The sequence below is a fragment of the Chenopodium album genome, chromosome 4, assembly GCF_948465745.1.
Source record: "Chenopodium album chromosome 4, dcCheAlbu1.1, whole genome shotgun sequence".
Taxonomy (NCBI): Eukaryota; Viridiplantae; Streptophyta; class Magnoliopsida; order Caryophyllales; family Amaranthaceae; genus Chenopodium; species Chenopodium album.
This window is the reverse complement of record NC_137837.1, coordinates 64792085-64846562: the sequence shown is the minus strand read 5'-3', so window position 1 is coordinate 64846562 and position 54478 is coordinate 64792085. Positions and strand designations below refer to the sequence as shown.

General features: G+C 35.0%; 2 protein-coding genes across 3 annotated transcripts; one reads left to right on the top strand and one right to left on the bottom strand.

The window, feature by feature from the left end:
- Positions 1-28276: 28276 nt before the first annotated feature.
- On the top strand, positions 28277-34686 carry LOC145629201 (uncharacterized). Its single transcript, XM_081681743.1, has 7 exons — positions 28277-29316; positions 29828-30067; positions 30757-30846; positions 32395-32544; positions 32651-32775; positions 33118-33247; positions 34323-34686. Exons 1-7 carry the CDS (start codon positions 28753-28755, stop codon positions 34446-34448), a joined length of 1425 nt encoding a protein of 474 aa, XP_081537869.1. The 5' UTR covers positions 28277-28752; the 3' UTR covers positions 34449-34686.
- Positions 34687-44149: 9463 nt separating this feature from the next.
- On the bottom strand, positions 44150-52872 carry LOC145629200 (uncharacterized). 2 transcript variants are annotated; one of them, XM_081681741.1, is made up of 6 exons: positions 52745-52872; positions 50812-51845; positions 47467-49751; positions 46128-46227; positions 44716-44837; positions 44150-44361 (listed from the first exon to the last, which is right to left on the bottom strand). In XM_081681741.1, the coding sequence occupies exons 2-3, from the start codon at positions 51822-51824 to the stop codon at positions 48947-48949; spliced, it is 1818 nt and encodes a 605-aa protein (XP_081537867.1). In that variant the 5' UTR covers positions 51825-51845; positions 52745-52872; the 3' UTR covers positions 44150-44361; positions 44716-44837; positions 46128-46227; positions 47467-48946. The 2 variants fall into 2 exon arrangements, with proteins under 2 accessions (XP_081537867.1, XP_081537868.1); XM_081681742.1 differs by lacking the exons at positions 44150-44361; positions 44716-44837; positions 46128-46227 and adding an exon at positions 46450-46510.
- Between the last annotated feature and the right edge of the window lie 1606 nt (positions 52873-54478).

The window sequence follows — 54478 nt, the reverse complement described above, 5'->3', positions numbered from 1 at the left end:
GATTATTATAAAAAAAATTTCAACAACTACCAATTAAAGCATCTGTTTTGAAAACAACTACCTATCATTTTTTTTTTTAAAGAACTACCACAAAGCACTGGCGGACATAGGAAGTAACAAGGGGTAGCACATGCTACCCCTGGAAAAGAGAAAAAAAAATATAGTGTTGATAAAGAGACCTGTTATTATGCAAAGGCGGTCTCTTTGATCAGCCAATAGGCCCATAGCATATTCACTGTACCCCGTAGGGCCCATACCATTAATTTCTTTTGCTTTCAATTTTATAGTAAAAGAGACCGGTTGTGTCTAACAACAGGTCTCTTAGGTTGTCTTCTTTTTTTTTTTTTTTTTTTTTTTTTTTCTCTTTTTACAAACTTTTGCTTATGAACTTCTACTTCTACTTTATGTAAGCATAGTAAGCATAATTAGTTATGCATACAACCTTTTTTTTTTTTTTTGAAATCTTTCATTTAATTTATGAAATTATCAAGTAATAAAATTTATGATTTTAAATTTATAAATAAATATACTCATACTTTAATAATTTTTTAATCACCATACATATATATGTAGATGATACCAATCATACATTTTTTTTTTACTTCATTTGATGAAATTCTTCACATTTTGTTGCTCTTTTATTTCAACTAGGGTATCCTACACGCGCGATGCATTTTTCAGCAATGTGTGCGAGGGATGTACCACAGTGCAAGATCTTATCAACGATTGTAGCTTTGATGAAAGAAACCTTTATTTGATTATATTTTATGTATTTGTTAATTTAGATTTCATTTGTATATGCCAGATTGCTTTTTATTAATGAATTGATTTTGTTCAAAAAAAAAAACACATTTGTTATTGCAGCTTTGTTCGCCTCTCGATAGATGCGGTAAATGCTCCAAGCGTGAAATTGGGAAAGAAGTGCTCTAATACTAAAGATCATGTGCTCAATTTGTCATAGAATGGATAAGATACCTTGGATAGAGTTGATAACTAAAAGGTTGTTGCCCTCAATTTGAATATTGTAAATATACCTTATTGGAGTGCTTTGTGAATTTTTTTGTGGAGAACTGTAGCTTCTATAATGAGGACTTTGGTAATACCATATTAAATGAGGTAGCCTAGATGAGGGATCTGATTGTTCATGACTCATTCCGCCGCTGAGTTGTTGTACATTGACTCGTCGAAGTTAATCTATCTATCTATTAACCTATACTAAAAGCAAATCATTCCATGACACTTGTCATTATCTTGTGAAAAAATTTCCCGCCTTTTTTGCTTCTTTATTTTTTTTTTTTTTTTTTTTTTTTTTTTTTTTTTTTTGCAAAATCTTTAAGTAAACTATTTATACCTTATGTATTTTCTTTCCAACTTGACAATCATATTCCCTATATACCCAAATGGCCAAATGAAATATTTTTAAATATATTTTATATACTTTGTATTTTGTAATATTATTGTCAAAAACATTTAACAACCGTGCAGATTTTAACCTAGTTTTAAATAAATTTGGAATGGGGTGGCTTATAAGAACAAAAAAATGACAATATTACATATGATTTTGCTCCAAGTGGCAACACATGGAACTAAATCTTCTTCTAACCAAAACTTTATACTCGTATATATATACCCATAACATTGTATCTTAGCTAATCTACACCACAAAAAAAAAAAAAAAAAAAAAAAAAAAAAAAAAAAATCTATAATAAAAAAAATATTTTGAAGATAAGATTCAACCTCTTTTCAACTCCTTTTATCACTTTTTCTTCTTCATCAACCAAATGTAATGAAATAACTCAAACTTACATCTAGAAAAATTACCTTGAACAGGCTAGGCCTTTGTTTTGATGGTTTTAAGAGCAAGCAATAATTGAAAACGAATAATGATTTTAAGAGCATAAATAATATGTATCACTATTAAGCTTATATTATTAACAAAATAAGACTGATAGGGCTAGAATAGGTCGTTAAACTATTAACCCTAATCAAATTAACTATTTATAAAACCTAGACCTCACACTAAACTAGTTAGTGGTAAGCAAGGGTCGATCCACTGAGGAAGCTTTCTCATTTAATATCAAAATCACCATGCAAGAGTAAGAGAGGGGTATATTTTATTGAAAGTTGGAAAGTAGACACTAGAACTATAAATAAACAAGTAAAAAGGTGATTAAACCAAGATGTAACAACGCTAGGGATTAGAGGGTTTCAAACATGATTAGAATGAAGGCAAACAATGATAAGTATCATGATTAACATGCCAAAGAATATAAAATTCTACCTAAACAATTCATTTTCATGCAATAGTTTAGGCAAACCAACGAAAGTGGTCTAAGCTAATTAGGATCATTTTCATGCATCCCATTAGGCACAAGCTAACCCAAGAATAAAGAGGCACAATACATGGAACCCTATTTTTAACAACTCATTATCATGCAATCATTAAAATAGAGGTGATCTAAATCTAGTTCAAATCATTTATTTTCATGCATTTAAACTAGATGGCAATCAAATAAAGTGCAACAATAATCTCAAGTCAATAAAAATCATATCTTTCATCAATTTAAGGCATGTAATCAATCCACTATCATTATTCATCCATCATTCAATACATCACATCACCATCACAACATCACCATTACAACATCATCACCACCATCACAACGCCATCAACACCACAAGGCCACTATCCTCACTATCCTCCTTATGTGCAAGCAACTACCCTACCACTCTACCTTCCTATGTACACTTCAACCAACCAAAAGGACATCCTCCCCCACACTATTCTTTTGCTCGTCCCGAGCAAAAGTTACAAGTTAGAAGACCGGGGGGGAGGCAAAGGAACCCTCATCACTGGTTATCATCTCCTTGCCCCCTAGGTTGAGGGGGGTTATCAGGATCAAACCCGGGAGTGTCCATGAAAGGGTGGAAGGGTTGGTTGAAGTGCTCATAGGCCACCCTTGGTCACCCCAACCGCCATCAAAAGGAGCGGGGGTGGATGTGGATGCCGGGTCATAAGCCGGATCACATCCACCCGGACGATAGGGGTTGTATGGTGGGGTGCCGACGCGTTGGGAAGGCTCGATGGGACCTTCCCAATAGGCATAGCAAGGGGGGTGGGTGTAATACCCCGTATTTTTAATGTATTTTATAAATTATTTATTTAATTATAAAATATATTTTGGGTCAAACTATTTTAATAATTGGATTATAGATAAAGCAAGTATTTATATTTGGGTCAACAAGTATTTAATCCAAATGTAGCCCATCTTTCTTATGAACCCAATCATTCTATTTTTACTTATGGGCCACCTATTTCATCATTTAAAGTCCATTATTTTTATGAAGCCCAAACCTAACCTAACCTACTCTACACTATAAATACTCCATTTACCCCCAAAAATTTCCCACACAAAAAGGTTAGTCTTATTTTCTATCTCCTCTTGTTTTAATTATTGTTCTAACAATTCATAATTTGGGTTTTTGATTTTAATTGTTTAAATAAGATTAGTATGTTTGGTAATTGTATTTTAATGATTAAAGATTGTAAATTTTAAATAATAAAGTGTTTTATTTTCAGATTTCATAAAATTATAAGTTAGGGTTTTAAAATTATTAAAGACTTGATTTTTAGGGTTTTTATGAACAATTGATTTAGGGCTTTTATAGTAATGATATTTTGGAAATTTTGGTGATGATAACTATTAATTAGTTAAACTTAATTCCAGATTATTTTGAACACGTAGATTCGTGTTTTAATTTTTAGATTTCCGTTCGTTAATATTAATCCCGATCAGGTTCTAAACTCATCCGATTTTGACAAAAAAAAGTAGTGTTTTCCATGTGTAAACAACGTTTTAAGAAAGACTCACTACCTTTGGTAGTGAGCACCACACTCTCGTGGCCAAATTCAGCCTCTAAATATGATTTTCGGGCAGTTTTTGGTTTTTAACGAAGTTTTTTTTTAAATTTTATCCTTGAGTTTAAAGGGTAAGAGATAATTTAATTTTTCTATGGATAACTTAAGTATAAAGATGTATTTTGATGAAGTTTTAAAGGGGTTTTTGATTAGTTTAAAATGCTGGAATTTTATTTAAAGTAGTATAAGTGTGATTTTAATCAAAGGGTGTGATTACCTATTAAAAAGGAGTTTAATTAGGGGTTTTTAAATAATTTTCAGATTATCTTAAATGGTTTAAAGTGAGTTTAAGTTGCTGAAAATTGTGTATACAAGGGTAATTAATTTAGTATTATTGTCCCTTTATGTAGGAGACTTGATTCGGGAATTGTTGTAGTGTTTTCGGCCACTTTAAGGGCTTTATTGAGGTACGTTAGCGTACTTAGCATATTTTGATGATGTAGAATCATGCTAGGGTTGGTTTCAATCAATTACAAGTAGTATCATGCTAAGGTTTATGTATGGAATTGTGAATTATTGGTGTTGGAAATTGAATTGTGAAGCATGAATTATTTGTGATGGTTTATGGATTGGAAAATTATATTTTGGCATGATTATATGGACTACACTTTTATTTATGGCAAGTTAGAATGCATGATTAATTAAACTACATGTTTAATTATGTTTGGAATATTGAAAAGGAATTTAATTATGGTTCATATAATTTTTATTGATGCTTTAAGCATGAGGAAGGAGCTATATAAGTGTCTATGTAGACGAGGAATAAATTGTATGTTGGTGCCTTTGTGCACTTAAGGTGTTTTTAACACCGAGGGATAGGATTTTTGGCGCTTTATGCGTTTAAGGTGTCTTTGACACTGAAGTAGAATTTAAAAGGGTTCAACATTAAATATTATGTGGTCACTAAATACTCAAGAATTAAATTGGTATGTTTGTTGATTGAATAATTATTGATGATTGAATTGTTATGCCTTGAGAGTCATCACCAAGTCTAATAATATGTAAATAACGTAAAGTGAAAGAGATTACGCACCAAAACTCTTGGAACGTATATACCTTGAGTATGAACATATGGGGGGAGTTATGTGACTTTATATTTGATGATAACTTCTAACGGAGTACAGGACGCTGTACATTCCTTTTTATTATTATTATGCGCTGGAATTCCGCCACCTATGTGTGGCACAGGTTTGTCGCTGGCACGGTTAGCTCCCGTGTCAGTTAACCTCAATTTATTTGGGGGAGGTATAGTTGGAAACCCGTTCGATGCGTAATCAACGCTAAATGAATTATTTAGTGTCTAGTATAAGTGTCTTGTTGATTGTTGTGAATGCTTGTAAACAGGTGCATTGAGGTAAGCGTGTGTTGATAGGTGAAAGCATGTTAGTGTGTTTAATTACGCTTATGTACTCAGCTTTGCTGATTGTGTGTGTGTTTGGCCATGTCTTTATCTTGGCCCTATGATGACCCATTTTTAATGGAGAGTAGTAGGGACAAGTGGAGATAATCTTTTCATGTGTTGAAGCATATTCATGACGGGGCATGAGTGAAGAGCGAATCATGCTAGTTTTTATTTGTTGAGATGTGGTTTATTGCTTTCAAATATTATATTATGTTATGCTTATGAGACTAACGCAAAGGTTTTCGTATTTTAATTGGTTTTGATAAGGGCCTACAATGGTTCCAAGTTGTAGGTTGATCTTATTTGACTTCGTTTGACTTTGGTTTTAACTTTACTTTCGTTTGGTTGACTTTTAAGTTGACTCGTTTTGAATGGTTTTGAGTTAAGTCTTCCGCTGTGTGTCTTTGATAATTGCCTGAGCCGTTCTCACGGTGGCGGTAATGTCTTAGATATTCCTAAATCGTATTTTAAAGGGTAAAATAGGTATTTTTAAAGGAAAGGAATTTCTAGGGTGTTACAGTGGGGTTTTGAGGATCATAGGGTCCCCAATAATTTACCGGACCCTCTTGAGGAAGGTGGTAAGGGTAGTTCACATAGGGGGCTTGAATGCCCGATTGCACGAGATTGTCATAATTTGCCCTTTCATAGTACCCCCATTGTTCAATGGAGGCTTGATTGTCTCGACGGATATCATCGAGGGTACTACGAAGGGCATTTAAATCAAAAGGAGGAATGGAAGACGAGGAAGATGCCTCACCTCCCCCTTGAAAGGGGGGGACGAATTGCTCCGCTTGAAAGGCCGGTGGAGGTTGAGGAACTCCACCCCGGGCTCTAGATCGTCTCAGCTCATTGGGGATGTTTTTCTGAGGGATCTTCCATTTGAGAGGAGCGGAGTGGTCCACCGTAGTGAGGGTGGGGTCCGGGAGGACACACCACTCTATCTCCCTATCAACCAAAAGGATGAATCGGCGCTTGCTTGTGGTGTAGTTGATGAACCGGTTGTGACGGAGGGCGCTTATGGAAAGATAGTAGGGAGGGGACTCGTCATTGATTTCCTCTCGGGATTGGTGCACGGGTGGGAGCAATTCAATTTCCTCTTTGTACTTCCCATTCTTTAAAGAAAGGGCAATGATAGTAATCATGCCACCCATGAAGATTTCATCACCGAGGCGGTTGTCCCTAGTATCTAAGAGCCTTTGGATGAATGTTGAAGAGCATTGAAACTTGAGTCGTTGAGGATTGTCGGCCAAGAATAGGCAAGCCACCTCATCCTTCACCATTGAGCCGAGGTTAGCTTTGAAAAACACGACATATTGGAGGAGCCGTACGAAATACCTCAAGGCTAAGTGAATGATGTTGTTAACCTTTGAGGCGTTGGTTTGGAACCTATCCTTGTTGGTGATGCTCCTCCACCACTCTTGCTCGTTGTATGGTATGCGATGGGTGGAGGTCATTTCGGACGGGTGGTCAAGTGTGGTGGCGTGCCAAAAGAATATCTCATTTAGCTCGGATTCCGTCAAAGAGTGATCCTCGTTGAACATTCTGAAGTGGATCATAAGTTGAGGATCCTCATCATCGTCTTCCGGCTCAATGACTTCCTTGCGAAGTGAGGCAAGGAATTCCAAAGTGACACGCTCGTAGGTGTAAGCGTGGAGGTGAATGAATTCACCCCATCCAAAATTCGTAGCCAACCTGACCACCTCATCATAAATGCCAAGCTTCCTCAAAGTTTGAGGGCTAAAGAATCTTGTAGAGCGGATTGGCCGCTTGATGAGAGACTCGTAGATTGGCCAAAACTGCTCATCCGAGGCAACAATGCCGTGATCATTGATGCCGGGAGGAGGTGGGAACTGTGGTCTTGATGATTCTCCAATTCTCAACCTCTTTGATTGTCCCTTGCCTTTGCCTTTGCCCCACATTTTGGTTCTACAAATTAACCAAGGGCATATTATTATAACAAATTAAAAGGAATGACAAAAGAGACTAGCCAAGGTAAAAGTGCATGCATGTAATAAGAAAACAAAGCATGAATACATTCGAACCAAGGCTTGAATAACAAATCCTAAGTCATTCCTATATGAGTTCTAACAATGTCTAGGTAAAATTCGGCATGATGTCCCCTAATTTCCATGACATCCTTCATCAAACCATCAAAAACAGCCCAATACAATGAATAACAATCTCCAACAACATCCAACTCATAAATTTCTCAATCATGCAATAGTAACATGAACACCCTAGTGTGAAATCAACATTCTTCAACAAAGACATTGAAATCGAAATAAAAACCAAGGCAAACATGCATAATCATCATAAGAACATGTTCCACTATTAACAACCAATCAATTGCAACTAGTAAATCCAAATAACAACACAATTCAAACAAGTCATTACTAACAATTTCAATAATACCACAATTCATACTTAGACATGTAATACATGGTAAAACTATGAGAAATTGAATAAATAAACTTGCAAAAACCATACCACAATTGATTGGATGTAAGTAGAAAGCCAAAAACACCAAAGCACTTAAACCCTTGAAATTGGGGAAAATGAAAGGATGGGGTTTTTGTGAGGAATTTTTGGTGGAGATTGTAGAAATTGAGTAGAGGATGGCAATTAAGTGAGAAAAAAATGAAGATTGGAGTGATTTTGATGGAGATTTGAGGTTGTAAGGGGGGTTGTAATGGAGGTTTAGAGTGAGAAGGAGGAGAAAGGGGTTGGTGAATGCTAAAGTGGGAGGTATAAGCCACGAAATTAAGCAGCAATAAAATCTGGCAGCAGCTATTTTTTTTCAAATCCGCAGAGAGGTTCGACCGAACCAAGGGTATGTTCGGTCGAACCAAAGTGAAAGTTCGATCGAACATACCTTGGGTTCGGTCGAACCATAGCTGGAATCAGATTTTCTCAAAAACAGGCAGGAAGTTACAGCAAAATTGCAAAAATAGGGGAGTGACCGAACTTGGAGGGAGTTCGGCCGAACTACAGAATAAGTTCGGTCGAACCACCCCAGGGTTCGGTCGAACCTGAGCTGAAACTTGAAAAGTGCAAATTTTGGCAGAATGTTGTTGAAATTTGTCAAAAATAGGGGAGTGACCGAACCTGGAGGGCAGTTCGGCCGAACTACAGTAGAAGTTCGGTCGAACCATCCTTAGGTTCGGTCGAACCTCCTGCCAAAATGCAAAATTTAGGTCTTGGCAGAATGTTGCCATAAATCCTTGAAAATGCTGCAGTGGCCGAACATAAAGTGTCTGTCACGCGGGTGACCCGGGTTCGTTCCCCGGCAACGGCGCCAAAATTTGATAGGGCTAGGATAGGTCGTTAAACTATTAACCCTAATCAAATTAACTATTTATAAAACCTAGACCTCACACTAAACTAGTTAGTGGTAAGCAAGGGTCGATCCACTGAGGAAGCTTTCTCATTTAATATCAAAATCACCATGCAAGAGTAAGAGAGGGGTATATTTTGTTGGAAGTTGGAAAGTAGACACTAGAACTATAAATAAACAAGTAAAAGGGTGATTAAACCAAGATGTAACAACGCTAGGGATTAGGGGGTTTCAAACATGATTAGAATGAAGGCAAACAATGATAAGTATCATGATTAACATGCCAAAGAATATAAAATTCTACCTAAACAATTCATTTTCATGCAATAGTTTAGGCAAACCAACGAAAGTGGTCTAAGGTAATTAGGATCATTTTCATGCATCCCATTAGGCATAAGCTAACCCAAGAATAAAGAGGCACAATACATGGAACCCTATTTTTAACAACTCATTCTCATGCAATCATTAAAATAGAGGTGATCTAAATCTAGTTCAAATCATTTTCATGCATTTAAACTAGATGGCAATCAAATAAAGTGCAACAATAATCTCAAGTCAATAAAAATCATATCTTTCATCAATTTAAGGCATGTAATCAATCCACTATCATTATTCATCCATCATTCAATACATATTTTACACCCCCTTCCCCTAGCTAAGAGACTAGCCTAGAAAAGGGGGACTAGACATGATAACAAAACTAAATGAAAACACAAGAAACATGAAAGCAAACATGATCAAAAACAATGGAAATACCAAAAATGTATTAATCACAAAATAGAAAGAAATAAACAACTAGAATGCAAATAAACAAAGCTAAGAGAAAGGATTAGAGATTACTAAAGAGGCAATAAATGAAAGATGAAAACTTGCAAAGTTGCTTGATTGATTGATTGAAGGGAAAGCTTGAACCAAAGTTGCATACAATGAGATAACTTGTGCAATACTACTCTACCTCTCTCTAAAATTAGGTTTAATTGTCTAGGATAATGAGATAATCCCCCCAACATTACATAAAAACGTTATAAATAACCGCCTAAAGTAAACCGTACAAAGCAGCTAGCATAAAAGTGATGGTCCGACCGAACAGTGGGAAGGTTCGGCCGGACCACAGGGTAGGTTCGGCCGAACCCTGGGTAGGTTCGGTCGAACCTCCCCTGATCTTGGTCTGGTCGAACTGCTGATGTTCGGTCACTCCTGCAAAACGGTCGTTTTTCATCTTGAAACTGCCAAAGTGGTTCGGCCGCACCACAAAGAGGGTTCGGCCACACCTAGTTTCAACCGAACCTCCTGAAGGTGTGGCCGAACCTAGCTGATTCTTCCACCCTTCTGCTTCTCTTGACCTTCATGCTCCTCCTTCACGACATGCCATGCATTCCAAAGCTCATCCAAGGAGGCCAAGAACCTACAAAACAACAACGAAACGCAAGAAAAACCAACAAAAAGAGAAAAAAGGGAAAGGAAACACGAGAAAAGAAAGGGAAAGGCAAAACTAAAGGAAAAACACTTAAAAAGGCTCAAACGAGTGCAAATGAGGGGACGATCATTAGAGAAAAAGGATATAAAAGTGGCATAAATGCCACTCATCAAAGACAAACATTACTATTGATGTATTTCCTGGAAAATTGAAGCATCATATTAGCTAATTATCTCTCTTTAAATCACTTGACCATACATCAAATACCCACATCAACTCATCGTAATGGTCACTCGGTTAAAATTATTAGTTAATTTTACCTCAATATGTTTAGTCTCTAGAAACTTAAAATTCAGCTGTTGATTTTGATTGTGAGGATTAACCTTAATACATCCTTCCCTATAATATGACACATATTACTATTTTAGTCTCTAAAAACCCATAATCCAACCGTTGGATTTTGAGTTCTTCTTTTTACTATACCACATATTAATGTAGTGTTATCCAAAAAGTCATTATCCAACCATTGATTTTGAGCCCTTTTTGTTACTATTCACTCAGCTAAAATTATTAGTTAGTTTTACCTCAATATGCTCATTATCATCACCTTATAGACAATAATCATTTATCTTGTTACATATTCCATTATGCCTTATATTTGCCACAGTGATAAGAAGCACAACGTTAGGGGTTTTTGATCCTAGGATAAAGCACTCTTAGCAACAAATTTTATTATATGGCACGTGGGTATACATATGCATAATGTAACCACTCAATTAATAATATATATATATATTTTTTGTTAAACCTTTAATGTTATTTGCTCAATTCTTTTTTATTTTATGATATTTTTTTTTCCTTATTCACATAAGCTACTTTGATTGCCAATTAAATTGAATATGATCTTATTAGATTCATCTCAATTTATTAATAATTAGATTACAATTATTCATTTCTATTTAAATATTTGAAGGTTAAATTGAAATTAAAAACTCATCAATTAATCTATTTAAACTAGTGTGTACCCCAGGCGATGCCCCGGGTTGCTAGTTTGTGTACTTCTTGCTTTAATTTAACAATTATGTTCGACTATTTATATATAGTTAGTGTTTGTAGTAGTTCGAGCGTTGCCTTGGATGTCACCTTTTTTTTTTTTTACATCATATGTATTTTTATTTTAATCTTGTGAAAAATATATGAATTATATTACCTCTAATTTACTTAATAAATGAAAGGAATATTATAATATTATCTGAAACTTGAAACATTAATAATAGTTGGTTGAGATGGTAAAAGTATTACCTATATGTATTGGAGGTTATGGGTTAGAATCTTGTTGAAAGCATATTTTATTTTTTAAATGAAGTGGCTAGCTTTCATGGCGCATATACTTTAGATGATGACGTGGCATTGTGACATAGGCACACATACTTTGAACAGTGCCACGTGGCACCGTTCCTTTAAAAGGAACGCCTTTTAATATACTAGACTAGACTAGATGAAGCCCGTGCGACACACGGTTTGTTTGATTTATTTTTATTTTTTAATTTTTTTTTGTATTTATGAGCTAAAATTTGTTATATATTTAGATAAAATTCCTAATATTAAAAGATAATATTTAATATTTAATTAATTTAAATTAAAAATCTCATTCGCCAATTTTGCTTACGTGGCATTTGAATTATTTAATTCTAAAAGAAATTAATAATCTCTTATTTAATTGGCTACTACTAAAATTTATAATCCTACATGGCGCGTTAAGAAAATTAGATCCTACGTGGCTCTCTAAAAACTCGGTAAAAAACTCTCCTTTAAATATATATATTAGATCTTCCTAATATTTGTTTTATTTTTATTTTTTTTAAAAAACATTTGTTTGTTTGTTTTAGTGTGTGCAGGGATACAAATTTGAAAGATCCATCTTGCAAATTTGTTGTGTTGAATGTCTGTTGGTATAGGGGTGCTAATTTATAACTAAACATATTTATAACTAAATATATAACCAAAATCATGAAGCCCGTGTGATGCACGGTTTGTTTGATTTTTTTTTATTGTTTATTTTTTTGTATTTATGAGTTAAAATTTGTTATATATTTAGATAAAATTCCTAATATTAAGAAATAATATTCAATATTTAATTAATTTAAACTTAAAAATCTCATTCGCCAATTTTTCTTACGTGGCATTTGAATTATTTAATTCTAAAAGTAATTAATAATCTCTTATTTAATTGGCTACTACTAAGATTTATAATCCTACATGGCGCGCTGAGAAAATTAGATCCTACGTGGATCTCTAAAAACTCGGGAAAAAACTCTCCTTTAAATATATATATTAGATAACTAAATATATAACCAAAATCATGAAGCCCGTGTGATGCACGGTTTGTTTGTTTTTTTTTTTTTAATTTTTTTTTTTTTGTATTTATGAGTTAAAATTTGTTATATATTTAGATAAAATTCCTAATATTAAAAAATAATATTTAATTAATTTAAACTTAAAAATCTCATTCGCTAATTTTGCTTACGTGGCATTTGAATTATTTAATTCTAAAAGTAATTAATATTTCTTATTTAATTGGCTACTACTAAGATTTATAATCCTACATGGCGCGCTGAGAAAATTTGATCCTATGTGGATCTCTAAAAACTCGGGAAAAAACTCCCGTGCGATGCACGGTTTGTTTGAATTTTTTTTGTATTTATGAGCTAAAATTTGTTATATATTCAGATAAAATTCCTAATATTAAAAGATAATTTTTAATATTTAATTAATTTAAACTTAAAAATCTCATTCGCCAATTTTGCTTACGTGGCATTTGAATTATTTAATTCTAAAAGAAATTAATAATCTCTTATTTAATTGGCTAATACTAAGATTTATAATCCTACATGGCGCACTGAGAAAATTAGATCCTACGTGGCTCTCTAAAAACTCGGGGAAAAACTCCCCTTTATATATATATATATATATATATATTAATATTAGATAGTATAGATATGTTTTTTTTAATGGAATAAGGAGGGGTGATTTCATTCAATAATAATAGTCATTCGCATCCTTTAAGAGATCTAAATTCTCAATACAAGAATTAAACACTCCTAACTAATGACGTTGCTTCTGACCTGCTCTTGGATAATTGTAGATGTCTTTGCATCATTCTTGACGGAGCTCCATTAATGTATAGTCGCAAAAGTGATAAAGCTTGATTGGTCATCAAGACCTATAAATTTATTTGCAAGGCACCCCTATACCAGTAAGCCCAGGTTCAGACAGCAAGCTAGGGTTCGGTTCCCGCAATTCCACAAATTTGCAAGATGAATCTTCTAAATTTGTATCCTTGCACACACTAAAAACAGACATACAAACAATATTAAACCCTACATGAAGGGACCGACTAAACCCTATATGAAGGGAGTCAGGGACTAACTATAATTACGATACTGTTGGTGATCTTTAGTTGCTAAAAACATTAAATTAAAGAAGAATTTGGGCTTACTATGGTGGCTAGGTTTGAAGAGAGAGAACATAAATTTTTTGTAAGGTTTCAATTAATTAAATATAAGGCCTGACATCTATTTATTCTGGGAAACATTTTTTTTTTATTTAAACACTGGGACAAGTATTTAAATCATAAAGGAATTTTAAGTCAATGGAATTTAAATAAAGTCTACAAACTATTTTGAGTGGGAAATGAATTCATTAAGGGCAAATAGGGAAAGTCAACAGGTTAGTCCCATTTTTGCCCCTAAGTGAAAATACACAAAAGGTAAACTCTCTGATCTCTTTCCTCTTATTTTCTCAATCTTATTTTCCTCTCCCCCTCACTCACCTTCATACACACACCACCACACTTTGGTGGCCGGTTGCCACCACAACAACCTTCTACCGCCAGCACACGCCGACGACGGTAGCAGCCGTCCCCCCTTCCCCTTCCCCTTCGTTGGTGGCGTGTGGTTTGTATTTTTAAAAACTACCAAAATACCATTTTAAGAAATTAATTGATAATTAATTAATTAATTAGAAAATACTTTCAAAACATATAGGGTATTATAGTTACCATAAAATTGCTAAAATTACCTTTAAATTGAGTGTCTTACAATAAAATTAACGTAAGCCTGCCTTATACAAGACTTATTAATAATCTAAAGAATTATAACAATATTCTTTACCACTAAACACTATTTAATACCATTGAAAGGTTACTGCCTTATTAATACCATTAACATAATAATTTATATCATTAGAATAATGTATATATTTACTATTAAGGGGGTGTTTGATTCACCATTTTGCTTGTCAAAAAAAAAAAAAAAAAAGATTCACCATTTAGATCATCTAATGATACTATGTACTGTAATAATGAGTGTAAATGCAAAAAAAAAAAAAAAAAAAAAAAAAAAAAAAAAACGTTCACTTCACCTTATTATTACTAAACTTAAATAATTTTTACTCAACTGAAGTTAATTTTGAAGGAATTATGTCTTTATCATGTGCAATACTAGATATATAAATAGATCAAATTATGAAGATAATTAAGTTCGTACAATTTGGGTTGTCATTATATCATAGCTAGAGGTACTAACAATCTTAGGGCTAGTAAAATGGGTCAAAGCCCAAATGGACAGATCCTATAAGGTCACACAAAGGGCCTAGATCGAGCACGAGAGGACGAGGCCCATGATGGGCCTCATCCCCTAGTATGGTCGACCATATAGAGAAGGTTGGAGTGTTTTGGGCTTCCTAACCCTAGTCAAGTTATAATGTGATTATAAGTAGACTAGTTGCCTAGGTTTTGAATAACAATTCAAGTGATCAGTTTTGATCAAGCTCGAGTTAGAAAACAAGAAACCAAGCCCCTCAAATTTCTCTCACTCTCTCTCTCTCTCTCTCTCTCTCTCTCTCTCTCTCTCTCTCAGGGCTCACTCTCTACCTCGGCGCCGGTGGTGTCTCGTGGTGGCGGTGGTTCGTGCGGTGGTCGGTTGTCCGTTCAGGTGGTGATCGTGGTTTTCCTCCTTCACTCGACCAATCTAGTATTGGTGGACGGCTCGTTCGAATCCTGTGGACTAAGTAGAGGTGTTTCGGGCATTTTTTGGATAACCCGAAAGGGGGGTATGGATTCCCGCGGGAGACAGATCCGGGATGCAACACTCATACGGTCGAACACCTGCAAAACAACGGAACTCCGGTTTACCGGAGTTCCGCCTCCGACGATCAAGTTAGTGACCGGAAAACGGAATTTTAGAGAGAGAAAGTAGAGAGAAGTGAGAGCATATTTTGGGCATTGTGCCTTTGGGAATTGTGTGTTCTCCCTTTCCATCATGAAATGATGGGGTATTTATAGAGAAGTGGGAGATCATGCTCCTAGGGTTTCATAACCTAGGAAGATTGGCTGCCCTATACGTGGTTGACACGTGTATTAGGGTTTCCTTCATGCTAGGCATGTTTCCTTAATGGGCTTTGAGCCCTTCATTTTCTTATATCTCTCTTTAGGCCACGTGTCATGCTCTTATTGGCCTTTATTTAGCTGAGCAGGATGCCACGTGTCGGCTTATAATCGGGCCACTTGTTGGCCTCTCATTTGTCTATAAAAAGGGGGTAAAAATACCCCGAAACATAAGCCCCTCGAGAGGGGTGATTTCTCTTCTCAAGAGGGATTATACCTCTCGAAAATGAATTTATAACTTCTTTGAATTCGACATCTTGTCTAGTTCAAATAAAAAAGGTTTGATTAACTTGGAAATTTTTTATACCTTGGCCGGTATGATATTTTCTAAGTTAATCAATCATAATAATGATTGCCCTTGAACTAGACAAATGTCGATCATTATGCTTTTAAGCCCCACTTTGATAGTCTTGCGTCTAATGAGTTACTTAAAGTACCTTTCTTACAGGGTTTGATTAGCTATTAAGCTTTTTCAATTCCTCTCATTCATGAGGTTTACCTTATTTGGTCTATCCTTTTTAAGGATTATTTTGGACCTAGGCTTAGACATTTTTTCTTTAATGGCCAATTAGGCTTAGATTTCTCTTTTGCATATATTCGGCATATAGTCTAGAAGCTTTCAATTAACTTAGACTAGGAAATGCCGAGAAACATTTAACACTTGCCGAGGGGCTTTGCCTCGTGTCTGTGCCGAATTAGATATAGCATTTGCCAAAATTCTTAGTCTCGTCTCTATGCCAGGGGGGATGGTTTTTCCTTTATCTTTTCCAGGCATCCAATGATTTCTTAGTTGTTAGGACTGACCTTTGAGAGAGCCAATTCTCAATAACTTCAAGGTCATATTAACGAGAAGTTTCGTCCTATGCCCTTATCACTTATGACTCAATTGGACTCGGACATAGTTGGGGCGAAAGACTTCGGAATTCAATTTTGGCGCATAGGCTTAGAATTCCTGCATTTTGGAGTACCTTTGAGATTTCTATTCGACAATTCTGCCGCCTAGAAACCTTGTACTCTGGGAGTTTAAGCTATACAATGTGTTTTGCCGAGTAAATCTTCGGGATTATACTCGGTGTTTTACCATCGTATTGGAAATTATAGTTGGCAAAGTTGCCGTATGTATCTTCCATCTTGGCTTTCTCCTTGCATTGCATTGCATTGGAGCTCGGCATTTGTGCCATTTTGCTCTTTTATATGGTAAGTCTTACTCAGACTTGGAAGGGTGCCGTATGAACAGCTTAGCCTCTTCTAGAGTTTTGTGTACTTGTTCAGATGAAGGAGCCATTCAATGTACACTCGGACCATATAAAGATCTGTACATTGCCCTATTAAGGGAGGCTTATCTGAAGTTATTAATACATTTATTGGGCCAAAGCCTTATACTAAGGGGGGACATTTGTCCCTAATTTCATGAAGTGGTTACTCAATAAGGAATGTTTGGACCTTAGTCTCTCTTTATTTCCCCAAGGGGGTGGCTTGTGTTTCAAAGACTTGAATAAAATGTGACGGCTAACACTTAGTATAGTAATTAGGCCGTTCAAAAACTAGAAGAAACTTGTCCTATCTTATCTTTGATGGCTTTCTTCTATATTGTAACGATACCCGACCTTGAAGCTATCTTATGAGCAATGAATGCTTGTATAGAGGGTCGGACACTAAGTAGGCATCTTGACTTCATGGAGGGCCTTATTGCATTAGGATTTATAAGCTTGCTGCCGTTTGAGGTCTTTAGTAATAAGTCAAGGCCTGGTGGTCTTCGTCCACTTGGCTTCTCACAAGTGCCGCTCATTTTTCTAAAGGAAGGTTGCTCGCTTATTAGCTGGTCGGCACTTTGACTCTTCCAACTTGTCTTCTCAAAGGAGGATTATCGTTTGCTCAAGCTAGGCCTTTTGGCTCAGCTCGATCAGTTGCTTTGCTATCCTTTGCATACTAGCCCCCATCCATTAGGACTTTATGCTTGGTTAGTCTCATGTCCGCTTGATTATTCTCGGACAGGCCTGATATTGGTGCTCAGTTTCACTTTGTTGCTGGACGACTCTCTAGTGGCCCATCTTTAGATATTGGCTAGGACCTTAATGCCTTGCCCTTGATTGATGTTGCTAGATACTTGACGCCATTCGGTTGGAGCATACTAAGTCTGGGTGACTCTTTTGATGCCCCTTGTACCAGCCTTGGGACTCTACATTTGGAATCTCGGCACGAGTGTCACCTACCCCCTGCTCATTGGGTGCTAGCCGCTTAGCTACTGCCCTTGCCCTTGCTAAAGTCTCTTTTGCTTATCATTGGCTGTTATTCGACCATCTTTAGCAATTCCACTTGGACAATGGTTAGCTTGAATGCTTTGATTCTATATTCAACTCTTGAATGTCGAGCCAATTATCATAGTCGATACTTCACCAAGTTCAGATGTGAATGTTGCTTCTGCCTTGGTACCGAACTGTTTGTGCTGATTAAATTCCTTTGCAAAGGCCGCCTAGAAATGAGAAGGAGGCTCCTTTGTTTAATAGCAGCTCAGACACCTAGCTCGGACTTTGTACTAGTCCGCCTGAAATCGGAAAGGAGGTCCCTTGCTCAACAGCAACTCGGACACCTATCCATAGCTGACTATGGATAGCTGTCCGCCTGAATAAGGAAATGAGGTCCTTTGCTCGATAGCAACTCGGACAGCTATCCATGGCCGACTTATAACATGTCCACCTGAAATTGGTTAGGAGGTCCCTCGCTAAGTAGCAACTCGGACACTTATCCATGCCAGAACATCCGTTCACTCGGCCAGGAAGCTCGGACAATAAATAATTTTTTTTTTTTTTGAATCAATATCTAATGATTAATCAATCAATCAATCATAATAATGATCAATCACTATTAGTACAACTCTACTAGTTGGCATACAAATGTTTACCAATTTTCTTCCTGCCGTATCTAATTCAGCACATGCCTGTGTAAATGTGAGCAACAATTGCTTCCAATATTTCTCCAGGAGTACATATTGATGAAGCTTTTATTAATAAGCTCCTTTATGGATGCACTTAATAACTTTGCTAATTACAAGGCACATACCACGACACTTGGCTTAGTGCTCTTTATTGCTCTATGGACAATTTCCACTCATCATATGTGTACTCGGCCATCTGCTATTTTTGACTTGGTAAAAAATTATGGCCGCACCAAATTGGGAATTCAATGCTTCTCTAATGTGCAACTCGGCCTGCTGTGGTGCAATTGCTGCCGCATAAAAGCAAGAACTTGGTGTTTATCTGATGGGCTACTCGTACACCCTGCCCCATGCTGGCCGACTATCTATACTAGGAGGGGTGTCGTTTTCCATTTAGCTCGGCATATACTCAACTCGGCCACGCTTCTGTCCGCATGAAAGTAAAGAGATGGTGGCCCTTTGATATGCAACTCGGCCTGGCTAGGCGGCTGATCCAGGCAGCTAATACGGGCAGCTGGCCGCATGAAAATAGGAACATAGAGGGGTAGTTTGAGGGCAACACGGCCAAGCTGCAGCTCGGCCAACTTCCTTGCCTTTTTACACGGGCACCACTCAATTTTTTTATCTTTTTTGCCTTGAAAAAATGTTTGAAGGCCATTTTCGGGCCCTAAATGAACTCGGATGGCTAAAAAAGCCTGTCAATCACGGTGTGTGAGTTTGACTTATTGGCCCCTTTCCATTTTCGAAAAGGTATTTTATGAAGCGTTCTGACACCGTGAGCCCGACAAGTAGAAATCATTTCCCTTATTTTGGACGATTTTCTTCGTCATCAAGTGGATGAAGGACGAGCTTCTATCTTACCTGTCCGACTGAATTTCATTACATTACCCCTTACTCAAAGGCAAGTCGGACACCCAACTTCATTACACTCCCGTCCGACCACCTATTCTTGCGAGGACCATCTTCAAGCTTTTACTCGGCCTCTTGGGTAGCTCGGACAGGTTGCTTGGCCGCACTAAGGTGCAAGGGAGGTTCCTTGCTAACAGGTAGGACGGACACTTACCAAAGGGCCGACCTGCTATGCATGGGAAGGCATGCTTTCCTTTTTTCACTCGGACAAGGCATTCGGACAGGGCATTCGGACAAGCAGTTGGCCGCGCAGAATAGGGGACATGGTGCTTCTCTATAAGGCAGGTCGGACACTCTTTGAAGGCCGACCAGGCACGCTTGCGAAGGAGGGCTTTCTCATTTTGCTCGGTCAAGCAACTCGGACAGATTAAGGATCGAAGCTTGGCCATGTTGCTGCTGAGTTTGGTCGGCCAGATTGCTGCTCGGTCAGGTAGCTGCTCGGTCAGGATGCCTTGGCCGAGTTGTTATGGGCCGAGTTGCTATGCTTGGAAGGGTATACTTCGCCTCCTCACTCGGCCACGGTGCTAGGCTACTCGGCCAAGCAGCTCGGTTAAGCTCGCTCTTATCTCAGTCAGGGCCGACCTGCTATGCTTGTGATGCCTATCATCATCTTCTTACTCAGCTAGAGGTTGTTCGACCACCATTGTTATTCAGCCAACTTCATGGTCGTCTTGCTAAGCTCTAAACCACCAATGTTTGCATTTTACTCGGCCATAATGTTGCTTCTATTTGCCGAATATAGAATTATTGTTCATATAAGCACTTTTTCTCGACTTCGGCTTGGCATATAACCAATTTGCTAAGCTTTGCAGCTCATCGACAATTTTACTTGTACGAGCACAGTAATGAATACTCGTCTTTTAGACCAACAATTTTTCATAATTGGTTGGGCTGCTTGTGAAGTTGCCGCTTAGGAACTTGTATCCACCATCTTAACCAACACTCTAAATTAATCATTTTCTCTTATATATATATATATATATATATATAAGAGGGGGACGATTGTCCTTTACATGCCTATGCAAATGATATGCATGTCAGCTACTTTTATACACATTTTTTTTTATTATATATATATATATATATATATATATTTTTTTTTTTTTCATATATATATATACTTTTGTATACATATTTTATATATTTATTTATTTACTTATTACTATTTTTTTTTATAGTATTGAGTCGTCCTTTGACGCTATCTCTCGGACGTACTCATGAAATTTCAAGTATTTTCTCAACTTGCAAATTTCTAAGGGCTTGTACGCCTAGAAGTGTCCTTGCCTTATTTAGGTAAAAATTACCTTAGGCGATTTTTTAGGACTTCCTAATGTTCATCCGTCCATTATAAGGTCGGATGGACTTATCGACCGTGTGGTCTTCATGGCCGATTAATTTTATCTAGGGAATGCCCCTGCTTGACATTCTACTCGGCCTGTACGAGTAGCTATGCTTGTGTAAACAAGATTTTCAATTTGACTCGTACAGGCTACTTGGCTGCCCTGTATGGGTAGCTATGCTTGTGTAAGCAAACTTTTCAATTTTGCTCGTACAGGCTGTCTGGCTGCCCTGTACGAGTAGGTATGCTTGTGTCCACGAGCTTCTTGCTTTTCCTCGGACGCTTTTCCTCATCCATTTAACAAGTCGTTTGACTAGCTCGCGGGCACACATCAAATAATGTAGCTCGAAGAAAATTTGAATTTTTTTTTTTTTTTTTTTTTTGATAATCAATCATAATAATGATCACGACTTTGGGTTTTAGTATTGCCCAAGTCTTATCTTCATACAAGAGTTTGTCTCATTCTCTTAAGAATGATCTAGAAGAATTACAACTTTGCCCTCACATTGGGTTACATTTGTAATGAAGAGTTCTATTTCTAGAAAAGGTGTTCGATTATGGCTAAGTGCCATTCCAGATGTGCCTCCCCACAGGCGGCGCCAAATGTTTCGGGCATTTTTTGGATAACCCGAAAGGGGGGTATGGATTCCCGCGGGAGACAGATCCGGGATGCAACACTCGTACGGCCGAACACCTGCAAAACAACGGAACTCCGGTTTACCGGAGTTCCGCCTCCGACGATCAAGTTAGTGACCGGAAAACGGAATTTTAGAGAGAGAAAGTAGAGAGAAGTGAGAGCATGTTTTGGGCATTGTGCCTTTGGGAATTGTGTGTTCTCCTTTTCCATCATGAAATGATGGGGTATTTATAGAGAAGTGGGAGATCATGCTCCTAGGGTTTCATAACCTAGGAAGATTGGCTGCCCTATACGTGGTTGACACGTGTATTAGGGTTTCCTTCATGCTAGACATGTTTCCTTAATGGGCTTTGAGCCCTTCATTTTCTTATATCTCTCTTTAGGCCACGTGTCATGCTCTTATTGGCCTTTATTTAGTTGAGCAGGATGCCACGTGTCGGCTTATAATCGGGCCACTTGTTGGCCTCTCATTTGTCTATAAAAAGGGGGTAAAAATACCCCGAAACAAGAGGGGCAACACTTGAGGCTCTATTCTCTCCCTGATTTGCCTATCAAATAGCTTCGTGGAATTCACGCTTCAAAGGTATAATTATGTGTCTTGTGTGTTACGCATGTGATCTTGGGTTTAGTACCTAATAAAGCCCTACAAATTTTACTGAATGAAATTATTTTTGCCGAACTGAAATAATTTTATTGTTTTTCTATTATATTTTTTCTTTAACTATACTGATTTAATTGAACTGAAATTATTTTTATTGAACTGAAAATATTTTTGCTGAACTAAACTTATTTTTACTGAACTAAGATTATTTTCACTAAATATTATTTTTATAAGGTGAAGTAAACAGGGCCTAAGTGATTACAAAATTGTATTTCATTTTCTAAGGTAAAGAGAACGATCTTAACCAAACCCGCACATATATTTTGGTCTAGTTTTTTTTTTTTTCTTTTTCTATTCCACCCCATTCATCCTTTGGGCTAAACACTTGAGAGTGACGGAAAAAGGTCAGAGATTAATGACATCAAGGTTACAAATTACAAGAAAAATATTTAACCAATTACATCAAATAAGCTTGATAGTGGTTGCAAAAATGCAATTACTAGTTATGGATGTTATCACTTGCGATCATGCCTAAAGTACTTTTAGAAGTATGTTTGACAACATTACTTTTTTCAATTCAATTTTCCCACCAAATTTGAATTTATAGGTTTAAAAAACTCCTTTTAAACTTACCTAAAATAACGCATTTTAAAAACAAATAGCCCAAGTACAACTCATCTGTTTCGTGCTTATCCATTATCCAAACAAGCTACGAGACACATGTACAATATAGGAAATTTATTATTTTACTCATAATATTGTTATTGTAGGTTTATTTTTCAAAAATCATTACTTACATAAACTTTAAATTGAAGAACGAAAAAAAAAAATAGTCAATAACACATCTACTCCACTTCTTATACCTTAATTAACCTTAAAAAATTTTATTGATTATTGATCGTTGAGTTTTATATATAAAAAGATTCAACCTTAAAACCTTAAAATTTATTAAAAAATAAAAATTCATCTATAAGGTAAATGTGGTTTGTGGGTAGTTATTTTTTTTAACTAAATAAGCCTCTTGTGATGCACGGAGTAAAAAAATTCATTGAAATAAGTAGTATATATTTTATATATGTCCCTCATATGAGATAAATTATAGAAACATAACCATTAATTGTCATTTGCAATGATATTTAGATCTTATTTATTTTGAAGAAAAGTAAAAACTTAAGCAAATTATGCATAAAAGAATACTCTTTAACCGAGAGTAATTATATTTTGAAGCCAGATAGTCAATCATGAATTCATAATATAAAATATGGAGTATAATACTATACTATACTATAATATAATAATAATAATTGTATTCAAAAAATAATATTGTAATAAGGAAATTTTGCGAACAACAACTACCATTTAAAAAACCACTTTTGAGAACAACTACCATTTAAAATTTTCTTTTACAAAAACTACCACAAAAACACAAAAAATTTGAGTAGCACTACCACATTTATTGTTTTCGGCAAGAATCTCCGTTTTTGGGGCATATTTTATAAAATTTCTCTCAAAACACCCAAATTATATGACAATATTGCACTACATTAACCCTTAATTGGATTATACACTTCAATTGCCCCAAATCCCCCAATTTCGTAAAGCCTAAATTCAATTTTTTGACCATAAACCCTAAATTTAAGATTTAATTGAGAAATTAAATAAACTATAATGCAAAATTAAAGATAGTTGACCTATGATTGTGTTTACCATCGAAATCTCTTGTTTTCCATACCACAATTGATTGAAATTTTATAAACTAGGCTTTTTCAACCGGAAATTCTTGCCGGAAAATAAAACGTGGTAGTGCTACTCAAAGTTTTTGTGACTTTGTGGTAGTTTTTTTAAAAGAAAATTTTAAATGGTAGTTGTTCTCAAAACTGGTCAGTTAAGTGGTAGTTGTTGGCAAAATTTCCTTGTAATAATTTAAGGTAAAAAAAAAAAAGAATATGATGTCGGCAATTCATTTAGGCGGGAAAAATTCTAACAACATCATGACATGTGTACAATTTTTAAAAGTGATGATGATTTATAGATAGATAGATTGATTGATTGATGAAAAGTTGATAATTTTGGTGTGTTTATTTTAGTGATAATAATTTTGATTTGTGGGTAGTTATTAGTTTTTGTTTCGTTTTATTATTTGAAAGAATAGATAATTTAGGGCTTGTTTGGCATCGTTTTTTGTTTTCAGTTTCATATTTTTTAAAAAACTAAGAACCAAAAAGAGGAAACAAGAAAAAGGTGTTTCCACTTTTCTGTTGTTAGTTTTCAAAATTATTCTGATTTTAATAAATTTATTAAATAATTTTTTATTTATTATATGATATATATCATTTTAAAAAACAAAAAAACAGAAAACCACAGTGATGCCAAACGAACCCTTATTTTTTTTTTATTGGGAGCAGTTATGATTTTTTTTCTCTAGAAAAAAATTAATTAGTTAATACGTAATTTTTTAAATTGAGAAGAACATTTTGGGAAAAGATAAATTTATCACCCAAAATGCCCTTTCTCTTTATATATTACTTCCTCCGTTAAATGTTAATTGCAACAAAGAAATATTTTATATCTTACAAATATACCCTTTTGTTGCAATCATTACATACTACTACAAGCGAATTTTAAGGGACACTTGGCAATGTATTATCAAAAAAATTCCCGCCAAAATTATTTTCTTAAAAAATAAAATCATTGCTATATAAAAATAAGGTTACATTTAGATTTTGACTTTTATTTTATATAAAATCTAATAGCATCTCCAATGGTTTATAAAAGGGACTTGCTTGCAAATTTTAAAAATATCAAAACTGTAGCTTGACCATTGGAACAAAGTTGACATACCTGTTTGGAAGAGCAACACTGCTTGGAAATTTTCAAGATTTATATATTATTTTAAAAAATTGGAGAGTGGTATGCACGGTTAATGGAGATGCTCTACGTGATCTACAATTGCTCAAAAGATAATGCAACAACCTTTTCTTTTCTTTTTTTTTTTCTTATCTTTTTCTAAAAAAAAAAATTACATTTTAAAATCAAATTTTCATCTTTATCAGAAGTTTTAACTGACATACTCTAGCTGATGTTGACTAATGTGCTTCCTAGCTTATAGGTTATATGTATACTTTTTTTATTCTTTTTCTTAAAAAATTTACAAACATTCATTCGTAAGATTCACTTGTATCAAAAACAGATCACTCTCCTCCTTCTCTTTAAAAACTAAAACAGAGCCTCCTCAAACTACCCCTGCCGCCGGCGGCCAGAGCACCTGTGCTCAACCAAGGTCGTCGGCGAGCATTTCTTGACGACCTCGGCGACTATTTAAGTGCGGCTCCTCCTAGTTAACCCAAACATTCTAATTTTCTTGAAGATAAGTTAGGGTTAGGGTTTCGGATTTCGATTTTGGGGGAACTTTTTCGATCTTCTACTTTTCCAGATCGAAGCACTAGTGTTTGGCTGTAATACCGCTGCTGTTCGGGGTGGTGTAAGTGCAGCTAGCGGCGCATCTGACGGGGTTCTGCGGCTCTGCCAAGGTGGTCTTTATAATGGTCTCTCTGGTATGTCTTGTTTGGTTATGGAGAAGCTTGTTTTTCCCTTTGTTTATCAGTTTGAACTTTAGTTTCTAGTTATTTGGTATTTAAAGCTTGTCTTAGTTTTAAGTTTTTATGGATAAGTTTGAAGAACTTAGGGGGATCTTGTGTATTGCTCATGTTGAAGAAGATGATATATCTTCACATAAACTAGAGCTTTTAGTTGGAAAGTTGGAGAATCCTTATGGTATTCTGGAATTTGTTAGGGGTTTGAAAGATGATGGTAATGCCTTCTACAAACAGTGTAATATGGGATTAGCGCTTACTAAATACTCTCTTGCACTCAAGCTATTATCTTTTGTTACGGTGGGTAATGATGAAGATAAATCAGTTTTTTCGAGCCTAGTTGTGTCTCTTAATCTGAACTTGGGTGCTTGTTATGTCAAAGAGGAAAACTTTGACAAGGTGGGTCAGTTGTGTTATGCAGTTTTGTGTTATGATACTTCTAATGTGAAAGCTTATTTTAGAAGGGCGGTGACAGCTTTAGGGCTCAATAAACCCGAATTAGCTTTCATGGATCTTGCACAAGCAATTAGGATTGATCCCAACAACAGAGAGTTTCAACAAAAACTCAATGAGGTGATATCTTTATTGGGTTGGTCTTCGGATTTTGTTAATGAGGCACTTGCAGTTACAAGAGAGGATAAAATTTTTAGAGATTATGCTAAAATTGGGAAAGAAGAAGAAAAGAGGAAGTTAGGGAAAAAAGGGAAAAGAAAGGAAAGAGATGGTAGTGGAGATGGTTGTGTTCGTAGGTGTATTGGTGTAAAAGATGTCACCAAAAAGGAAAAGGATGTTGCTGGCAAATCTTTGAATTCGGAGGAGGGTAAAGTTAACCCTATCGATCAAGGTCGAAGGCCCAACATTATTGATAACAATTCTGATCTGAAGTCAACTTCAGAAACAAAAAACCCAAATCTTACAGGGTCAAGTTATCGGTTTTGTAACCGAAAACGTATTGATTCCTATTTGCATCTCACTCCAACAATGTATGGAGCGATTTCTAAAGGACGGACACTACACTACTATTGCTCTTCCAAGAAGGTTTTTATTAGCATCCGAGTACTCGATCCTCCAAAGAAGATGGATTGTGTTGAAACTCAAGAAGTTTTTACACCAATGGAGATTAGTCACCCCCCTGTGAAAGGGCATGATAGGTGTGAAGCAACTCCAAATTTGGCACAAGATGATTTGACCATAGGTATGGTTGATCAAGTGTCATCGTGTGAAAGTACGTCGGTGCCCCTTCCAATTGCTCCAGTCTACTCCTCGTTGAAGTCTGCTGCAAGCCCCAACAACCCCTCTTCTCAGAATTTGAAGTTATTGGTTTCTATTTGTCGTTCCAGAGCTAGAAGGAAAAGTCAATCTCTAAGAAGTTTAACTTCTTCTATCTTTACTAACCCTTTGTTTTGCAGGATGAGTGGCTCAAAAAGGAAAGCGTCTTATCCCACCGAACTCCTATGGCTTCCGAATAGAAAGTTGTTATATGGTTCTACCCCTAATGTTCTAGTGTGTACTTTAGTTTATGATTAATTTAGGGTTTTGCTGTAAAAAAAAAAAAAAAAAAAAAAAAAAGATTCACTTGTACCTAGATTGTACAAGATTATAGGTATTTTAAAATTTAAAATTTTTTATTACGTTATATATGATAACAAATTAGACTTTGTCAATAAAAGATTTTGCCAAAATTTTACATATTTAACTTTGAATTATTAGCTAATACATCTATAAATAAGTTTTTTAAACTTAAGAATACAACCAGTATATTGTTTCATAAAAACATAATCTACAAATACTTTCATATCTACAAAATAGCAATGAAATTTTCAGCTCATGTAGTGTAGTAAATAAAATATTACATGCAAGCTACAAATTTATATAGCCAACCATTGGAGTACTTTGTAGCTTGCAATAATGATGTGGCAAATCAAGCAACAACTTCTTGTAGCTTGCCATTGGAGTACTTTGTAGCTTAAATAGGTTGTAGCTTCAAAATTAACATGACAAAGCAAGCTACAAGCCTTTATAGCTTACCATTGGAGATGCTAGTAAATCTCTTAAAATATCACATTATTACCATTGCATATTTAAAGATTTTTTCTTCTCCGTAACAGGTATATTTTTTATTGATTTAATATGTATTTAATGCGTTTTAATATTGGGTTAATCAATTCAATTATTTTTTTATAATTATATTTTTATTATAATTATTCAACATCCGTGCATTGCACGGGATTTTACGTAGTTAACATTTAACGGAGAAAGTACTATAGATTAGCTTGATCCTTAAAATACAAAAACCATACAAAACCACATCAATTCGCCTAAAAACACCTCACAACATATCTAAATTTAAATACAACACATCAATCCCTTACTTATCCAATATATCCAATTAAACTTAATCTTAAAAGTACACTATCAATACAAAAACACATCAATTCACCTACAAACACCTCACAAGTTCACAACCTATCTTTTTTTTTTGAAGCCAACAACCTATCTAAATTTGAATCAATTCCACATGTTTTTTTTTATTATTTATTATTTATTTTTATTTATTTATTTTTTTTTATTTTTTTTTACATCCCATCATTATCCTTTAATTTCCATCTCAAATTTGTCAAAAAAAAAAAAAAAAAAAAATTTCCATCTCAAAAAAAGCAAAATTCCAATCATGTTCCCTAACCTTAAACACAAACACAAATAAAGATTTTTTATTTATATTTTCCAAAATTAGTTTCTCAAATCCACAAAAAATAATTTCTTCCTAAAAACGTGTCAACACCGCTTTAACCGCTCTCTCCTCCCCTTCTCTCTCGCCGACTTTTTTCGCCCTCCGCCCATCACTCCTTTCTCACTCTTATCTTCTTCTTCTTCTTCTTCCCCCTTTTCCCCAATTTCCCCCAAATTCCTCCCAATATAAACCCTAACTTCCCCATTTCACCTCAGATCATCCAATTTCACTTCGATTCTTCATCCTTTTGAATGTTCAACTCATAATATTCTGTTGGGTGTAATCAATTTTCCTGGGGTGGAGAGAGGAAGGAGATATTTTCCCCCAAATTCCTCCTAATATAAACCCTAACTTCCCCATTTCACCTCAGATTATCAAATTTCACTTCGAGTCTTCATCGTTTTGAATGTTCAATCCATAATATTTTGTTGGGTGTGATTAATTTTTCTGGGGTGGAGAGAGGAAGAAGAGGATTGAATTCGGCGGCGAATGTCGGTTGAGAGATCGTTTGAAGCTTGGGAAGAGGTGCAGCGACACGGCCAAGACTTGGCTGATAAGCTAGCACAAGGTTTTACTGGGTTGATTCAATCTCATATTGCGCCGCCTTCATTTGCGTGGCCTAATCCTCCGAGTACTAAGCTTTTCGATGTCGAATTCGAGTTTCCTACCCAGAATTTTGTGCCCAGGGATTTTGGGCTTGCAATTGATAATTCTGGGATTACTGGGATTTTTGATATAGGGAATAGGATAGGGCAAGCTGGGGCTGATTTTGGGGCTTGTGTTAATGGGTTGGTTCAGCAGTTTTTTCGGTTGATTCCGGTGCCGTTTATGCATAATGATAATGATAAGGGTATGGTGAAGCTTCATCATGCTGATAATGGCGGGGAGAGGAGTGATATGAGTATATTGGTTAGGGAGGAATTGGGTTCATTGGCAGAACAATGGGGGGATTTAAGGTTTTCTGAGAAATCCGAAGCCGGCGTCGATGGAGTTGCTGATGAAGAGCTTTCGGGGTTTAACCTTAAAATTGCTGGTCTTTTCGGTAAATCTCAGGTATAAACCACTGTCTATGATATATTGTCTATGTTTACTTATAGTTTTGATTTGATAATTTGGAAGGAAATTCATTTTGGGTTTCTTTTTACGTTGATATAATACTTGAAGTTACACTGTTTGCAATGTCATGTTATAAACCACTGTCTATGATATATTGTCTATGTGTGAGTGTGTCAAATTATTTTATTTATTTTAGAAAGAATAATTTTTATTCAATTAAGATAAGTTCGATAATATCAGACCAAATAAGTTCAAAGAAAATAAATTCTGACAAAAAAATTTTTGCTGCAATAAATATAAGTTTTGCACTATAAATAAAAGTTTTGACACACTCACACATAAGTTATGCTACAGTGATGATAAGTTCATACAAGTTTTCATATAAAACATAATCTCATTTTATTCTCGATTCTTCTATAAGCACACATGATACGTAAAAATGTATGTATGCTGCTCTGTCTTGGTTCTTCACCTTGTCTCTGAAACATCTTATTATTTGTGTATTTAGGGGACTGTAAATGTTACATCTGCTTATGACAGTAGAACTCGCGACATTCAAAGCTCTGTTGTTGCGCGTGGTGATCTATGGAGACTTGAGGCATCAAGTGGTAGCTCTACATCAGGAACTCATAATTCGTCTTTGTTTCTGGTCCAGCTTGGACCTCTTCTCTTTATTCGTGATACAACACTTCTTTTGCCAGTTCATCTATCCAAGCAGCACTTGCTTTGGTATGGTTATGATAGGAAGGTGCGTTCTGATCTTTGTCTGTATCTTGCTTATAAAACATAGTTGATAAGGTGAATCTAAATACATTATTGCTATGAAACTACCCTGTCATAATAATCTATAAATCAAAATTGGGTTTTCTTTCCTCGCTTTAAAAAGCAATCTTGTATGTTGCATAATGATATTGATCTTTCTGCTTCATGAGGTTTGTCAATATGCCTCAATGCTCCAAAACAAGCCATTTAACCTGATTTTGATCCATTTCTTCATCATCTCTATTTCTAACTTTGATTCAGAATGTTTAATTAATTAAAAGTGGATGAAATATATTCTTAAATGATTTATAAGCATTCTTGCAAAACTTTTGATGCATCTCTATCTAACCTACTCATAAAGCCTTGACTTGAGATCTTTTTTGAGCTTTTGAAATTATGGTTCAACTTAATTAATTCTAATCAACTATGGATTTGTTACACTATTAATAGACTACAGGTGCAAGTTGCCTTTGGCTTGAAAAAAGAAGGGGGGTGGGGGTGCGGGGTTGCTCATTCATTTGCAGCCTTAACCTTGTATTAGAAAGAAAAGGTGTTAGATTGACCCTTCTACCATCAATATGCCTAGATATGTATGATTATAGGTTTTCTCCGTAACAAGTTTCTTTTACTTTTCCAGATGGATTTTAATTGCCTATATGTTGCATTTGTTTTTAGAATGGTTTGCACTCCCTATGTCCAGCAGTATGGACTAAGCACAGAAGGTGGCTTTTGATGTCAATGATCTGTCTCAATCCTTTGGCTTGTGTAAGTTCAACTCTTCTGGCATAAATTTGAAGGCATTTCATATGAGATGTTACATTTGTTGTATTTTGAAGGGTTTTAATTCCTCCAAGACGTAGTTAACCCTACCTTGTTAAGTTGCTATTTTACTTTAAAGCATCTGTCATCTCTTATATTTCTCCTGTAAGACAGCACATGGTTAAAGAAGAGGTTTCTTTTTATGTCAGGAGTAAGGAAAAGAGGATTGTGTATTGTATGAAAAATAATGGAATGCAGTAGTTTTTGTATTGTGATTTTTTTTGGTGATTGCCCTTGCTAGCTTAACAGGATTCACGGGCTCTGTGTTACTTAGTTATTCATTTTTGTACACAAGTGTTTTTGAAAATTGCAGCTCAATTAGCATAAAAGGTAAAACCAATGTTACTTTTTTTTTTTTTTTTGGTAAGTAATATATTAAACAAAGGAGAATGTACATAAAAAACGGGAATTCTCCTAGGGAATCTCCCTAACAACAACCAACAAAATTAGGACAAAACAAATCCAAAACAGATCCTCTCCCAAGAAGACAAGCTCAACAAAAACAACCAAACCCCAAAACTACAAACTATACAAATTATACAGACTTTTTTAGGCTATAAAAACCATTTGCAATCAGCTGCAGTCCATCTCTTATCAATTAAATGTTGAATTCTCCAGCAAACTTCAGCTTTAACCCTCTCCACAGTCCAGTCAGGAGAGTAAACAGCCTTCAACCAGAATGCAGTATTCCTTGCAAACCAGATGTCGTGCACCAAAGCAGTCAGGACAGCAAAACCAACTTTTCTCTGCTTCCCTGCTTTAAATTTAAGATATTATTATAAGCAGTAATGTATTCTTGTTAGTTTAGTGATATGGTGCAACAGAATGTGTACATAACACCACTAGTTGTCATTTTAGTTAGAGTTGCTTTTTTAAATTGAGCAATGACCACATTCAAAGAACTTAGGTGAAGAAAATTGAAGTTGTGGTAGATTTTTTGTACTGAACAAATCACTTGTCCCTGAATGTAACGACAAGTTTGCATCATCTCTTTATGACCTTTTGCTGATTAACAGTAGTTTGCTGGTAATTTATTTTGTAAAATTAATATATTTCCCCTCATTTTATTTATGTCATGAGATGGGACCTGGAAACTATGAACCAATGCCTAAAATTGAGCGAAATGGTTTTCTCTATAACTTTTTTGTAGTTTGCACAAAACATTGTGTATGAACCAACAGTATACTGTATACTCTATATGGTTAAAGGTATTTGGTGATAAGAATCCGTGCTTAATTTTGTACTTGTAAGATGACTTAGATCCATGGTTTATTACTGGAGTGCCATCAAGATCTTTTACTCTATGGTTTATTACTTAATTCATTTGTTGTAATGAAGCTTATCTTGTCTTCTCGGAAAATTTTGTTATTAGGATGTCTTTTGTTACAGTCCCTGCTATTGGATGAATTGTGTACATGAAGGATGGTTAGTGTGTTTAATGCTGTTTATTTTAAATATTCTCTAAAATTTTCCTTTATGTGCTTTGCCTTGCAGTCATTCATGGATCTACAGTTTCCAAATGGGCAGCTTACTTATGTAGCAGGGGAGGGACTAACCACTAGTGCATTTCTTCCTATTTGTGGGGGTTTGCTTCAAGCTCAGGGTCAATACCCTGGTGAAATGAGGTTCAGTTTCTCTTGCAAGGTTGGTTAGAGGCCTGTTCAACACTATTTTGCTTTTTCTCCCATTTATTCTTTAAATATCCTGTTTTCTTCAGCTGGTTTCTTATTTATTTTATTGGTGTTTGCAGAATAAATGGGGAACACAAATTACTCCAATGATACAGTTGCCTGATAGGTCATTTACACTTGGTTTTGCACAAGACTTGGCTTGGAAGCGTTCCGGTCTCTTGGTGAGGCCAACCATTCAATTTAAGTAAGTATGAACTTCCTTGTATCCTTACACTTTCCCTCGTGTTTTCATTCTTTTCAGGTTCTGTCTAATTTCAAGTGAAATCTGATTATGGTTTTCATGCTGTACTACCTCTATCTTAGGATTATAGCTTCATGTACCGAGGCTTGGTTTGTCAATGTAGTGCTGATTAGGGTGGGGATTAAACCGATAAAATGTTTCACTTTTCCGATAATCTGATGGCGTCATGTTGGATTTTAGACATGAAGATTGGCACTGTTGTATTTTTTCACTTCTACAGCTTTGGGCCCAAATCATGGGATTTGTCATTATATCTACTAAAATACCTCTACTTTTATTTGTTAGTCTATGTCCTACCTTTGGTGGAAGTGATCCTGGTGTACGGGCAGAACTTGTTCATTCAGTCAAGGATAAGTTGAATCTCATTTATGGGTGTTCGTACTCAACATATTCGTCAGCATTTGCATCTGTATCTGTAAGTTGCACAATGACCTTTGTTGCTTTATCTATTTAATTCTTGCCTTTTGCTGCATAGCTTTCATTTTAATGCCCTTTTTCCTTGGTCACATTTTGAAATTCAGCTTGAGGTCCTTTTAATATCTGTATCCTTGCACTTTTGGTGATGGTACTGAGTGCAAATGCATTTTCCAGTATATTTTTGTGAATGCATAAAACGGGTTAAGTGACTGAGAGATTGAGAGGTATAAGTGTAATTTTGTAGTAGGTTCTGCAACTATCCTATGATCTTTTCATGTTTCATGAAGTATGTATGTGGCTATGATTGCTTCATTTAGTTTTCCCCTAACTTTCTCTTCAGCTATCATTGCTTTTTTGAATGCTAGTGCTAGAACATTTTTATAAGAAGTATCTCAACTAATAATTTGCCTCTGTATTAAAATATTATGAAAGAATTTGCATTGTTTCCATTCTCCCATAAAGGATAAAATACTAGCTTGTGTACATATTTTTGATGTAACCCTAGTGCCCTTGAGCTTTTGGTCAGACAGTTTTGACCCTCTTTTTTCATGAAGAGTTTTGCTTTCACTTTTAGTGTGTGTGCTCTTTGCATAAAACTTATTTTAACAGTTGGAGCTGAATTTATTGTATCCATGAATTTAACTTGTTTTTACTGTTTTCTGAATTGATCTTAAATTTTTGGAACTTATGTGAACTAATTTATTTATTTATTTGAAACTTTCATAAAAGGTGAAAAGAATACACTGTTAGTATGTGCATATTTGAACATTAAACCTTATGTGATTACAATTGTATGAAATTATTTTTATCACTATTATACTACCAATTATACATTCATAATTTCATATTGTCAGTTATGGGTTTTCTTAAGATCTAGCAATATGTGAAGTTTTGCATGGCATGTGAAAGTTTTCATCTTATCTTAAAATTCAATTGATTATTGAGTTACAAATGTAAATTCAGATTAAGATGACTTGTGGCTGGACACGATACTCTTTCTCTTATGCAAAGTCTTGTGAAATCGTCTATTTTGGCTCATATATTTACATTTTTTTTCTGCTGCGAAATTTCAGCTTGGTAGGTCTAAGTGGAATGGGAATGTTGGAAGCACTGGGATTGTCCTGAAAGCTGAGACTCCTCTCTCAAATGTTGGCAGACCTGCGTTCTCTGTACAACTGAACAGTGGCATCGAGTTTTAGCCCCTCCATGCCACATCATGTATTAACTTGAACTGTATATAGTACCACACTTGTAACATACCTTACAGCCACCTGTAAATATCGACATTTCCGTAAATACTGGTACATTGGTACCTTGTATTATCTAAGGATCCATATTATGTCTGGATTCTGAAATTTTGTGGAACTGTCTTCTCATACTTGGAAATGTTTGGAATAATGAATGTTCGAGCAGCTTTCAAAGTATGAAATTGGTTCACTCTTGCAATCGTTATGCTAGTATGTGTAGTTATAGAGTAGTGTTTAATCATACTAGTGTATATTCATAGGTTTTACTGCATTTTACTTAAATACAAGAGCTAAGTAAGCAAGCAAGGAGAGGCTAGCAAAGGCAAGGGTCTCTCCATCTCTAAGAGGATTGTGTCCATAATCTGGTAATATAAGTTTTGCTTCTTCTGGTCGGCTCGTATCAGCTTGTGCTTTATTACAGCAATCACTATCTCGTTCTTTTGGTCTTTTTAACGGTACTTGAATTTTAAGTCGCAGTCATGTCTTGCCCTCCTCTAGTATATCACTTCCAGGCTCAAGTACCTCTTCATCCATCTTAATTTCAAAGGCGAGCATATCCTGACAGTAACTACTGTGGGTTAAAGTCGATAGTTCTTAACCAATTCTTTCTCGCCGAGCTTTGAAAAGTTTTAAGAGAGAATAGGGAGTAAGGCAATGCAATTGTAGAAATTGGACTCGGACTTTCTTTCTTCTCCTGTAGAGCTCTGATAAAGTCACCGGTGGCAGGTTAGAACAGTTCTCTAGTCTAGGTTATGAAAAAAAAAAAGAAAGGTAGTTGACTTAGTGCTTGCATTAAGGTAGTTTACTTGCTTATTCAAGAGAGTAAGGTAGAACTACTCTTGCTTAGTGCTTGCAAAGCATTGAAGGGTGGACGAGAACAAGAAGCGTTCGCCAACTTTAATAGACATAGCATTACAAGCAAATAGAGCAGAGAGCTTACTGTTTGTTTTATTAGAGTCACGAGCTTGTTGTAGACAATCCTAAAGGGAGAATCTTGCTACTTGTTATATCACCGCGTCCTTGCACGACTCGAATTTCTTTTCAAAATACCTTTCCCCTCCTCCTCCCCCCGTTATATCGTCCGAACCAGGCTGTATATGGAGTATAGCCAAGTGGTAAGGCATCGGTTTTTGGTATCGGCATGCAAAGGTTCAAATCCTTTTACTCCAAATTATGAACAGCCGAAGCTGACGACTAAAGGGGAAGCTTTTTCCAAGCTAGAAACCCGAGCCCAGCTTGTAGCAAGCCAATTTTAGTTTTTTTCTACTTTCTTTGCTAAGAGAAGAGAGAGAAAGGAAAGACAGATGGAAGAAAGCAATCCTTCCAACCAGCCAACTCGTGGAATTGAACACTACTAACTTCACCGAGGTTCTTCCAGAAATATCCCGGCCCTTGCTTAACTCCTTGTTCCGTTAATCGGTCGCTAGTTGATCTGATCGGACTCCGGACACGCGAAAGCCCAGCCCGGGAGGAATGCATGTTTCCCTGGCGCTTCATGGGACGAAGCCCGAGGCTCCCTCTCCCTCTAATCTAACCCTTTGCTTTGCTCCGTGCTGTCTCCCTCTAGTTGCCAGCCATAAAGACTTTTTTCTTGCTTGCCTTTCTTACAAGTGTAAACATACACCATAAAAAAAGGATATGCAATTGACATTTTTTAGTGCTTGGAAAGCATTAAGGAAAGAAATCTACCCTTACTTTTAGCCTTCTCAGATAATGGAAAAGAAGCTTAAAATGGCTTAGGCTTTATCACATGCTTTCAAACAGGCTTGAGATATTAAAAAACTGCTTTATTGCTAGATGGATTAGAACTACTATTACATATTACAGGGGAATAAATAACAAAATCTTATCTACAGCCCAGCCCTTCCGACAAGAACAATTATGCCTTTTACTAGCTAACTAAAACACCCTACCACGGAAATTATAGTAAGAAGGGCTGAAAGGCCATGTCATATTCCTCGGGAATTTGCCTTAACTTTATAAAGGAAGAACTAAAAGCAGCTTAAAAATAATAAAGAGAAAAGGGTTTGGCTTACCACATGCGAATTGAAGAAGCTGATTTCATTCATTTCCTTTACCGACTTTAGTAGCATAGATAGCGCCTTATAGGCATGAAACCACTTGGAATGCAAAGCATTCTTTTCGACCTTGTACCAAGCTAAGGGATCATAGTGGGGCCGGAACTCTTGATCTATGAAAAGAAGGTTTGAACTCAATCAGTAGGGACTGATAGTCATCATTGAGGGTATGACCAATGAAGTACTGTTGAGAGCAATAGACTGTGTAACTTGAGAGAACAAAACCGCATTGGATGAGTTCTCGTCACACTGGATCTTCTTTCAATGCAATTGGGCGATTCGGCTTTGTCAAAGCGAGGGATAGGGGAATACACAAGATCTTGGCTTTGTCCAACAACTTTTTTTCACCAAATACTAGTAACATAAACATCTAGTGCTTTGACTGCCAACCTTTACTACAAGCTACTAGTTGACAAGTAGTTTTTGCTTCCATAATTGCCATCTACTTGTGAAATGAAAGTGATAAGTTTTGTCGAACAAGAATGTAGACACCGTTTGACATTTGAGGCACGTAAGTTTAGATAAGTTCATGCAAAATAAATTTTTTATTTTTTACAATAGTAAATATTTCTTATTATTGACAATTGTAAATATAGACGCTTTGACTTGTTTGAGATTAAATCAATCAATAACTATATACTAAAAGACACACCACCAATGACATATGTCATCTTCTGATTTGTTCTTTTTTTATTACTATCTTATACAATAAATTATTTTAAATAAAAAAGATTTGGCATATCTTTAACACAAATATTTTTAGCTGTAAAATAAAAAAAGATATACATTCCACTAAAAGAAAATATTCATAATTTTTTCCCTAATAAAATAACTAATATATAGTTATTGATTAGAACCCATAATTCCACTACAAGGTATTCTTATAACAAATCAATGGTTATAGAGAATTAACAACATTTATTTTTATTAGCCCTTCAATAATCTAATATATATATATATGTGTGTGATGTGTGTATGTATATAATCTAATATATATATATATACACACATATATATACACACACACACATATATATACACACATCACATATATATATGATTATATATATACACACATCACATATATATGATTAGAAGCCACGTGAAATCTAATTTTCTTAGCGCGCCATGTATGATTATATATTTAAAATGCAACCAATTAAATAAGAGATTATTAAAATCTTTTACAATTAATTAATTCAAATGCCACGTAAGCAAAATTGGCGAATGAGATTTTTTAATTTAAATTAATTAAATATAAAATATTATCTTTTGATATTAGGAATTTTATCTAAATATATATAACCAATTTTAGCACATTAATTAAAATAATTGTTTTAAAAACACTAACAAAGCGTGCATTGCACGGACTTCATCGAGTTAATCATCAATCAATAACTATATACTAAAAGACACACCGATAATGACACGTGTCATCTCCTAGAGTGTCCTTAGTTTTTTTTTAATATTATTTTTTTTATTTTTTTGTTTTGCAAAATAAAATGTTATTAAATAAACAAATCTTATACAAAAATAATTTCGCAATCTTATACAATAAAATTACTTAAAATAAAAAAGATTTGACATATCTTTAACACAACATTTATAGCTATAAAAAAACATATACATTCTACTATAAGAAAATATTCATATTTTTTACCTAATTAAATAATTGTTTATATAGTTATTGATTAGAATCCATAATGCTAAATTGCTAAATTGCTAATGCACATAATATACTTCTTACCTATGTTTTCCAGTTATTTATTGTGCAAAGTTAAAGCATAATTGTCAATTAGCTCAGATGGTTAAACAATAACCTTTCGTCTAAGATGTCAAGTGTACGAATCCTTTCATCTATATATATTTTTTTTCAATATAGTTGAGACAACATGGAAAATTGTTGGTTGTTTGGATGACGTGACATATTGAGGAGTTGAGTGGTTGACGTGGCATAATAAGGAGTTGAGTAAGTGATGTGGCGAAATGAGGGGATCAATGTGACAAAGTTAAAGCATAATTGTCAATTAGCTTAGATTAGTGCTGTCAAATTTCAAACCGAAACCGTTTAACTGCTCGAAATCGACCGACCCAAATGAGAACCGAACTGATTAAAAACCGATTTTTTTTAAACCGAAAATCGACCCGAACCGTATTTTAGTAAACCCGAAACCGAATCGACCCGAATAATGTTAAACCGTATAAGAACCGAACCCGTTAACAAACCGAACCAAATATAAACCGAACTGAAAGAAAACCGAACCGAAAAAGAACCGAACCGTATCTAACACGAAATCGGTTCCAACCCGAAACCGTTTAAACTGGCAAAAAAACCGTTTACACCGGACCGTTAGCAAACTGCTACCCGTTTGCACCGAACCATTTAAAAACCGAACTGATTGTAAACCGAACTGGTTATAAACCGAACCGTTTATGAACCAAACCGCTTCTAAATCGAACCGTTTACAAACTTTTTTATTTTATTTTTTATTTTGAATAGTACAAACTTTTTTATATAATTAAATGGATTAAATATTAGAAATCTTAGAATATATTTAGCATATATTACAAACTTATCCATTTTTCTACAGAGCCACACACAATATTCCAAACTTATCATTAAACCTACAGACTACCGGTTTCTCAAGAACAGTCAAAGATGGAAATTTTGAAACTTGGACAGGACAAATTCAAGTGTCTCAAACCGTAAGACATGGATTCAATGGAAAAAAAGCTTTTCATTAAATCAATAGAAGAATTCTAACTCCATATTTATTTCGGTTTCACAATAAAAAAAACCGAACCAAACCGAATTTTTTGGGCCTCTTTTATTTGGGCCAATAATCTGCAAATTGGGCCTCATTAATCAACACACTAAGTCACTAACACAGCAAGTGCAAATTAACAAAATAACAGTAAACAAATTTAGTCCAATTCATACAAAGTACAAACCAATCCAAATCATACAAACTTAAGTTTTCAGTTTAAACAACAAACTAACAAAGTATCAAATCAAACCAATCAATCCATACAAACTTAAATTAAACAAGTTTTAACAGAACTACTTAAACATAACATGATCAACAACATTACAGCCTTGAGCAGGCAGATGAACAGCAGGCAGCAGCTGAAGCAGATGAAGCAGGCAGCAGAATAGCAGATCCAGCAGAACAGCAGAGCAGTAGCAGCAGAACAGCAAAGCAGTAGCAGCAGAACAGCAACACAGTAGCAGCAGATCAACAAAGCAGTAGCAGCACAGAGCAATCACAGCAGAACAGCAGCAGCAGAACAGAAGAGCTAACATTGAAAAATACTTGTTTGCATCATTGAAAGCTAACATCAATTCCTTTCACCGTAGAAATCCCATATGGATAAATGCCACAAAGATACACTAAGGATCACCAATTCACCCCAGAATATCAAATCCAAAAATACAAAGCAGACTTTCAATGTTTATCAGTTCTTGCAACATAAAAAACCTGATGAAATTGTTCCCTACCCCGGGCAAAAAAACATATTCCATTTTCCATCAGCAAAGAACATTAAAATCAGCAAAGAACATTAAAATCAGCAAAGAATTTTCCATCAGCAAAGAACATTAGTAATTCAATAGCAAAAAAAAACACATAGCAACTATGCAGTGATTATACCTCAGTCCTCAGCAAACCATATTCCATTTTCAATTGCCATGCATTACAAGAAATACATATACAAAATATAAATAATTAAAAAAAAAAAAAAAAAACCAATTCATACCAACAAAAAATATCAATTAAAATCGAGAAAGAGAGAGTGGTTACCTGAATTTGGAGATTTAGGGCATCAAACACCGATGAGAATGAGAGGCGCCGTGAGACGGAGAGGCGATGAGAGGTGGCGTGAGAATGAGAGGTGGCGTGAGAATGAGAGGCGCCGTGTGTGGTACAGTGAGAGTGGTAAAGTGAGAGTGGTAAAGTGAAAGGGTTTCAAAAGGGTTTCATGTAAATCTAACCATTGATTTTTTAATCTATGGTTCAGATTGGTGATCTGTGTGTGTTGTGGGAGAAAGAATCTAACCATTCTTTTTTTTAATCTATGGTTGAGAGTGGTGATCCGTGTGTGTTGTGGGAGAAAGAATCTAACCATTGATTTTTTAATCTATGGTTGAGAGTGGTGATCCGTGTGTGTTTGTGTGTTGTACATTCATCTACAAAAATATTATTCCCTCAATTCTTTAGTATTTTTTTGCCCCATTTGATCGGGATCAGTGCCCAAGACACGTATTAAAACATCTACTAGTATATCTTTATTTTCATACACGTAAAAATTATAAAAACGTTATATTAATAAAATATATAAATAGATAAATTTAAAAAGATCACTAATGAGTCTATAACTTTGTACTAATACATACGAATAACGATGATACGAATATTTAACTATGAGATGGTTAGATGCCATTTGTTAATAATGTGTACATATGAATATATGATCGATTGAACTAATCAATATTACCTTGTTAATTAGTCATTAGTGTTTTCTTTCATTATACAAATCAAAGCACTTTGTAATATCTTCATAATTTCACGAAAATATATAATGATAAACGAGTCATAATTATCAGTCTTGTTGACTAATCAAGTATCGAATTACCAAATTGCAAATTTCCATTTCACAAGAACTCATCAAATCATGATTATGATACTATGCGTAGACGCGTAGTATATAAATGATTAAATAAGAAGCATATAATAACCTAATTGTAAAACAATAATACATTAATACACTAACTCTTATAATCTACTTCGTAATAAACTAGTAAGATCAGTATGACTAAACTTGAAACAGAACATAATATGTATTTATAAAATCAATGAGAATTTGTTTATAATATGATGCCTAAATATGAAATGATTCGCGACTTGCCGACTTTATGTAAAACTTGTGAACGCAAAAGGTTAGCAAGTACTATCAAATTTCAAAACAAAACCATTTAACTGCCCGAATCCAAACAACTCGATAAACAATTTATTTTTTGAAACCGAAAACCGACCCGAACCATAATTTAGTAAACTTGAAATGGAACCGATATGAATAACGTTAAAGTGGTTAAACCATCGAAGAACCGAACCAGTTATAAACTGAACCGAAAAACAACCGAACCAGTTAAAAACTGAACCAAAAAAGAACCGAACTGTTTCTAACCCGAAACCGTTTCCAACCCGAAACTGTTTGAACCGGGATAAAATCCGTTTACACCGCACCGTTAACAAACCGCAACCCGTCTGCACCGAACCGTTTACTACCTGAACCGAATTAAAACCGCTTAAGAATAAACCGAAACCGAATCGAACCGATAACTATTTAAACCGAACCAAAACCGAAAGAACCGAACTGTTTCTAACCCGAAACCGTTTCCAACCCGAAACTGTTTGAACCGGGATAAAATCCGTTTACACCGCACCGTTAACAAACCGCAACCCGTCTGCACCGAACCGTTTACTACCCGAACCGAATTAAAACCGCTTAAGAATAAACCGAAACCGAATCGAACCGATAACTATTTAAACCGAACCAAAACCGACCCGTGAGACAATTAAACCGATTCCAAACCGACCCGATTAAATACCGAACCGATTTCAAACCGAACCGAAACCGAACTGTCAAACCGTTTTGACAGTGCTAGCTTAGATGGTTAAACAATAACCTTTCGTCTAAGATGTCAAGTGTACGAACCCTTTCATCTATATATATATATATTTTTTTTCAATATAGCTGAGACAACATGGAAAATTGTTGGTTGTTTGGATGACGTGACATATTGAGGAGTTGAGTGGTTGACGTGGCATAATAAGGAGTTGAGTAAGTGATGTGGCGAAATGAGGGGATCAATGTGGCGTACATCGGTACATACGTTCTTAGGAACGCCTTTTAATAGATTATTAATTAATTAATATAGATAGACATTCTTAGGAATGCTTTTTAATAGATTAGTATAGATAGATTAGGTCAAACTTTGACTTTGGTTTACCTAACATGATTATATAATCAAGAGTTTAAGACTTTGCATAATTGCATTGATATGTTTATTATATACTTATATTTATTTGGTGGTGGACCCACCTTAGCCCTTAGGTCACGGTGGGTCACGTGACCCAGTAAAAAAATTAAAAACAAAATTAAAAAATACAAAAAAGCTCAAGTCTCAAACGACAAACCAGAGAAAACAAAAATAACGCTCTTCTTTCCTCCTTGATCTTTCTATTCGACTCTTTGATTGTTGTTATAATAGATTGTTGTTAATTATAGCTATAGGTTTTATGTAGGAGCAAATAATTAAAATAAATAAAATTTATTTCTGTTACCATAGATTGTTGTTAAATATACATGTATATATTGAACATTAAATATCCATTTTCATGAATATGATTTAACTCTATTTTAATAAAAGCTATAGATATAAGATGTACCATAAATAAGAAAAAAAATTGCTGAAAAAATAAAACGAGTAACCCTATAACTACACTGATGAAGTAACCCCTTTAACATTGACCAAGTAACGACCCTACAAATTCACAGCTGATTCAACCATTTATTACCACCTTTGAAAGGGGCCGTTAATCTAAGAGAGAAAATAGAATTTTGAGTTCTCTAATTGCTCAAGGAATCCTCTCCCTTATCTACAGGACTGATATGTCAATAGCATCTAAAAACTATTATCAAATTTACAAGTCTTAAAATACTGTGATTTTATATTAGGAATTAAATTGTCCAGACATTCTTTCATATAGTCTAAAGGTATTAGCTATCTTTCCTGGTCCCAATTCCACATCATTTCTTCCACCTTCATGTCAAAAATTAAAACCTTTTCTTCTAATAGGTAACTGCCAGCACTTATACGTCAATAGCATTAAAAAAAATAGTATACAGCCTACATGCCCTAGTATACTGTGATTTCACGTTAAACTATCTTTGATATCGACTGTAAACAGATTCTAACAATGAATCTGGTAGAAATCATGACCATCAAAAGGCTTCCATGCACCGTCAACTGTTAAAGAATGTCTCGTCCAGAGCTGTTGTCTGAACTTTTTTCACACAAGTTGAAACTATGCAGGTGCTGTTCAGCAATTGGGAACTTATGCCCAATCGGTGTGAGTGGACAACAATACAGAAAATCTTCACCAGACCCATATTTTCTAATATATATACTCCCTCTGCCCACAATTACTTTCCGGTAAGGCTTTGTCACACATATTAAGAAATTTAGTTGACATGGCCATAAAGTGGTTAAATGTTTGCAAAAAAAATTTAAGTGTGGGTAAAGAAAGAAACAAATAGTATTTAGAGTTGGAATTGTGAGAAAAAAAGCTAATGTGACGGAGAAACAAAAAGTGGTAAGAATAAAGACCCAAAACGTGTGGTGTGGGAAATTTTTCTATCAAAACAGATGATAGGAAGATAATTTTGGGACATCTAAAAGAGTATACATGAAGACAATTATTAAATGTGTGATGGGGACAGGTCCTCCATTAGTTTATTTACGTAACTTTTGGATGGAAACTACAATAAGCACTATACTAAAAGCAATGGCAATACAGGTTGGAGCTATGAGGTTCATTAAGCTAAATAAGCAGCTTACCAGAACATTGCTCTTTTTGGCATCATAATCCACATTGCGGGCATGCAGTTGCTCAATTGAGTTATTCATCCTGAAATTTTTAGTCCAACAGCACGTAAACACAGCATGTCCCAGGGACCATATGGTCAGCTAACAGGAGGCCAAGCTGCCATTGCACAAACATAATCTGAAAGGTATAGGGCCTTGTAAGGCATAGATATGGAAAATACACATTGAAAAGCAGCTCATGTAATAATATCATTATCTCTAAATAGATGGCCATCAAGAAGAAACCTAATTACATTAACATGGTCTCTACATAGAACCTTTTTGAGAAAGGCCCATAGACTGTCGATCAAATATAATTTAAAACCTTGATAGGTTAGATGCCACAAATAAAACAATAAACAAATGAATCCTTCAGGCTTCAGCATTGTCTGCTGGAAGGTATTTACTTCCTCCAGTCCAAAACAAAATTTCGAGACAAATATATGACAAAGAGGAGAAAATATCAACGATGAGAGCAAGTATCAGAACATACTTCATTGTCCGTAAATCCCAGAGCTGGATTGCTCTAGTTAATGTAACAGAATTCACATCATGAGGATCCCATGCTCCACCAGTTAGGTAATGAAGCACACCAGCTGATTCCTGTGACTGTACCTAGAAAACACAGGAACATTCATATAAAGAACCAGATGATGTTGAATTAAAAGCAGGCACTTTTACATGAGATATAACACATTATAAAGACATAAATACGAATTGATTAGCAAAAATGAAGCCCAATGCAGACCAAGATATAGGTATGGTAGACTCATTAACCTTTTGCAGCCTCTGTAACCGTAACTATGTCAAACTCGCAAGCATTTTCTTTCCCTTGTGCTTTCAATTTTAACAACAAATCAACAATTACCCAAGTCATTTAGATACCAGAATGGATTGGATATAGGCCCCGATAGCTATAGTTGCTGACTGAGAAAACATAGTGGGAAAACTCAAGAAGTGGAATGAAGTAATGACCAAGTTTGGAGCCCTTTTTGACTAAAAGCAGAACCATTTTCATTCTACAGTTGTGAACCCATCACCAAGTGAATAATTATCTCAAGCTTAGAAAGAGACGTCTTTCATTAAACTGGTAACTCGTTTAAGGTCCTTTATCATTAGGCTAGTTCATGGTCTTGATAAATAGACCACCACTAACCCCTATTTTGTCCATTCTTTGATCATTTTTAGGCTTCATCATAATTAGTGCATATTGGGAAGATTAGTGAAACACTTAGAAAAGTTTATTGCAAATGATAAAAGCAATATTAGACCATATATCCATAATAGAAAAGCATTAAGGAAAGTGAATTAGTATTATCTTACAATAGTAAGCTGATAGAAATAAATTTGCAGCGAGGACAAGTTAAAGACACATCAGCAAATCCTTTAGGAAGCAGGAGCACTTTCACACCTCAAATAGACGAATTATAAAAGTCCTCCTAACATCTGAAGAGCTCAGCTTTTAAAAATTCAACACTTTCCAGGCAATGTAAGACGAAGCTCAGAGGAAATGGGAAACTGCCACAATCTTTCTGTTATATACAGGTACAGCTCAATATGAAGTAGGGCATACAAAAATTATATCAAGGACATCCAAGGTTTATGCTTGTAGCAAATACTACATCACAACTTTATACTTCTCAACTATTTTACATTGCAAATTACCTCAATTTCTAAATAAGTAAGTTGAGAGACCAAAAGAAGTAAGAATTTCATATTTCAAAAATTCCAGTCCACGACCTTTACCTCAGGAAATAGGACCCAGAAAGTGAAAACAAAATATACCCTTCTCTACTCTCCTATTAATTACGTCCATCAAAGGGGAAATAAACATATACATCTCCAATTTTAAGGACCCAAAGTTTTTACATGAAACCGAATTTCACTGAGAGAGGATCCAAATACCTGAGCGGTCTTCTTTGAAGAATCCAAACTCCACAAGAACAGATTCTGCTCATCAATGCTAATTAATATATCATGCCTTCCTGTAGGCCACCAAAGAACACTGCAGAATAGACACATTAAATAACTATAACATTCAAGGATGCAAAAACTGATAAGTAAAAAATAAGAACCCAATCAGCACATTGCACAAATTTTCAATTAGTCAGCAAACTGCTGCAGAAGGCCACGTGCCAGACAGTATAAGTATAATGTCAAACAAAATCCAGGAAAATTTTACAGTACAAAATTAAGGACCTGATCAGAAACAGTATAAGTATGGCCAGGCGAATTTAACTGGCCATACAATTCAGGAATCTGCCATATGGCTGCTCCATATGATTCACCTTTACATAAATGGGAAAAATGGTAAGTAACAAGATAGAAAATTTAGAGGGAAAAAGATATTTTAGTAACTTGGTCGCGGGTATTTGTTATAATCATTAGCAGGAAGTATCCAATTCTCTCCACCATTAAAATTTAGAAGCCGAATAATGCAATCTTATATTACATAAATTACACATGCTCTGGGACAGAAGGACATGTTATTATGAGGTTCGTGTTAGAAGAAGATTCCAATCAAGCGGAATCTTTCATCATTAAGGCTTATTATTTAAAGTTTTTCTGGTCTCCTTGGTTTGGTTCGTGATTTAAATTATATAATGGTGAATAAACAAATATGTGCATGGAATAAAAATGAGCATAGATAGTAGATAAACCAAACAGATTAAGTTTTCATAGTTTGTTCGAAAAACTGGAGCTGACTTGCTGATGGATAGGTATGCAGGTATGCATTAAACAGGCAACATCATCATTACAATGTACCTTAGTTGAACAAAAGCGTGTTTCACTAATTGACTCGATGCTTTTTTTTTTTTACGGGTGATCTTAACACTTTGAACTGGAAATTTTGAATTATATCAGAAACTTTTATTAGATAAGATGTAATCATTCAGGAGGATGCTTAAATCTAGTTTTGTAAGTATGCACCAATGCATTCCTAGGAAACACCATGCAATTTCTCCGCAATAAAAGAATATCTTGACACAAACGGTATTCCTTTTCGCTCTCTTCACCAGCCCACATTAAACGACATTTCAAGTTCTGAATTCAGATAAAAATGAAAATACACCTGAACCAAGTGAAAAAGTAGTTTTGACAAATGACAATCATCAACAATCACATTCCAATATATCAGCCAATTGTGCACAAAGACATCAACTAAAGTAGCATTTTCTACAAGTCCAACTTCAATCAAATAAATCGAAACGCAAAGAAAGCAATAAAATAGTCAATAAATTACCATTAAAAAAGACGGTAGAGAAGATACGCTGATCAAAAGGACAAGAAGCAAGGTCCCAGATCTCATTTGGGTGAGAGAACAATCCTTCACATACAAGCTCAGTTCCACCATTAGAAAGACGAATCAAATGCACCTAATCCCCAAAAATATCCCCCAAACTTGAGAATTCCTAACATCTCACAAAGCAGCATGATGAGCGAGATGACACTGCTTAAGGTCACCCATCTACATTCCAACAGCCTGAAGTTATCATGAATGATTTAAGTGAGCAGGCTTGTGCTAATCAAGAGCAAGGTAATCCAAGCAGAGAGCTCTTTTATTATGTCACACTTTTCTCTTTTCGTTCTGTGACTTGCAATTCTGAAATGCCATTGCTGTTTAATCAGGAGAGAAGTGAATGTATGTTTGGAAAGACTCTTCAAAGTCCTTGTCAAGGAAGGTAATATTCTACTGGTTACAGGGATCAGTTTCAGAAGGTACAAACCGATCTCCTATACATGAAAAGCTTCTACGAGGACGCAGAGAGGCTCAAAAGGAAAAACGAGCTTCTGAAATGCACTCTAGCTGATTTGTAAGAGCTTGTCTATGAAGTTGAAGAAATACTTGCAGATTGCCACCTTTTGTCAGATAGCTCAGGAAAACTTTTTCATGAGTTTTCCCCTACAAAGGTTTCATCCAAATACCAAATGGGAAAATGTTTCAACATGTTAAGTGAAATTTTCAACATATTAAAAGGCATTCTTAGCATTTTAACGTTGTTAAGTGTAGACTAAATAAAACCTAAATCCTGTTTTTTTTTTTTTTTTTTTTTTTAACATGCTATCAAACAGAGCAACCAAAATTCCCAATTTGCCCTATGATGCACTTCAGGTAGGATATGTAATTCATCACTATATAAGTTTATTAAGGTACCAGCATGACAATATTAGACAACTCTTATCAAACCTGACCATGCCTCAAAAAATCCAACACTGTAATACATTTAAGCGTAACACTTGAGCAAGATACACCAGGCTTCAGAATACACATCTTACTCAACAAAGGACACATGATGATGGTGGGCAAGCAAACTATATAAAAATCACAATTGTTATCTAAGCATTTCCAATGATCAACACTAAGAATAAACTCTCAGAAAAAATCTCTCAATTGACAATAGTTGAGCCAACAAGCTAGGATCCTACCATTATGGAGGCCCTGTAACTCAAAGAAAACGAGACAAAACCAAGTGCATGGAGTTAAAACAGCATTTTTTTTTTATATAAATATAAGAACATAATAGCTAAGAGTAAGGCAAACGCCACAAGAGTTCCTAGATAATACTGAACAATAATATAATATCACTTGGGAAACCTTTACTCTACGAAGAGTAAGGCAAAAGACCAAAAAGTTCCTAAGTAATACATTAACATAACATCACTAGCCAGATCTCTACTCTAAGATTAATGACCAAAAGAGTTCCTAAATAATACAATAAATATCATTTAATATCACACCAATCGACCTCAATACGAAGAAGATAACTATTTGTCTCTACAATCTTGAAACCTTCACCAATTTCAATTTTTGTAGCACATGAAAAGTTTTCATCAGATTTGCCAAATAATATATCTACGTTGACAATAAGAGAGGCATATGATGGAACAACAATCATAGATCTTGAAAGTGGTATTCTCGAATCATCACTTACTTGAATTAGATCATCCTGAATCTTCTCGAATAACACAATCCGGTAGTAGTCTTTGTTAAAGCGCGATGTATAGTCATAGCAACTATATTGAGCAATAAGGCTACCCCAAATCTTAGGACAAACATCACCACATCCTGTTTTAGGATTTAGAAACACCTTAATGTTTGCACCAACAGCTTCTGAGAAGATTGAATAGTGTATTGCTGCAAATCCTCCCTGTTGACCCGGAATAAGAGAACACAATTGCTTTTCATACCACAAAGAAGTGTCAAGTACAGAAGCTGCCCAATCCACTAAGCCTCGAATAGCTAAACGGTCTTCAGTATCCTTTATGCTAAACTTCATTTGTAATGAACTACAATCATCAAAAACTCTGGAACCATCTGATACAGGTAATGATTTCTCATTTTCAGATAATATCAAGGCATCTTTTTTATCTCTGTTAAAGATATAACAAATCCTGTCATCATCATCCGATAAAACCTCAATTGAACCAAAAATTTGCACAGTCTTTTGCCTTCTTCCACCAAAAAAGACAGAGAAAATCTCCAAGGCAGGAGATGCACATGGCTTACTCTGATGAGCACGAAGATTCCTGACCAAAGTTTTCAAGCAAAATCCAAGGAAAAAAATTCATTCTGTATTCAAACAACATATTAAATAATATATACATTCACATGAACATGATATTTATATCCAAATGGCTCGAAGTCCTTAATTTGCTCAATAATCACAATCAAATAGTCCAATATTTTGGCATTTAAACATAATCATAAGACCCATTTGATACTTCACTAGTTCATGAACAAGACTAGCTCATCTATCTTCCAATATCAATTAACAGCCAAAAGCTATGTATAATAGTCCATGGATATTGATTATAACTAGAGAACCTCACAAATAAATTTAACCTCGGAATCAATTTTATACTTGATATAAAACCAGAAAAAAATACTACTTGATATCAATACATTACCCAACATTTAGCATTGTTGTTCATACACATTAAATAACATAAATCAAATCTCTCAGTCATCCCCGTTTAAGAATAAAGTAAACTAAAGCATTCCAGCAGTATATGTAGTCAGATTATGTAAAATATAACATTCCAAATTCAAACTTAGCAAGTATAAGCAAATATTATTACCATAAGATATCTAAAAGACCTATTAATTCCCTACAACTCTATTGAAAATCGAATAATAAACTTGTCAATAGAATTCTACCAACCTTAACTAACATCCGATATTAATCTAATTCGAAATCAAGCTCAGTTGCCGAATCGACTAAGAAGCACTTAGTGCATTAGAAAAATGAAAACAATACACCATTACAGAATAATCCATGTTACAGCCTAAGCCTTAGAATCACATTTATTCTATAAAATTTAATACTAGATATAGGGAAAGGTGTCTAGTAAAATCTAACCTACACCGATAAATTTAAGGCAAAACACAGCCCCAAAAACAAAGTCACAATTACAAGTAGGCATTCATTGGGTAAAATTGTTGCACCATTTGACAATTGTAAACATACCAACATACACTATGGATTTTATTGAGTTTCATATTTGCCAAGCAAATAACGATATTATCGACATATAAGCAAGATAGATCATATAAGAATTTTTAAGCATAGATAAACAGGCAACATACCACGAGAGTTCAAAGCTAGATGGGAATCCAATCTTAGAGTCAATCCGTTGTCCAACCACATCAGGTGAGAACCATGCGACATGAACATGAATAGCTAAATCATCCAGCATGATGGAACTTGATGTCATTCTCCCATCTTCAGCCGACAACTCCACTGATTGATCAACAATATTTCGCATTGTTTTAAATTCATACAAATTAAGGTCCACAACAAGAGAAGAATAAGCTGGTAATGACACCCAACATCTAGAAAGTGGAAACCGTTTGGCAGTGTTGATCTCAACAGGGGAGTCATGCTTATCAAACAAAACACAATCTTCAGAAGAATAATTCCCATATGTATTGGCATAACGAGCAATAATCCTTCCATTCACATTCAAACCATCATGTTGTTTACCTTGTCTACTACAAACTTTAATTTCTATTCTACAATGAACTCCAAATGGAATACAAATGTACTTAAAAATAATAGACCCTTGCTCGCAATCAATGGACATAAACTTAACTTGTTCATAATCATCTTCAATATTTGTTTCATCCAAAAAGAAAGATCTTGCAATTATGTTGCCGGTCTCATCAAATAACTTCAGAGTTATTTTATTTTTTATCAATGGCATACATGCATAATTTGGCCAAAATGAGTAATCAGGACCATTTAATGTCAACAACCCGTCACTTCCTAAAATCTCAGCTTCACTCCTCTCTCTTTTATACAACTCAGACACCACATTATTTTTCGAATCAAAATACTCAACATAGATGTAACCATACATAGCATGCGGCTTATCCCTACTTCCATCTTTTGGTTTGAAAGCTACTGACAATATATGAGCAAGGGGCTGTGTGCGGAGAGCACGTCTGCCAAAAAACTTTTCCCACTCCCTCCTCTCATGAAGAGATCTGATTGTTGCATCAAACCACACATTACTATAATTCTCAGCTCTAATTTTCTGAATCTCCTCTATCGAAACATTGTAATACTTGTCAGCATACTGCTTGAGATCCAAATCCATATCAAGAAATGAATAAATTAACTGCATAATCATCAATACGTTGGGGTCAAAAGAATACAAGAAAATGAACAAAAAAATTCAACTAGATTAAGTATTTGAATTCACAAATAACTATATAGTCAGACTCCAACGCGGGAAGAAAAGCAAGATTGAAAATAAAACAGCTACATTATTTGTTCATCTAATAATGTACTCACACCAAGCAACTCACACCAAAGATTCATTCAAAGCAAGTGTACTTTTTTATTCAATTGAAGTGACTATGAACCATATACAGCTCAAAAGTCAAAACAAAGCATCATATACTTCAAGTAAATTACTTAATTTAGCTCCTACAACTTTCAATAATTCATCATCAGAAACAATTACCATCAATATCAGGGAAAGGGTGGCAGATCCGGGATTTTTCGGGTGCTGGGGTCACCTCCGACTGCTAATAAAGTATAGCTAAAACACTAATAGTGAGCTTAGCACTGAACATATACAGATTCAAGGCAATTATTCAAAATCACTAATCACTATATCCAATTGACCACTACTAATATCAATTTCAAAAAATCAGAAAAGCAATTATCCAAACTAATCAATTCCAAAACAAAAATCAAAAACCCTAAGTTCTTAAATCTTAACTCCCCTAATTTCATAGATAAAATATGAAATCATTAATTTTACTAGCCCATTGCCAATTCATAATATCAATTTCAAAGAAATAAAAATCAGCAATTCAATATTATCAATTCCTAAAAAAATCAGAAACCCTAACTCCCTAATTTGATAAATTTAATAACAATTCAAAGAGCATACACACTAATTGACTAGATTAAATAACATAAACAACTCAATTAAACACAAAATCAACCCAACAAGTCAATAATTAGTATATAATACGAAATTAAAAACTTAAAAATCAATTAACTTACCTAGAAGAGTCGAAGGGCACACAAGAACGCTGTAGGAGTGTAGCGAATGGCGAAATCCGTGACTTTGAGATTGTAGAAGAGAGAGAAGAGAATGTTACGGAGTATTATGTCTGTTTTGTTTTTCCCACTTTCAATTCCTTCGTTCAGCCTTTTAGTGTTTTTTTTTTTTTTTTTTTTTGCTAGGTCATGTTGACCCACCGTGACTAAGGGTGGGTCCGCCACTTAAGGGTTGTGCATTACATTATGAGCGGTGCCCAATTAATAATACATATTGACATAACATGTTAATATGATGGCATTTTCGCAAATATCAGCACTTGTTTTATTATTTTAATATTTTCTACTTTTCTGGTGATGTGGCCACTTAACTGGGGCGTTAGCTAAGGGTTAACATCTGTTTTCCCTTCTTCCTCATCCTTCCTTCTCAATATAACAATGGCAGAATTTTTACCAAGATCTCAGACAGCAACCCAACACCACAATATACACGAACCCCGACCCACCATTTCGGCAGTCGTTCCCGGCGGCACCGCCGCCAAATTCTACGAAACCCTAAGGAAAAAGTGAGAAATGAAGGGCATTGTTAACCCTAAAGGGTAGGTATTTTACGTTTTCTTGTGAGTTTTCCCTCCTCCATTGAAATTGCTACATACTACCTTAAGAAATTGAAAATTGATGATTCTCGATTAACAGTAGATTGTGAAATTGAATTTTAATATCTAAGTGAATTTCGATCGAAAATTCGCGGCCAATCTTCAACCTTGCAATTGAATTTCCGAGAAATGCAAGTGCTGCGAATTAGAGAATTACTTGACAAATTCCGAGAAATGCAGGTGTTGCGAATTGGAGAATTACTTGGCGAATTGCTCGAACTATTTGGCAAATTGCAGTACGGGATTGAGGAAAGGAGTTATGAATTTGGGGGTTAACGATCGTTAGACTGTTAATGATGATGGTCAACAAAATTACAAAACGACCCTTACTTTACTAAGCGAAATGACGTCTATAACCCTCATATTAACATGTCTCGTTAATATGCCATAGATATTAACGAGTATTTTCTCGATTTGGTTTTATTTGTTTCCTAATGATCGAGTTATTGACTTAGTGAAAATATTGAGATATATATATTTTTTTGAAACGTATTGAGAGATATATTATCTTAGTTCCTCACTTGTAATTATGTGATGTCATTTTGGGACTGCTAGCTAAATTAAGTTAGTTGAGTATATTACTTGCATATTTCTTATTTGGTCAATTAAGTTCAAGTGTGCATCCTTAGCTTTATTTAATTAATTTGCTGTTAGCATCTATAATCTTCTCTAGAAATATTCAATTATCTTTGTGAAACTAGCTTATATATATAATCAGTGTACGATAATATAATTTGGTTTTGGCAAATACCTACGGTGTAGTGGCTAAGTGAAAGGCTTTATTCGGTTACTATTTATTTGACAAAGTTTGCTAATATATTACTTATATACTACTCGAATTTTGAAATCTTCTTAGAATGTTGATTCCATAATTACGAGTTCTTAAATGATTTAATCAAAGCTGTGTGATAGGGTGTGGGTACAAGTTGTATCGCATACTATAATACGTCCACAATGCTAGGTGGATTTTAACATATGTACATACATATCTAATTTTCCCTTTTACGTAGATTAATACTGTGTGAGGTGTATGGTTGTGCATTGTGGGGGACGATGAATTTGAGTTTGAGTCTGAGTAGTC

Excerpts from the sequence above, each read along its gene's own strand:
- LOC145629201 (XM_081681743.1), top strand. The coding sequence starts at position 28,753 with ATGTCGGTTGAGAGATCGTTTGAAGCTTGGGAAGAGGTGCAGCGACAC. Across the intron at positions 29,317-29,827 it reads GTCTTTTCGGTAAATCTCAG|GGGACTGTAAATGTTACATC; the intron begins GTATAAACCACT and ends TTGTGTATTTAG. Across the intron at positions 30,068-30,756 it reads GGTATGGTTATGATAGGAAG|AATGGTTTGCACTCCCTATG; the intron begins GTGCGTTCTGAT and ends ATTTGTTTTTAG.
- LOC145629200 (XM_081681741.1), bottom strand. The coding sequence starts at position 51,824 with ATGGATTTGGATCTCAAGCAGTATGCTGACAAGTATTACAATGTTTCG. Across the intron at positions 49,752-50,811 it reads TCTAGCTTTGAACTCTCGTG|GAATCTTCGTGCTCATCAGA; the intron begins GTATGTTGCCTG and ends AACTTTGGTCAG.